Genomic DNA, 72089 nt, shown 5'->3' with positions numbered 1-72089 from the left:
GGGTCTTCTATTTCATGCATTAAATCACGCAAGCCTTCATGCCCCTCCCGCACATGATCATGCGCAGATGTACTAAACTTTCTGCATCTCTCCTCTCTTCTCCATCCCAGTCTTATCCCAGCACACTACACGCATCTGTTTCTCACACTAGTCTTGGTGGTCTGTTTGATGATACACTGCATTTATTCTGACAAAAGAAATAAAAAAAACAAAAAAAACACGATGCCTGTAGACATGTCAACGTAGACATCATGAGTCACAGACAAATAGGGGCAAGGACATTAACCCACTGTGTCCCAACAGATTTTTCACCAACGATCCCCCCCAATCCTGGCAGATTTTAGAAAAGTTTTTTTTTTTTGGCTAAAACCTCCGTTTTTTATGAGAAACATCGAAAATTCGGAGAGAAAGTGCTCAGTTGAGTTTAGAAATACGGTAGAAGTATGAATACCTTTACCCTGTTACCGTGTTCTCTCAGGCCAGGCTCGAGAGGAAATATTTTCTATGGGAGGGGTGGGTATTTCAGACCATTCATAACTGGTTAGAAATTTATTTATTTGGTATGAATTTATATGTAGTACAAGAGTATATTGGTTTTCAGACAATAACTTAGGTGATATAGGCGTTGTTCACTCACCAAAAACATCAACATATGGCACATTCTTTTATGACGTTACTGCCTCATCACTTCTGTTTGTTTCTTTCTCTGGCTTATTTTTTCCTTTGTCCTCCACCTCAGGAATCACTTTTGCCTTGAATTTCGTCATTTGAGAGACCGTGGTGCGACATGTCTTACTGGCCAGGTCACTTCTAACAGGTGAGTTGCCGAGAAAATGGTGTGTGAGGGGGAAGGTGGAGGTCAGGTGGGGCCAGGCATTATCCCTGTCTGGCCTTGGGTAGAGGAAGGTCTCCCACATATGCCTACCAAAAATCACCCGTGAATCTTGGAAAATGTGCAAATAACGGACACTGCAATTCCAAAATGTATGGATATGTCGTCAGGTGTCACCGTGACAAATGTGGTGACGTATCCATACGATGTCGGGACGCCTCAGGTTAAGGCTCTTCTCGTGAATTGGTGAAGTTTGCAGAATCAGTTTTCTGATTTAGAGGTATGAGTATTTATGTTCTTGTTAAAGATTGTGATGTAATAGGCGTAATAGAATCGTGGCTCAGAATCGAACAACGATATACCTGTACATATGAGTATATATATATATATATATATATATATATATATATATATATATATATATATATATACATATATATATATATATATATATATATATATATATATATATATATATATATATACAATAATCCCCATAATATCCAGACGCCCAATTTCCAGACATCCCCACTTACTGGACATTTTCGTCCCAGGATCCAATATTCCCAAAATGGGCCAAAAAACAGCAAAAAAAAAAAAAAATTCGACTTTTTCCCGCCCGTAATTTGAACTTGGAGCGCGTGGCACGGGCCAGCTGTGTTTTGGTGTGTCGTTCTGCCGCCATCCAAAAGAGTGCCCCTGCATCCTCCCCACTTATTGCCCGTCTCTTGTTGTGTGTGCACGCTCGTTATCATGACCGCCCACGTGCTCGCTTTTGTGGTGGTGCCTTACCTGCTGCAGGCTCTCCTGCTGCTCTCGTGCCTCTTCTTCGTGTGTGTGATGATGGCCCCGCCACCTGAAAGAGGAAGAGAGTGGTTTTGACTCTGGAGAGGAAGAGGGAGATATTGGACAAGGTGGATGTGGGATGGTCTTCCTCACGCATCCTTCGTGAATTTGACCTGGCCCAATCTAGTTTGTTTGATATCAAGAGATCCTGAGACAAAGTCATGCAGTACATGGCTGACTTCTCATCGAAAAGCAAACGCAACGTGGAGAGGAAGGTGATGTTTACTCCTAAGTATGCAGAAGTTGACCGCACCACGTTGATTTGGTATCGACAGCAACATGCTGCTGTTATGATGGTGCATGGCACAGAGCTGAAGGCTGCTGCTGAGAAGTTCGCAAGGCTTCACGATGCCCTAGACTTCAAGGCATCCGAAGGTTGGCTCTTCGCATTCAAGTTATGACATGGCCTTACCAACTGTAAGTCTCATGGCAAAGCTTTGGACGCCAACGAGGATGGAGTAGACGAATTTCAGCACAAGGTGATGCACTTGATCGACAGGGAGGGCCTCACTCTCGGTCAAGTCTACAACGCTGACGAAACTAGTTTATTCTATCGCTCTTTGCCTACGAACACTCTAGCCGAGGAGACGGAGAAGCATGTACCTGGCCGCAAGCTCTTCAAGCAACGGATATCTGCTTTGTGTTGTGCCATTGCTAACGGCATGCACTGGCTTAAGCCCGTTATTGTTGGCCGTGCAAAGCAGCCTCGGTGTCTTCGTGGGTTGATGGATGTCCTTCCTGTCGTCTGGTACCATTCCTTGAAGGCATGGATCACTGCCCACATCTTCAAAGACTGGTTCCACCGCCATTTCGTCAAGGAGGTCATCCATTACCAGATGGAGAAACTGGGAATCCCATGTGACCAGGTAAACGTCCTTCTTCTCCTCGACAATGCACCTGCTCACCCGTGTGACAACGACTTGATGGCTGAGAATGGCCGCATTAGGTGCATGTTTCTGCCACCTAATACTACTGCTCTCATCCAACCAATGGACCAAGAAGTAATTGTGGCAATGAAGAGGCTGTACTGAAGGAAGTTCCTGGACGAGGTGATGGTTGTTCTCGAGGACAAGGACGAGTGCAGGGAGGGACGGGACATGCAAGGCCAGCAGACTTTGGAAAACCTTCACCACTACAACATCAAGTCTGCCATCTACAACTGGGCCAGTGCATGGAAGGAAGTCCCTGTCTAGAGTCTAGAAAATGGTTGGTCTCGTCTGCTTCTCGGAACGGATGTGGAGCACGATTTCCTAGGTTTTGACGTGGATGACTTCCATGCACGTCTATGTGTGCATGGGGATGATGTTGATGTGGACGAAGTGCGTGAGTGGTTGGATGACAACGAGGGTGATCCTGTGTATCAGACCATGTCTGATATCGAGATCGCATCTTCAGTTGCAGGTGTCAGTACCCAGCTTGAAGATTCCGATGAGGAGGGCGACGATGATGCGGACTCCTCTCAGCGTGACACTACTCCAGCCATCCACAAGCTGAGCGCACTCCGGGAACACCTAGAGTTCGTTCTGGACTACCTGGAGCACCCGAACTGCGACAGGGAGATGGGGCCCTTAGGACTTGTGGAGGAAGTGCGCGCTTTCAGGCAGCGCATCATTAATCATCAAAATCGTCGTTCCTTGCATCAATCAACCACTGACAGCTTTTTCAGGCCCGTAACACACGCTGTGCCCAGCCCTGACTCCACTCCATTGCCTCCCCAAGACAGGCCCTCTTGCTCCGAGCCACAGCTCAGCACATCAGGCACGGTGGAGTCACCACTCGACGTGAGTTTGCCCTCTCTTCAGAGTCGTCTGCAGTGGGTACTCCATCACCACAACCCAGCGACGCACCCCTAGGTCACCTGCAAGAGCTACTCTCAGACTCTGACAGTGATTAAATGCCTAGAACTTCTCCACTAGACCACACGGGAATTTACAGTGTTGTGCATTGAAAAAAAAAAAAAAAAACAGTGCATAGTGTTAAGAAATTAGAATTCTGAGTGAAAAGACAAAGATTTAATTGAATTTCAATGTAACATAAATTAAATAGAGTGTGTTATGTTTAAAAAATGGTTTTATGTGTGGAAAGGCTTTAAGCGCAGAGTGCAACACTATTTCATTAAGGTGCAATGGAGCGCAAGTAAGACAGGAGTGCGCAGTGTTAAGATAATGGAATTCTGAGTGCAAACGACTAAGTTCAGTGTAAGACTTCATGAACAGTGTACTGCAAGTGTTTCAGGAACTCCTTCTTGCTCTCAGAGTCTGAGAGGAGGCGGGTTATTCATTGAGATGGCCAGGGACTTACTGTAAGTACCCAGAATGTTTCATATTGTACTGTATTTTCCATACTGTACTTACCTCTAACACCTCATTTCACTCTTTTATGTCCCTTATTGGTGTGAATAGGGTCTTAGGTGCTAGGCATGTGCAGTAAGGTGTTTTTCTGAGTTAGGTTAGGGTCCATAACTACCAGTCCAGGAGCCAGGGACATGTTTTAAGTACCCAGAATATTTAATATTGTATAAACTCACCTCTAAAACCTCATTTTATGGTTCTTTTGCATTTATTTCAGTCTTTTATGTCCCTTATTGGTGTGATTTGGGTCTTAAACAGGTGCAGTGCATGTCCAGAGGGAGTTGTATAGGTGTTTTTCTGAGTTAGGGTCCATAAGTACGAGTCCAGGAGGCTGGGGCCCACTATCCGGACAGGACTACTTTCTGGACGTGCCTTTGGCTCTATTACATCGGATATTGAGGGGATTACTCATATATATACATATATATATATATATATATATATATATATATATATATATATATATATATATATATATCAAAGTTAAAAATACCAGGTTACAACGTTTTGAGTATTGAGAGAAGTAATGGAGTGGAAGGTGGTGTACTATTATACATTAATGTTTGACTTCATCCAGTAATTCAGTAATTCATAACCTCTGTGCTGATAACATTGACACTGTTTACCTCCAGCTTAAGAATAACTTCCGTAGCAAAACAGAACTTCAGTTAATTTATCGTCTGCTAGCACAGTTCCATAAAACAGTAAAATTTTAAATTAAATTATTGAATTATATAGAACCCACTTCATTTTGATATGGTTACTTTACCGGTTGCTACTGTAAATGGGCAGAGGCCCTGTCATCGCACACAGTGTTGGATGTGTACACTAACTTGCACGAAAGTTTACCCCACCAGCTCGTAGATAGTCCATCGCGAGGAGGTAGCATATTTGCTCTGGCTTTGGCCACATCGGAAAATATAGTAAGTAATGGTATGGTAGGGGAAGTTTAGTACTAGTAAGAAATGCAAGGTGAGATTAAATATTAAATTCAGGGATGACAATGATAGGCCATATACGAGAAAGTGCCTGACTACAAGAGAGTGGACTTTCGAAAATTTAAGGAAATTGTCACGGGGTTTTTATAATATCACGGTAATTTTGGAATAAATGCTTAAATATTATTTAATTGATAATAATATTCAATAATATTAAAGAGCAGGGACAATGATTGTCTTGCTAAATCGAGCAATGATTCTCTCAGAACGAGAATTTATAAACTTTCTCAACAGTACACAGCAGAGCTTAATTACTCACAAATGCTGAATTAGTACTGTTAGCCTCTGGAGAAAGTTACTTCACCCCTGACAATAAATAACTAATACTAACATCAGGTTCTTACCGATGCTTAACCCCTAGAATGCACAACGGATTTTAAGTTTAATACAAGAAGACTGGTCTAAGTACCAGTTATGAATAGTAAAACGTCTATGCAAGGTAGGAGCTATGTGGAAAATAAGCTTAATTTGGAGAAATGAAACAAGGGTTTACTTTACATTAAGCTCAAGAAAAAGAACTGTTAAATTTATTGATTACAAAATAAATTTAACGTTACAATTCAAATCAATTAAATGAGATCGCACTCACTCACTCACGCAAAAGCTAAATACTTACGCCTAGGAAGAACACCTTAACTAAGCTCTTAAAACTAGGATTATACAAAAAGGAAATACCGGTCGATGAATGCTGTGTATCACCCGAGGGGGGGGGGGAGTACTGGGCAACTGTACTAGTGGAGCTAGGGTGCTAGCAGACCTCTCACACTTATTGAGCATAGGACCTTTCTCCGTCACAACAACAGCTAGACTGAGTAAGTCGTGGGAACAAAGGGGAGCAGTAGGCCGCATTTATCTAACGGTCAAGTGAGCGAAAAAGGCCCAAAACAAATCGCTCGGCGGAAGCACTAATGTCTCACGCAAAGACGATAACGTATGACACTGAAAAATTGATTTGACAAAGCTTCCGTCCGAATGAGCGGTTAACTGAACAATAAACAGTGAGTTTTCCACTAATAGTTCGTGGCTTCTCACAAAAGGGTAATGTCGCGAATTTGATTCGTGACATTACACCCCTACAAAATTAAATTTTTTCCTTATGGGAAAAAATTTTTGGATATGTATATATATATATGTACACATCCTAAGTCATTCACACAAGATTCACACTGTGGTGTGTGTGCTATCCTGCTACAGGAGAAAGTCGCAGTCGCCAGTGAGCGAAAAAACCTCGTATTTACGTTAATAGAAGCAAGCTTGAGGGAAAAACTCCGTGATGACGGTGAAAATCCTGTACTCAGATCAAACTGAGCGAAAATTTGCTACATTTACACTGACAACTAATTGTTGTGTAGCGTGGTGTATGTAATACACGGTGTAGGTGTGACAGTTGTAGTGTAACTGTACCTACGTGTAAAATGACATAGTAAATAATAACATGACAACGACGAAGGCAGAGGAGAAGAGGCGGCAGCGTGCGGCAGACGATCAGCTGGGCCGCACAGCAAAACTGCTACACCCATTGCTGTACCTGCAAAACCAATTAAGGTGGAGCATCAAAAGTGTCAATGAGACAAAATTCTTATTACGTTACAATTACTCTCTCTGCCTAGCAATCAGTACATGCTACGAAAAGTACACTCGAGGTCGCCATTAATTTTAGCACACGATTAGTGTCGGCAAGTTGAGAATCCCTGTGCAAACTCGGGTCTTCCATAGCCTCGAACTGCACACGGGTCCTCAACCTGTGCCTTAACCTACAGTACTTATATTAATATCAGGGAGCTGAGAATCCTTGTGCAAACTCGGGTCTTCCATAGCCTCGAGTCGCCTCTGCGGAGTTCTCTCTTGAACATCCCCCTTAACCTACAATACTTATATTAGTATCGGGGAGCTGAGAATCCTTGTGCAAACTCGGGTCTTCCATAGCCTCAAGTCGCCTCTGCGGAGTTCTCACTTCCCCCTTAACCTACAGTACTTATATTAATATTGGGGAGCTGAGAATCCTTGTGCAAACTTGGGTCTTCCATAGCCTCGAGTCGCCTCTGCGGAGTTCTCTCTCGAACATCCGCCTTAACCTACAGTACTTATATTAGTAGCGGGAAGCTGAGAATCCTTGTGCAAACTCGGGTCTTCCATAGCCTCGAGTCGCCTCTCAACTTCCCCCTTAACCTACAGTACTTATATTAGTATCGGGGAGCTGAGAATCCTTGTGCAAACTCGGGTCTTCCATAGCCTCAAGTCGCCTCCCAACTTCCCCCTTAACTTACGGTACATAATATGTATGTACAGGCCCTGGACATAATGTGTCCTGTGGGGCCAATGGGCGAGACGTCAGGTGTGCACCCACTTCACCACTACCCTGTCTCTCAACTGTCTCAGAGATTACGGGTGTGGTTACAAATGGCACAGGAAGGGCATGTCCCTGATTAGTGGTGATACTTTGGCACACACTGCAGGAACGGACAAAACTATCTATGTCTCGTCCCATCCCTGGCCAGAAAAAGTCAGCTCGGATACGGCCCTGGGTCTTTCTTTTGCCCATGTGACCTCCTGAGGCTGAACAATGACCCCATTCTAACACTGCTTGGCAGTACTTGGCGGGGACGACAAACTGCAGTCGAACCTCGCCCTCGGGTGTTCGTGACTCACGGTAGAGCCGTCCTTGTTTGCGAAGGAACTTGGCTCGACCTCCCCGTGAATACTTAATCACTTGACCCTTTTGTTTGTTCCGCACGGCAGCAAGTGTCGGGTCAGAATGTTGTTCTTGTACAACAAGTTGGCTACACATCAGATCTTGCGGCGATTCAATGATCACTGGGGTGACACAGTCTGGAGCCTCAGCCATGGCTCGTGTTACCGCAGCAGCCGAAGTCTGAGTAGCGTCATCGGAGCAACTATCCTTGACTCCATTAATATTTCCAATGATGAGGTCAAATAGAGGTTCTGGCATGACAACTGCAAGTGTCGTACCAGTATAAAATGGAGATGCCACCTGGATACATGCCTCAGGGAACAATCTCACTGATCCATCAATAAGGTTTACATGGATCTGTCAACCTGTATACTGCTCAGGCCGAACTAGGCTCTGCTTGACAGAGCAACCTGAGGAACCATTATCTCTCAGGACCTTCACAGGAATGCCTCCCACAAACCCTGGCTGAACAAGGAAGGTACTGTCACCTGTGGGAGGGCCTGTGGAGGAAGCAGCAAGCCACTCATGAGGCTGCTGAATTGATGCAGCAAACATTGTGCCTTGAGGGTTATATTGGGAAGATGGAACATTGGCCATCTGTGGAGGGGGGTTCACTGTCACTGTGGGACTAGTGAACTGTGGGGGAGAACCCATACTGGTAGGGACGTGACCACCGTGCTGCTGCTGAGGAATGAAGGCTGCATTCGCTTCCTGCCTCTTTTGAGCTGGTGGTGAAAAAGTTTGTCCCGACGGTCGGTTGCGTGGCTGATACTGCTGCTGGTTAGGGTACTTGTTGTACCTCTTCCACTCAGGTTTCTGAGTGTTTTGCCCCTGGTCCTTCCACTGCGGTTTTGGATCTTGGCCATTATTCTGAGAATGGCCTTGGTGCTGGGATTCAGTCTGAGACGGCTTCACAGACTTGGCAGTATCTTTTCTGCTCCAGGTGTTTTGCTTACGAGTTTGATACCCGTATGCAGTAAAGAATGCGTCAGCCTTTTCTGCCATTTGGCTGGCATCTTTCACATGGCAGATCTTAAGCTGTGCTATGAGCTCAGCAGGCCACGACCTCTCAAGCTGTGTACGCAGCATAAGGTCAATTATCCCCTCACGCGTGGAAGGAGTTTCATCTTTCTCCATCCACTCATTTAAGTAAGCTGTGAGACGATCAAGGAACTGAACAGCTGTCTCCTTGTCTTGGAGACGAGCTGGCATGAACTGAACTTTGGCGTTGTCTACTGTGAGACCATACGCCTTAATGAGTGCAGCTTTCATCATCTCGTATGTGAGATTGTCTCCACGAATTCTGTGGAGAATATCGAGGGCAGGGCCCTCAAATAAACTAAGAAATTGGATCCGCTTAGCTGCCTCATCCAGTTGATACATGTCTGCCATGTCCTCAAAACGAGCTATGTACGGCTCGATTCGCTCGCTTTACTTGTATGAAGGAAGCTTGATGCGTGGGGTCGCCAGGACATGTGCAGGGAGAATGCTCGTGGAGCTTGGACCAACTGCACCGGATGTGTCTGAAGCCAAGGAATCTCGCTTGAGCTTCAGCACTTCAAGTTCATGTTTTTCGCGTGCTTCTCGCTCGGCACGTTCGTGTTCTCGTTCTCTCTCTCGCTCCTCACGCTGTTCTCGCTCGTGTTCTAAGTCGTGTTCGCGTTGTTTCTGCTCGTGTTCGAGCTCCTTTCGCGTTCCTCACGCTGTTCTCGCTCGTATTCGCGCTGTTCTCGCTCGTATTCGCGCTGTTCTCGCTCGTATTCGCGCTGTTCTCGCTCGTATTCGCGCTGAATATTACGCTCTTCACGGGCATCATTCTCGCGCTGCTGTTCCTGATTATGCCGCGAGAGTATATACTCTTTAATTTCGGTTGGGTCCGAAAGACCCATTTCTTTGGCTTCCTGTAAAAATACAGTGGTAGCCATGGCGCTAATTTATTAGGCAAACCGAAATTGAGTATTGACTGCTTAGCGACGAATACTAATAAACACAAGTAAAGAATACAGACACAAGCTAGTGGTGACCAGTCTTATCTAGTTAACTGGCAAAGATTAAAGCAAAAATGCAAATAACTAAGAACTCTCAATAATTAACACAATGGGTACGGTGGGTACCCCGGAGCGAATAAAATCGTCTGACGTTACCAAAATAAAGTACTAAATAGAGTTAAGTACTCAATGGATTAATAAAGCAAAAATTCACTTGCTAAATTAACGGTAACCACCAGTAAACTTGTGCCTATAAACTTTAATGATAAATTCCTAAATATGAACAAGTGAGCACTATCTCGTGAATAGCTTTATAGCTAGGAGTTAATATCCTGGAATGAGGTCGCCAATTGTCACGGGGTTTTTATAATATCACGGTGTTTTTAAAATAAATGCTTAAATATTATTTAATTGATAATAATATTCAATAATATTAAAGAGCAGGGCCAATGATTGTCTTGCTAAATCGAGCAACAATTCTCTCAGAACGAGAATTTATAAACTTTCTCAACAGTACACAGCAGAGACTAATTACTCACAAATGCTGAATTAGTACTGTTAGCCTCTGGAGAAAGTTACTTCACCCCTGACAATAAATAACTAATACTAACATCAGGTTCTTGCTGATGCTTAACCCCTAGAACGCACAACGGATTTTAAGTTTAATACAAGAAGACTGGTCTAAGTACCAGTTATGGATAGTAAAACGTCTGTGCAAGGTAGGAGCTATGTGGAAAATAAGCTTAATTTGGAGAAATGAAACAAGAGTTTACTTTACATTAAGCTCAAGAAAAAGAACTGTTAAATTTATTGATTACAAAATAAATTTAACGTTACAATTCAAATCAATTAAATGAGATCGCACTCACTCACTCACGCAAAAGCTAAATACTTACGCCTAGGAAAAACACCTTAACTAAGCTCTTAAAACTAGGATTATACAAAAAGGAAATACCGGTCGATGAATGCTGTGTTTCACCCGGGGGGGGGGGGAGTACTGGGCAACTGTACTAGTGGAGCTTGGGTGCTAGCAGACCTCTCACACTTCTTGAGCACAGGACCTTTCTCCGTCACAACAACAACTAGACTGAGTAAGTCGTGGGAACAAAGGGGAGCAGTAGGCCGCATTTATCTAACGGTCAAGTGAGCGAAAAGCGCCCAAAACAAATCGCTCGGCGGAAGCACTAATGTCTCACGCAAAGACGATAACGTATGACACTGAAAAATTGATTTGACAAAGCTTCCGTCCGAATGAGCGGTTAACTGAACGATAAACAGTGAGTTTTCCACTAATAGTTCGTGGCTTCTCACAAAAGGGTAATGTCGCGAATTTGATTCGTGACAAATACTTGGTCTAGTGACTGGAATCCCATTGGTTGAGAAGTAGATATTAATGAAGCATGGCAATTATTCAAGGATATTCTCAGTAAAGTAGTTAAGTTGTGTATTACACATAGTTAACTTGTGTATTGCACATGCAAGAGACAGCCTGCTAAAAGTATTAAACCCAAATGATGGAATATGGATGTTATGCTTTGCATGTCTGCTAAAAAACTGGCACAGAAAAATTATCTTGCAACAAAGAATTAAAGTGAAAAAATAAAGATGATGCTCTTCATCATAAAGTAAAAATAATGATAAAGCGAAGTACGAAAAACTTTGAAGCTTGCATAGCTCAAATCAGAAAATCTAAGAAGGTAACCGCTTCAACAGTGGGTTCGCTAGTTACAGATAATGGAGAGCTTATTGATGATGAAACAGAGATGGCTAAAATTCTAAACAATTTCTTTGCACCGATGTTTAGAGTTGAAAGTACAGATTCCATCCCCGCAGCTTTTCCTGTTGTCTTAAAAGGGGATAACATATTTAGTGGTATTACTGTTGGTGTAAATAATGTACAATTTCCCATTGATAAAATTACAGTAAATAAAACACTTGGGGCTAAATAAAATACCTTCGTGCTGTCTATAAGAAGCAGTGAATGAAATATCAAAGCCATTAGTTGTGCTACTGTGGTAGGTGGGGGCATTCGCCATCCACTCACTCGATGTAGTGCTGCCCTCGAGTAACTGCCCTTTCCTCTCCTCCATCCTTCTTTCCTTCCATCCTCTTCTGTCTTTCTTTCCTTTATTCTTTCCTCATCCTTCTGCCTACACTGATTGACAAGCCAAATGATTTTCTGTACACCAGGAAACCATTTACTACGCTGGGTGGTAACCATATAGCCAAATTTTGGCGCCTGGTGGTTTAGTGGGTAATTATTGTGCTCCAGTCGAATTGAGCCGGTGAAGGTTTATATCCAAGGGTGATTGGGGTTTATTGCTCATGTAATGCCATTCAGGGATGAGTGAGGCTGGTCACGCTCATCATAAATATCAGGACCAACTTGCCTTGCCCCAGGCTGCTACGCTCCTCATGGGGCAACGTAGGATTGAATGATGAATGAATGAATGATTAGTTTAGCTATTCAATAAATCACTAAGAAGTAGTAAGGTGCCTGATGAGTGGAAACTAGGAAATGGAAATTTATTACTTTAAAAGGTCAACAAATTGTAACGAGAAAATTATTGACCAATAGGTTTAACTTTAATAGCTTACCAGTTGTTGGAAACTATTTGCAGAAATAAATTTCTTAAGGACTTAAAACAATAACTAACCGGATTCCATCCGAGGGATGTAATAATGTCATCAAAGATTCACAGAGTTGGGAGCAGGGCAGTGAAATGGCGGGGGACAGGGCAACGTGGAGGCGATTTGTTTGTGGCTACCCCGTATGGGATTAAGGCACATGGCAATAGATAGACAGACGATTCACAGTGCGGTTTCCAGACTTATCACTCGTGCCGTAAGATTTTTTCATTGATATATTCAATATACATGTTGAGATCAGATCCGGAGACATTTGCTACAAAGCTCTTCCACAAGCATTTGATAAAGTTCCCCATAAAACACTACCTCAGCAAGGAGGAGGCATGGGCCCAGACCCAGATCAATAATTGGCTCACAAGATGTAAACCGTGTCTTAATAAATGGTTAAGAATCAGGTTGCAAAGATACTGTATTACTAGTAGCATGCAACAGGGCTCAGTATTAAGTCTAAATCAGCTTTTAATATACTATACATGCATGATATAGATGGGAGTTTATTTTGTAAGTTATCCAAATCTCCTGATGATATTGAAGATAGAAACAAAGCAGACAAACCCTTAAAAAGGCAGTCAATTCAGTATGTCCTTAACTGACTGTTTAACTGGGCCCAAGCCTGGCAGATGGACTTTAATATTAGTAAATGCAATGTGCTAAAGACTGGAAATATAAACGTAAAAGCCAGTTACACTCTGAACAATATTCAACTAATGTCAGTTAGAAATAGACTTAAGAATTATTGTAACAAATGATCTCACACCAAGCAAACAGGGTACAGAGGCTGTTAAGAAAGCCAACTAATCAACTGGATTCATTGGTAGAGCAATGAAACATAAATAACAAATTATCATCCTCACTTTGTATAATTCACTAGTGCACCCACAGGCAGAGTAGCCTACTATGTCCAGTTCTAGCTGCCTCATGATATAGAACTTGAAAGTGTGTAAAGAAGGATGACAAAAATGATACCTAGACTGAGAAACGAATTATACGAGAAGCGATTAGAAGCCCTGAACCATTATACCATAACTAAACGCATACTACAAGGAGATTTACTGTCAGGTATTCAAAATATTTAAAGGACATGATAAAATTGGTATTAGTCAACCACATTGATGAAAAAGGTCATTTACCACAGTGGAACAATGCCTCAATATTAAAGAAAAGACTCTTAAAACAGAGAAACGTGGTGGAATCTTTGTACATCACAAGCAATAAAAACATTAATAAGTACACAGGAGACATAGTATGGCCAAAAATAGCAGTTAAGGTGGTTGCCTCATGGAGGAAGCTGCCGCCTTAATGATACCCTTATTTGGGGATAGGGTCATCTAGCAAGCGACGCACACCTGGGACAAGATACAGAACGGCATAGTCTGACAGCCGACAGAGGACGATTCCCCATCACCTGTATATAAGCTCAGCCAGTCCGTGAGTTTTTCAGTACCCCTGAAGCTTGCCCTGAAGAAGCCACAGGCGAAACTAGTCGGGAATAAAGCTCACCTCTGTTTCACCCATATTTCCTTCTACCTCCTTTCCACACTTCTGATAATATCTCAACAATATGGATATTAATAAGTACTTCACAGTTGATTGCTCGCATTATTCTCGAGGCAATGGATATAACATACCTGACAAACGATTCCAGTAACACGAAGCTAATAAAAAATTTTCTTTAATAAAGTTGTAAATAAATCGAACAAAATGCCCTCCAGTGATGTAAACTGTAATACAACATTGACCTTTAAGGGTAGCTGAGATAAGTACCTGTCTTCTACCCCCCAGCTTGGTATGTTCTCTCCTCAGTATTACATGTCTGTAGTATATAACCATTTTTTTTTTTTTTTAACTTTTTTCCAGAGCCCGGATGACACACCCGCAGACTAGCAGCAACAAACATTGTTGAGTTACTGTTGCAATGCTTTTCAGGTAGATAGTGTAAAATAAGATTACCTTTCCCTCAGTCCTATGAAATTTCCATGACGATTTTTCTTTGTCACATGGTGGTCCTTCTCACTAATTTCTGCCTGCTTCGCTTGGAAGGTTTTGAGGGTGGGTTGGGTGAAGCCTTCCTGCTGTCCTATTCTTGTTTTAGATTATAGAATAGTATTTGTTAGTTATAACATTCCCAATACCAAACACCCACGAAAGGGACAATAGGTTGGTTGCTGTTTGCTTTCCTTTGTACTTCTTTGTATCTTACTGCATGCCCTTCTCTATTTTCCTTTTCTGTTCCTCCTCGTTACCTCTCCTCTTCTCTCATTCTATTCTTCTTCTTCTTTCGCTTCCGCTTCCTCTTCCTCTGCTTCGTTCTCCTCCTTTACTTCTTCTTCTTCTTACTTTTCCTCCTCCTCCTCTTGCTTTTTAACCCTTTTCCTGCATCTACTCCTCCACTTCCTTCGTGTTCCTTTGTACTTCTCCACCTCCTTCTCTCCCTCCTCCTCTTCCTCATCATCATCCCCATCCTTCATTTCCCTTAAATCGTCCTTTTCACCCTTTAACGTTTATGTTGCCAAACATCTATTTATATATTGCCGATCTATATGTCATTCTGTCTGTCTATCAACTTGCTTATCTGCTCGTCTATATGTATTGACTGTTTGTTTCTTTACTGCCTGTAAATCTGCTTGTCTACCAGTTTGCTGCAATTTCTTATAGTCTGCTCGTGTGTCTGATAATCCAGTATGGAGTTTATCTGTTACCCATCTCAGATAACCTTTTCCAGCATCTCTCTCTCTCTCTCTCTCTCTCTCTCTCTCTCTCTCTCTCTCTCTCTCTTTCTCTCTTCAGAACACGTTTTTGGGCAAGGGTAAATAGGATTACCTCACACAGCCTTTGTGACCGATCTCTAAACTGCAGGTTGTGAAGAGAGAGAGAGAGAGAGAGAGAGAGAGAGCGCTGATTTAAACGTTTGAGTGAGCAAGGCTATTTGAGGTTAAGTGACCCGAGGTTGACGAGAGAGAGAGAGAGAGAGAGAGAGAGAGCGTATCAATTATGACTGCCACAAGATGATCTAATTGGCGTTGCGGATACTTTTGGAGATGGAGGAATCAGATATAGCGTTCTTTAACTTTGTCTCTACTGGAGGGCTTTGTCAAGCTGGGCATATTTTGGTGGTAGGAAGGCTAAATAAAAGTAATCAAACTGAAGGGGTTTGTTGGGTCTCTAGCAGTCCTCGTTACACTGTTTTTACCTCTGTCTCCGAGTTTCATTTCTTTGGATGTAATTTGCCCAGGCATATTTTCTGTATGCAAAAGAAAATGTCTACTCCTCTAAATATATAAACTGACAGGGAGACATACTAATAGATAAATAAAGAGATAGAGAAATACGACTAAACAGAATGATTACGTGATTATTTGGAAGCTAGTTAGTAAGAACTCAGAGAGTAAATCACTTTGTGTGTGGGGCGAATGTTTGGCTTTGGCTCATGAGCTTGACCTCCGACTGATTCTTCCCAAATCCAATATACTTTATTCTTACCTAACTCTTTGCTCTTCCGCCTTGTTTGTTTCATCTTAGGTCATAACTGTTTGAGTTGACTTTCTCAATGATCTTGATCTGAGTGATCGTTCTCTGAACTGAATTCCATTGTTTTCGCCTGTTTCTTAACTATTCCATACCTTTTGGTTTAAACGTGATCAAAACTGTCCGAGTTGACCTAGTCCTGTGATCTTCGCCCTTGACCGATTGTTTTCAAAATCAAAACACTTTATCCATGGCTTACACTGAATCCAGCTAAAGGGTTGGTTTAATTTGGATAAATCTGTTTAGATTTACTTTGCCACATAAATAAGAACATTGACCAGTTGTTCTAAAAAAAAAGTCAACATTAATTCACCAAGATTGTTCCATATTAGGTAATTTAATTTAATTACTCTTCACACACAGTCGCACCGGTCGAACTGTGACCTTGTCTCATGACTTATTGTTCTCAAAATACAATTCCTTCGTTCTTACTTTATGCTCAGTGCATGTTAAAACTGGTTTATCCCCTCATTTTGTTTCTAAATATGATGAAAATCAATAAAAAATTAAGTTATCTTTTCTTCTAAATTCATATTAGGTACACCCATACCCCAGTAGCCGGCAGTGTTGTGTACCAGTAGGAGTGTTCGGTCAGCAAGTATGTCGGATATCGAAGCAATTTTCCCCATATGATACTGAAGAAAAACTAGAGATGCATTCCAAACCCAAACCCAAACTCTCATATTCTTTACTCAAACAACAGAGACTGACACAGAAACACCATAGGCAATGTTACTATTGCTAAAAATGGCACATCAAACATCACATGCACGAGGTTAGAGTGGTGGGATGCGCGGTGTTCAACACCGCTTCAAGGCACCTAAACAGCCAGGCAGGCTGCTGGCAGTGCGTCAAGTGAGAGTGGGGAAGGGCGGGGGTGTGGGGGAGGGAGACAAACAGGGGTAGAGGAGGGAGACAAGTGGGGGTGGGGGAGTTGGGAGGACAGGAGAGGAGGCATGAAAGCCAAACAGCCCTACTCCTCCCCCCCTAGTCTCACTCACTCTTACTCACTCATCATTCTCACTCACTCACCTCTCTCACTCAGTCACCCACTGACACACACTCACCACTCTCACTCACCACTATCACTCACTCACCACTCTCACTCACTCACTCACACACACACACCGAGTCGGACGTGCGACATCAGCGCTCCGTACCGAACCAGCACGGCCAGTGGCATTACCTAAATTAGTATCTTTGTATGAGTCAAGCTCTGTATTAGGTTAGACTAAATGATTTTTCATTATTAAAAGGAAAAAAAAAATAAGTTTAAACAAGACTTGTTCAAACAGGAAAGAGAAACAAAACGAAAGAATATGCTGAGTCATCTGAGGTTTGTTTAGACTACAACAACACGGGGATTGTAAGTACATACTTTGAACTTTTAGTATTGCAAAATGGATACATACCTTAGTAAAGCAAATTTGGAAAAGAAAAGGGATAAAGGTAAAAAGCAAAATGATGATTTCTACCAAGAACTGGTTGAAGTGGAGACTCACAATAGACTGGTTGAACGTGTAAACAAACTAGAAATGGCTTTCAAATGAAATTGATGAAATAAAGAAGCAGATGGACTTGCAAAAGGAAGAAATAGAAAAACTAGGAAGGGAGGCCAATAAGAAAGACACAACCATCAGTGAACTAACAGTGGAATTGAGGACACTTAGGAAGAAAATGAGTGAAATGGCAAGTACAGTAGTCAATCACGAGAGTGTTATGGAAGAGTTCAAAAATGACACAGAGACAATTAGGCAAGTAAGCAGTCTTATAAACCAGAGCAGTGATATTGAGGAGAAGATAACACAGGTGAATGAAGCTGTGCAAAGCTACAAAAATGATGTGGAAACCACGTATGCTGAAATGGTGAAAGTAAAGAAAGACTTAGAAACAAAGGTGGAGGAAAAAAGCATTAAAAAGGAAGTGAAAAGAATAATCCAAAACAATCCAAAGTTGGTCAGAGATTCAGTAGATATAAACAAATCTATAGTAATCACTAGTATAGAAGAGGAAGAATTAAAAAACAAGATCACAAGAGACAAAAAGGAGATGGCAAATGTAATGACCTTACTGAAGGAAATATCAGAGGAAATTTGTAGTAAAGACACAGAGGAACACAAAAGGTTAGGGAAATACGAGAAAAGCAAGACAAGACCTCTAAAGGTGACTTTCCAGAGTGTAAACACTGTGGAAGAGATACTAAAAAATGCAAAGAATCTTATGGAAAAAGAGGAGTTCAAAAATGTATGGATAAAAAGATGCCTAACACAAGAGGAACTGGAATTACTGAAAGAGAAAAGGGAGGAAGCAAAAACAAAAAATGAAGGAAGATCAGAAAGGAGAAGAAGAAATTTTTTTTACAAAGTAATAGGATTACAGGTACGAAAGTGGTACACAAACAGGATGGAATAAAAAGGAGGAAGGTAGTAGAACCATGTCATGACAAGTATATAAACAAGATGATAAAGTTGATGTACTCAAATGTGGATGGAATGGTATCTAAATTACTAGAGATTAATGATTATGTCAGAGATAATGAACCACAATTAATATGCCTAACTGAAACAAAATTAACACCAAGGATATCCAATGACATACTAAACTTAGAGTAATACAATATATGGAGAAGAGACAGAAATTTTAAAAAAGGAGGATCTAAAAGTCAATGAAATAAAACTAGATATACCATCACAAGTAGAACTGATTGCAGTAGAGATCAACACATCTGAAGGTAAAATAATTGTAGCCAGTTTGTACATGCCACCCAGATCAAACACATGGGAAAGAGATGAATATGAGGACCTGGCAGAGAGTACAATTCAGAGTTTAAGATCATTACTACATAAAATGGAAGAGAAATAAGAAAGAATTATACTAACTGGGGATTTCATTACAAATATAAATTGGAATACTCTAGATATAATTAGCCAAGAAAGCTGTTGGGACCAAAAGCTCCTGGATCTCGTACAAGAGTTCTTCCTAACGCAACATATGAGGGAAACCACCAGAAAAAGAGGACTTGATGTACCTTCAGTGCTAGATCTAATATTTACTAGGCAAGAAAATGATATTGACAGTTTAATATATCATCCTCCACTCGGCAAAAGCGATCATGCAGTATTAAATTATAACTTAGGATAGCATATGACATAGTAAACAACAATGACAGTTACAAAAAGAGCCTAAACTATAAAAAGGGGAAATTATCAAGACCTAAAGAAGTATTTCTTAGAAGTTGATTGGGAAAATGAGCTTAGAGGACAAGATTTGAATGCTGTATATAAAAAATTATGTGAATTTTATGAAATAGGAGTCCAGAAGTACATCCCACAGCACAAAGAAGCAGATAAGAAAATACAGAAATGGTTCAATACAGAATGTAAAAAATCAAAAGAAAGAAGAGATTTGTTGTGGAATAGATACAGAAGACATAATAGTGAAAGGGCGTATAATAATTACAAACAGGCAAGAAACGATTATACAAGAATAAGGAGGGAAGCCCAAAAACAGTTTGAGGTGGATATAATAAATAAAAGTAGTGATCAACCAAAGCTGTTTTACAGCTATATCAGAAGCAAAACCAAAGTAAAAGATATAATAAAATCAATTACGGACGAGGGAATCACTTATACACAAGAGAAAGATATTTGTGAAGCACTAAATAAGAATTTCCAATTAGTTTTTACAGAAGAAAAAAATTTTGAGAGGGACTATGTGGAACATGCATGTCCACACATACTACCAGATATACAAATAGCAGAAAAAGTAATACAGGAGGAGTTAAGTAGATTAGACAGAGGAAAAGCAAGTGGTCCTGATGAAATTTCATGTTGGGTACTACGAGAATGTGCAAAGGAGTTAAGTAAACCATTATTTTTAATTTTCAAGAAATCCTTGAGTCAAGGTAAACTACCTGATATTTGGAAAAAGGCAAATATTGTCCCCTTATTCAAGAAAGGAAATAGATAAAATCCACTCAACTACCGACTAGTATCACTGACCAGTGCTGTAAGCAAGATACTAGAAAAGCTTATAAGAAAAGCTTGGGTAAATCATCTAGAAGAATACAGTATGATAACAGAAAGACAGTTTGGTTTCAGAAAAGGAAAATCATGTGTTACTAATCTGTTGAGCTACTATGACAGAGTAACAAACACAATACAGGAAAGGGAAGGATGGGTGGACAGTATCTATTTAGATTTCAAGAAAGCTTTTGACACAGTACCACACCAAAGACTTTTATGGAAACTGTACCATCAAGGAGGAATTTGAGGCAAACTGTTTTGGTGGACGCAAGACTTTCTCATAAAAAGAGAAATGAGAACAGTACTAAGAGGAAACTACTCATCATGGAAAGTATTGACTAGTGGAGTACCACAGGGTTCAGTGCTGGCACCAATCATGTTTTTAGTGTATATAAATGATATAAACAGTAACACTGGAAATGAGATCTATCTGAATATGTTTGCAGATGATGCAAAAATACAAAGGAGAATTACTAACACAGACTCTTGTAAAGAGCTACAAGAAGAATTAAATAAATTTCATGAATGGAGTAGTATATGGCATATGGAATTCAATGTGGACAAGTGTCATGTAATCAAGTTTGGTAAAAGTGGAAAAAGACCTGATTGGAATTATAAGTTAGGAAATAAAACCCTATATACATCAGAAAGAGAGAAAGACCTAGGTGTGATTATCAATAACAGACTATCTCCGGCTGACCACATCAGAGAGAAGGTACGGAACATGTATACACTGCTTGCAAATATGAGAATAGCATTCACATACATAAATGAAGACATGCTAAGAAGGATAATAACATCATTCATTAGACCAACCCTGGAATATGCATCAGTAGTCTGGAGTCCTCATCTCAAGAAGCACATAGACAAGATTGAAAAAGTTCAAAGGGCCACTACAAGATGGATACCAAGCTTAAGGGACCTAAGCTACGAAGACTAAATAAACTGAATCTACCAATACTACAGGAGCGAAGGAAAAGAGGTGACATGATAATGCTATATAAGTGCATATCAGGGAAGGAGAAAATAGACATAAATGATTACTTAACATATGGAGAAGCATCAGCAAGAGGACACTGCAAAAAACTGCATAAGAAGAGAGGTGATAAAGACATAAGGAAATTCAGTTTCCCAAACAGAGCAATTGATCAATGGAATGCACTATCGAATGAAATAGTGTGTGTCAAAACAATTCACAAATTTAAGGATATGTACGATAAATATGGTTTAAGACACGGGACAGTACGAGCTTGACTCATTCCTGTAAAGATACACGTAGGTAAGAACAATTAGGTAAGAACACACACACACACACACACACACACGGGAGACAAATGGGCATGGGAGAGTGTGGGGGGATGGACAGGGAGACAAACAGGGGTGGGGGAAGGCAGGGGAACAGGAAGGAAGACATGCCTGGCAATGCTAAGTGTGGTGGTGGATGGAGGAGGGACATGGGGGGGAGGGAGAGGAGGGACGAGGAGGAGGAGAAGAGATGGGATGGAGGGAGGAAGGGAGGACTGGGAGAGCCTCATTTCAAACCTAGGGAGAGACAAGGTGTTGGGCCGGAGAGGCAGGGTATCAGACAGGAGAGGCAGTGTGACGGACTAGTGACGCAATGGACATTCAAATTGTTCAGATTGTGGGAATATTCCCTTATTTCTTGTGTTCGGTCTAGCAAAATGTCGGTTATCAATGCACCGGATAGTGGGGTATGGGTGTACTAAATTGAAGAATCCAAGATGGCCACTGGTAACCTGCTGATTCCCGCTGACATATACATACTTCCACATGTTTTGTCACTGAGTCCCTTTGACGTATATAAACGCGCAGAAATTGCAAGGTCCCTAATTTGCAAAATTTTCATATATCGCACGTGATTTTTGGTACATATACATGGGACACCTTCCTCTACAGGAAGGGTCAATGCCTTACCTCACACGACCTCCCCCCCCCCGCACTCCATTGTCTTGGCAATTCACCTGTTACCAGTGACCTGGCCAGTAAAGACATGTCGTGCCACGGTACGAAGTTCAAGGCCAGAGTGATTCCCTAATCGATGGCAACGTGGAGGACAAAGTTTACTTAACATTAGAGGAAGAAACAGTCAGAAATGATGATCAGGTAATGTTGCCAAAAAAGGTCAGGTATGTTGATGTGTTTGGTGAGTGAAACAATGCTTATATTGCCTATATTACTGTGTGAAAACCACTATACTCTCTTACTACATATAAATTCGTACCAAATAAATAAATAAATACCATTTATGAATGATGTGGAATAGTTACCCTCCCAAGAACTCGTTTTCTTTGGAGCAAGCCTGATAGAAAACACAGTAAGGTAAGAGGTACTGCTCCCTGTATTCAGTATTTTAAACCTCAGGTGAGTGATTTATATATGAATTTTCGATGTTTCTCAGCAAAAGCAGAGGTTTGAGCTAAAAAAAAATTTTCCAAAAATGGTCAGGATTTGGGGAGGGGTCAGTGGTGGAAAATTGGTTAGGACGGGGCGGGTTAAAATCTTAAAAATCCATTTTCATACACATTTTCTATTCATAGCAAACAGCAACACAAATTATAAGTCACACTGTGTTTTTTTAAGACCCAAGGAAGTTAATTCTGTAATTCTCTTTATCGGAAGACACCATAAGTCAAAATAAAGGGCAAAAATAAAGCTGTATTTGTGTTTGAGCTGATGCAAAATTCTATACCTAAACACCCATTAAGTTAAGAAAGTGGGTACTGCTTATTTACTAATTTTCACATCTTTTATTTAGACAATCCATAGATATTTCACCCTACTCTAGTTTTCTCTCTTGTCAGGAGCAATGACAGCCTAAACTCTGTAGTCTTATGAAGCCTCATGATGGAAAATTCAGTGCCCAGGAAGTTGGACAAATCCACTGATTTTCCACTTTGTACTGTTTTCCAAGTAAATAGTGGGCCTACAAATTATTCAGGTTTTGTAAAGAAGCAAACACTCACTTCTGTTGGGAAAGTTTGCACATTTGCTGCTGAAAGTTGCCGATATGGTGAATCAGAATTTTCTTCGTTAAGTCAGTCTCTCCCAGACTACACATCAACTGAGTTACTCCATAAAGTTGTGTGCTGCCACAAACATGTTACAATTGCCTTACTATCAAGACAAACACTGAAAGAACAAAGGCAAGATTTGAAAAGGGAACATCATCAGGCTGTCACCAATGTACGAATGAAGAAGAGAAGAAAACCTTCTTCAATTGAAATGTTAGAAGGCACATCAATATCCAAAAAGAGCTTCTTGAGATCAGCCCTTCAACAAAGGGTTGGGATGAGGACCATGTGGGAGATAGAAACAGCAAAGCCAGCTTGAGATTAATTCTAAGAGGTCCAGGCATGGGGTACATCCTATCAATAGCATGGCCTGTGTGAGACTGTCTGCCAAGCCCCAGGTGCAGGCCGTTAATGCTCACAGGAAATCCACTCAGCGGGAAGAGTTCCTACACAAGCATGAACTCCAACATCCCCTCTCCACTGCATTGAATTTCTCACTTCTTGCAGTATTATTATAAAGCACAATGGTCGAGAAGGGAGAAGGTCACTGCAATAACAAAACAATGGGCAGATACTGACACTCATCATAACTTAGGAAGGTCACTGCAATAACAAAACAATGGGCAGATAGTGACACTCATCATAACTTAAGACTAGGCATTGCATGACACAATGCTGACAAAATTTACATGTTACACATATGCTCATTTTAAAATGGTATTATTGTTACAAAAATAAAAAATTCAATTACATGTGCTGGAGCAACCATTGCTCTAGTATCATGGCATAAGAACAACAAGGATTATACACATTACAAAACACCTTAACATGCCTAGGGGTTCAAAACACTGCAGTGTCATGGTACATAGTTTTCTAGATGTCTTGGGGAGCTCCTAGCACGCTGCAGCCTCTGCAGGGGAGAAAGACCCTGAGAGACCTCCCCCTGGGTTGTCGTCCTCCCACTGGGGACCACCCTCAACATGCATGGTGGGAGGCTTACCCACTGCTGCCCAACCTCACCAGGTATTGCCTTAGGGCTGGTGTGTCAAAAATAACGCTTACACGGTCCCACCTCTCCATCTCCTGGTTCCGTCGGTGCACCCGCTACCTTGGGTTGAAAAAGGCGAGGTTTTGTGCTCTCTGGTTGAATCTTGTGGTTGCTGTGTCCCCAGTGTGGGCCATGGCTCGTTCCCTGCTTCTCAGCATCCCTGCCCACTGCCTGCTGATCCCATAGTGTTCTTTGGCAGTGAGTACAGAGTCTCTCAGCTGATGCTCCATCAGCTGCTGGGCTGGGGACACTTCGGTGTCTTGTTGCAGGGTGTTTATGTACTGCAATATGGCCCTGGTGGCTGCATTTGAGTCCAGGGAGCCTCTCGGGTTGGTATTGTTCCTCAGCAGCCTCTTGGTAGACTTGACTGCAGCCTTCACTTGGCCAGTGGACTGTGGGTAATGGGCTGACAACACTCTCAGCTGCACACGCCACATAGATAGGAATGTCCTCATTTCCCTACTCATGAGGTCCGTACCCCCATCACAAGACAGGACCTCCGGGATTCTGAACCTTTTGAACCACTTTCGAAAGGCAGTTATGAGCCATGAGCTGGCAGTTCCCCTGGGCAGATGCTCCACCTCCAGCCAGCCAGTTAACCTGTCTGCATAAGCGATGTACTCCTCTCCCTCCACCTGGAACAGGTCAGTTACTGTTTGCTGGAAAGGGTACTCCAGTGCGGGTGTGGGCAGCAAGGTTTCGATTGGTTTTGATGGGTTGTTGATTTCACATACTTGACACTGCCTCCTCTTCTGCTCCACCTCAGAATCTATGCTGGGCCAGTACATGCATTGCCTGGCACACCTGAGCATGAAGTCCCTGCCTTGGCAACCTGCATGAAGGTTGAGTAGGACCACGTGTCAAGGTCTGTAGGAATTACGAGTTGCAGGTGCCCCTTGTAACTGGTGTACATGACAGCGTTCCCTTGGCAGGACAGGTGTCTCCTCATCCTGTAGTATGGGCGGAGTTCCATTGGCTTCTCACACTTCAGGTTGGTCCAGTCCCCAGTGCTCACGTGCTTGTGGAGGAGCCTCTAGTCCACATCCTGGTGTGCTTCTTCCTCCACTTGAGTGAGGTCCATGATGGCGCCTTCGTCTTCTAGTAGGCAGGTCATTGCTGTTGTGATAATGGCACATGTAGCCTCGTCTTCCACCAGGTCTGTCTTGTCTGATCCACCCCATAGCAGGGGGTACCTTGAGAGTGTGTCTGCTGCATGATTTGCCTCCCCCTTCAGGTACTTTATGTGAAATGAATACATCAGTTCCTTCTCCTTGAGGTTGAGTATGCGGGAGCTGCTGATGTCTTTCAGCTTTTTGTCCTTGAAGTTCTCAGTGAGTGCATGGCTGTCTGTGATGACGGTGAGGCCTGGACATCCCAGAAGGAACAGATGTGCCTATTTCAGGCACCATGCGATAGCAAGGGTCTCCTCCTCCAGCTTTGAACAGTTCTCCTCTGTCGATGTTAGATGGCAGCTGCCACACAGGGCCAGTTCCCAGCCGCCCTTGCAGCACTGGGGGGCCTCATGAGACACACACTGGCAGTACTGCTGCATGACCACAAAACCGATGCCAAGTCTGCTGAAGTCAGTGAACACTGCTGTAGGCCCTGTGGGATCATTATACTGGAGGCCCTTCACCACAAGTTTGCCTATACCCTCCTTTGTCAACTCGAAGATGGACTGGAGTTAGCTGTCCCAGTACACCACTTTCCCTGATGGTTTTTTCAATAGTTCTCTGAAGGGCTCCATGAGTGGTGCAAAGGCAAGGAATGGGTGCCACCTGGTTCACCAGCCCAAACCACAACTGGATATCTGTGAGGGAGGGGTGTGGTGATATTTGGATGTTGGTTATACTGCTTAGGAAGTCCTGGCTAGGCTGATACTCCTCCCAGCCAAGCAGATAACCTGCAAAGGTCACGCTTCTCCTGCGGAAGCAGACTTGTCTGGGTGGAGCATGATCCCATTTTCTGCACAAGTTCATATGAACTGGTATGTGTGTCAGAGAGCATCGGTGATGCTTCAGTTGTGCAGGAGCGTGTCATAAAGACATTTCAGTCGCTTTTTTTTTTTTTTTTTTTATATAATGCGAGGAAGAAGGAACCAAAGGCCATGAGCCCACAGTAACAGTTCCCTCCAAGAGAAAAACAAAATACAATAGAGAGCCAAATTCAAGATCCGATCATTTTGAGATGCCTGGACACACTACGTTTGAAAGACTGGAGATCATAGGCAGGAGAAAATACAGACAGAGGGAGACAGTTCCAGAGCTGACCTGTTGCATAAATGAAAGACTGGGAGTAACGGTTAACTCTTGCATTAGAGAGTTGGACAGAAAAGGGATGAGAGTTTGCTGCCAGACGGGTGCTACGCGCCCGTCGTAGAGGTGGAGGAATGCAAGCAGACAGTTCAGAGGAGCAGTGACCATTAAAGTAGCGATAGAAAAGAGATAAAGATGCAACAGTGCGGCGAAGAGACAGAGGTTGAAGGGAGTCAGTAAGAGGAGGAGAGTTAATGAGACGAAAAGCCTTTGACTCCACCCTATTGAGAAGAGCTGTATGTGGGGAGCCTCCCCACACATGAGAGTTGTACTCCACACAGGGGCAGATAAAACCCCTGTATAGAGTCAACAATTGTGCAGGGGTAAAGAAAGAGCGGAGTCGGCTTAGCACACCCAATCTCTTGGAAGCAGATTTTACAAGAGATGTAATATGATCTTTCCAAGATAAGTCCCGAGTAAATGAAACCCCAAGCATGTTCAAGGATGATGCAGGATTAAGCTGAATATTATTAAACATTAGTGGGTATACCTGTTGAAGATTTTGTCAGGTTGATAGGTGTAAAAACTGAGTCTTAGATGCATTAAAGACAACCATATTATTTTTACCCCAGTCAGAGATATGAGCCAAGTCAGACATTAGGTGTGCCATAGCCTCATCTCTTGTTTCTTGAAGTAACTGTTGAGATGGGCGTTGCGGGAACCGAATGGAAAGGTGAAGGGTGGAGTCATCAGCGTATGAGTGGATAGGGTTAGATGTACAGCTTAGAAGATCATTGATGAATTAAAGGAAGAGAGTTGGTGATAGGACAGAGCCCTGAGGAACACCACTGTTGATAGATCTAGGAGAAGAACGATGGCCGTCTACGACAGCGGCTATAGAACGACCAGAAAGGAAGCTAGCGATGAAGGCACAGATACAAGGATAGAAACCGTAGGAGGGCAGTTTGGAAATTAAAGATTTATGCCAGACTCGATCGAAAGCCTTTGAGATGTCAAGTGCAATGGCAAAGCTTTCGCCAAAGTCCCGAAAGGAGGATGACCAGGAGTCTGAAAGGTAGGTGAGAAGATCGCCAGTGGAGCGTCCCTGACGGAACCCATACTGACGATCGGAAAGAAGGTTGTGATAGGAAAGATGCCTTAAAATTTTTTTATTAAGAATTGACTCGAAAACTTTTGAAATACATGGCGTTAAAGCAATTGGACGATAGTTGGAGGGTTGGGAGTGGTCACCTTTCTTTGGGACTGGCTGAATGAGAGCAAACTTCCAGCAAGAAGGAAAGGTACAAGTTGACAGACAAAGGCGAAAAAGTTTGCCTAGGCAGGGTGTAAGCACAGAAGCACAGTTTTTGAGAACAACAGGAGGGACCCCATCAGGCCCATATGCCTTGTTAGTACTGAGGCCAGTAATGGCAGAAAATACATCAACTGAAGAAATTTTAATGTCAGCCATGAGGAAGTCAGAGGGGGGAAGTGATGGAGGAACAGCACCGGAATCGTCTAAGGTGGAATTGGAGGAGAAAGTCTGTGTGAAGAGATCTGCTTTATCAGTAGAAGAAATAGCTACAGAACCATCAGAGTAGAAAAGAGGAGGGAAGGATGATGAGGTAAAGTTGTTAGAAAGATTTTTGGCAAGGTGCCAGAAGGAGCGGGAAGAATTCGAGTTGGAGAGTTGAGAGCATTTAGTATGGATGAAATTATTTTTAGTAGAGCGAAGAACAGACTTAGCACGATTCCGGGCAGAAACGTAAAGATTATGTGATTCAGGGGTGGGTTGGCTCAGGTACCTTTTGTAGGCCTTCTCCTTGTTGCGGACAGCATTAGAACAAGCGTGATTAAACCAAGGCTTTCTTGCGTTAGTCAAAGGATATGAGAAAGGAATGTATGCTTCCATGCCCGAGAGAATAACCTCCGTAATGCGCAAGGCACACTCAGATGGCTCACGGCCATGGAAGCAATAATCATTCCAGGGAAAATCAAAGAAGTACTGCCTGAGGGCCTCCCAGTCAGCAGCTCCAAAATGCCAGAGACGACGTTTCCCTGGAGGGTCTGCAGGCCGTACTGGAGCGATAGGACAGGTTAAGGTAATAAGGTTGTGATCGGAGGAGCCCAACGGAGAGAAAAGATTAACAGAGTAAGCAGAAGGATTAGTTGTGAGGAAGAGGTCAAGTATGTTGGAGCTCTCTCCAAGGCGGTCAGGGATACGGGTAGGGTGCTGTACAAGCTGCTTTAGGTCATTAAGGATAGAAAAGATGTAGGCTTGTTCACCAGGTGGATCCGTGAAAGGAGAGGAGAGCCAAAGGTGGTGGTGAACATTGAAATCTCCAAGAATGGAGATTTCAGAGAAAGGAGAAATGGACAGAATGTGTTCCATCGTAGAAGTAAGATAGTCGAAGAATTTTTGATAGTAGAATTAGGGGATAAGTAAACAGCACAGATATATTTAGTCAGAGAATGACAGGAAAGCCGAAGCCAGAGAGTGGAGAATTCAGAAGAATCAAGTTCAGGAACACGAGAGCAAGATAAGTCGTTGCGTATGTATACACAACAGCCACCTTTGGCTTTGAAATGAGTATAGAGAAAGTAGGAGGATACAGAAAAGGGTTTGCTGTCAGTTGCCTCAGACAGCTGAGTCTCCGTTAGAAAAAGAAGTTGAGGTTTAGAGGAGGAGTGGTGCTGTTGTATCATCAAAGCTCTTGTTAAAGGCGTCCTCTCCTGCACCGGTAGTGGAAAAATCCCCACAGGGTGATGACGGAGGTCAGCTTCTTGCTCTTCTAGTCCAAAGGGATCTGGTTGTACCCCAAATAAGCTTCTGGTACTGTTTTGAACATGTGCTTTGGCATGCTGGTGATTGTGTCGAATGGTAGGCTGGTGTGGTGCATCTTTCCCTGGCTTGCCTTGGTGAGTCGCTGATAGTCCACTATTCTACATGGCCACCTCTCCTTCTTCGGGACCACCACCATACAGGAACACCACTCATTGGGTTCTCCAGCTAGTATATGATACCCACCCTTATGTTCCCTTCCAACTGCTGGCGAACTTCATCGTACAAGTGGTGGGGAACAGATGCTGCTGTGTGCAGTGCGTAGGGCTTTGAACAGGGGTGCAAGTGGATGTGGTGGGCTGGCCCTTTCACATCCGGCAGGGGAACATGGTTCACTGTGAATTTCATGTGCCTGAAGTGCTTCAGAAACCATATTTCTAGCAGGTTCACATTTTCTTCTGTCAGGGCGTATGGGGGAGTATCGGGTTGGGCGAGGCTTGGGGGCTCTTCCACCTGTTCAACGGGCCTTATAGTCGTTGGCACGTTAGGGAAGTCATGTGGCACCACACCCAGTGCTTTGCATGTCTGCAGTGACAGATACAGCCGCTGCACCCCATCAGCAAGGTACAGGTTGGCCATAACAGACCTTCCCCCCACGTTGAAGCAGCATTTCTTGCATCCCACAATGCATATATTCCTGCCTGCGAGGTGATTAATACTCACAGTAGGTCTCTGTAGACTTCTTGGAGTCAGCCCAAGGCCCCATATGAGGCGGCATCCCATTATACACACCTATGTGCCTGTATCGGTTACCGTCATCACCTTGCATGCTGCGGGTGGGTTGTCACACTTCACTTCCACCCTGAGGCACGCTGCCACCTCAGCACTGGCTATTGTGATGCTGCTGGTGGTCTCAGCAGGGTTGGGCTGCTTCACTGACTTACACACTCACTGGAAGTGGCCGACCCTCCCACATCTGCGGCAGGTGGCCTTGACGGCAGGGCACCAAAGCTCCAAGCTGCATTTGCTGCCGCTGCACCTCCGGCAACCCTTTGCCAGTGGGGGAGGGGCACGAGGCTGGGGTGGGGGGTGGCCCTGCACCTTCCTGCCACAATCGAGCGACACCAGCTGCTTCCATTTCCTCCATGTCACTCACTGAACCACCTGTCACAGCACTATGGCCATGCACTCCCATCGTTTTCTCTGCCAATTCGAACACTTCATAGGCAATTGTGATTTCTTCCAACACTGGAAGTCGCCACAACACTTCTTTTTTCATACTGAGGTTTACCAGTCTCATCAAAAGCTCTTTCAATAGCAGAAAATCATCGAGATATACAGAACATTGGGGCACATAAAATTACACTCTACCACCTTGGCTCTGCATTTTACCACATATGAACATACATAATCATTAGGCTCTTGTGTGTATGTGAAGAAGTCCTCCCACAATGCACCTGGGGCCCACCACCACGCTCCTCACCACACTGACGGCCTCCTCTGTGCACATAGCCACGAATCTATGCTTGGCCATGTCCATGCATTGCTGCTCTTCAGGATCACGCAGCAATCTTATGTATCCTGTGACCATGGGTGGAACCCACCTGCAACCCCTGCTGTAAGACCCGACTCTGTGGGCCCATGCCTCGAACTGGGATGGTGACATTCCCATGGTAGCCTTACTGGAAGTAGAAGCAGTAGTTGTTCCCTAGAAAGTCTAAACGAGCAGTCCCGCCTAACCGGGAGTTGCAGGGGGTGTCAGCACTCGCCACTGGGCCAGTGCTTCCAAGTGCAGGGCTGGGTGCACCGGCTGGTAGGCTGTCCCCATCCCTGGAGGTCGTAGCTGGGGTGGTGGCACATTGTACATGTTGCTGTGCACTTGTTCTCACAGCACCATGTGGTGGAACCAGTCCTTTGATTCTGTGTCTACCTGCTCGGACGTCGGTGGCACCGCCCTTGGGTCACCCACAGAACTCCACTGTGCCATGTTGGGGTGAGAACCAGGAGGGAGATAGAAACAGCGAGGCCAGCTTGAGATTTATTCTAAGAGGTCCAGGCATGGGCACATCCTATCAATAATGCAGCTTGTGTGGGACTGCCCGCCAAGCCCCAGTTGTGGGCTGGGGCACACAGGAGCTCCACTTAGCGGGAAGAGTTCCTGCGCAACCACAAACTCCAACACAAAGCAAAATGTGTTTTCCGCCAGAAAGAAAAAGAAGGCCAGCGGCATGATGTGTCAGCAAAAAATATGAGTCTCAAGCTTAGAAGAATTGGTCAAGAAACCAATGATGAAAGGTTCAAAATCAGACTTAACAATGTCATATGTTCATCTAACCCACTGCAAGCACTAGCAGAGGACATGAAATACCACTTGCCATGCTTAGTTAAGGCTAACTGCCTTAACAAAGCACAGCAATCAGAAACAGCCAGTGTTTGCTTAAAGAATGTATTATCTGATCTTGAAATTGTTGAAACTGAGTTGAATGATAGTACATGCAATGTATGTAAACTTAATTAAAGAGAACGAAGTTCCAGTCCCAGACAAACAGTACAAGGCATATCTGAAGCAACTGATTCTGGACAACATACTTGATGTTCACTTCAGTAAACCACCAGTCAAGATAAAACCTGAGCAAGTTCTTTCCACAAGACTAAAGGACCAGATGATATTGAGTGCAGTTTTGGAAGAGACTCTTAAAGATGATCTGAAAGTGCTGATGAATGCAGCCAAAACACTGAGAAAAGACATTGCAAATTCTTCCCAGTGGAAATACAATGGAACCTTTTCTGATTCCAATTGACCTCACTTGCTTAAAATCTTCCGTAAGTATGCAGTTCAGGGAAAAAGGAGAATTGATATAACTTCCGAAAAGAAAGACCCAGTCAATCAAAGTGCGTCCCTGCTGGCCCAACACTTTGTAAGGCTTATAAATCTGATGGACAGGTATCACAAAAAAACAGAAAGTAAGGATGGGGCAATTCGAAACCATTTTGAAACTCCAATAATTGTTGGCTTAGCCTCAAACATACATAAAATCACTCGCTCTAAGATGGTTGTTGACAAACTTGCACAGCTAAATCTTGCCATCTCATACAGAAAGGTCATGGAAATAGAAACCAGCAATGCCGATGCTGTTCTACAGCAAACTCAATCCCTTGGAAGTGTATGTCTACCACTGTGGTCGGTAAAAAACGAGTTTGTCTGGTTTGCATCAGATAACATTGATTTGCTTGAAGCAATTCCATCTAGCATGAATACATTTTAGGGTACAGCAATACCCATATACTAGTTTGAAACTGTGGACAAATCACTAGTGATGCCAAAAATCAAACCTGATCAGTAATCAAAGTCACAAACGTTACATGAGGTTGTGAGCTGTAAGACGTCGATCTGTAAAAGCTAGAACTTACAAAGAGAAAGACTGACTGCAAGCTCAGCACATGAGAGCCTATCGCTAACCAGGCCAAGAAAACTCATATGGCATGGATAATCGGTTGCTTGAAATTCGAAGACAATCAAGAAATTAATGTTAAGAGCAGTGCTCCAGGAACACGGGATGCATTCAATTCTTTGATCTCACCTTCCAATGACAAGACGAATGTTGCTTTAGTACCTCTGTTGATCAGATCACCCCCTACAGACTGTGATTCTTTGTACTCCGGTTTAATGAGAGCACATGACATCACAATTCATATTATGGGAACTGGGTCAGTGACTGTGATGACCCTTGACATGCATTTGTATGACTTGCCAATGAGGCTCTGGGTGGAACGAGAAGACATCAGGCAGCAACTTCTTTTCCGACCAGGTGAACTACATGTATTTGCAGGAACATATATAGAAGGCAATGGGATAGATAAGGAATGAGTTGAAGCTGGGCTGTACTCGCCAACTACTGTGACCCATTCTAAATGGAAAACAAATTTATCGGGCACTGGAGACACACACAGTAACACTGATCACCTTCTACAGCCTATACTTTGAAAAGTTTCTGTCCCTCGAACCTACAGAAAGAGCACATCTCAGTGAGTCATCCCTTTCTATTGCTGAAGCAAACCAGAGAGATACCAGTGTGAGCACAAATCGAAAGAAAGATCTATATGATGCTGTTTGTATGGCAGTGGCCATGGTTGAATCCAGAAATACAGTATAACGGAAAAACTAGAGCAATTTGAGAATACTGTAGAGCAAGTAAGATCCAGCATTTCATCTTAAACTATATGAAACAGTTTGAAACGATCCTACTTTTCATCAGAAGTACCAAACAAAGAGATTTGCTGCTCACATGGAATATTGTGAAATATTTCTTTGCTCATAATCGTCTCACCTATGCTCACTTACTTCCCTTGTACATTTCCACAGTACAGAAAATGGAAAAACAGCACCCAGAACTGTGGAGAGTTTATAAAAGGCAATTTCTGTGTGAAAAAAAGTTTGGCAGGCTTCACCTCGATAGTTGCTGACCATGGAAGTGAACAAGAAAATCGCACTCTCAGAGTCACTGGGGGCATCATCGGAATAACACAAAATGAGAAGGCATTCGACAAATTCTTCCTCACTGCGCCTGAGCTGTCAAAGATTCTACATGAGTTTGCAACAGAATATAACCTTGATGACACTGAGGGCAGAAAACAATATCATGAGGTCACAGGTGGAAAACTTTCTAGACTAATGAACAATGATTCCAAGCTCACTGCAGTCTTACATGAAAATTGGAACACGTTTGTGGAAGATGAGACTGATGGTGAGGTCTACAATCTACTGACAAAAGAAGTAATAAATGATAGTGTCCAAAGACATCACAGACCGTAACACATTGGTCAACAGGTGTTTCAGCAGTTTGTGAGAGATTGCTTAATTTTTTTTTTTTTATGTGAGGAAGAAGGAACCAAAGACCGCGAGCCCGCAAAATTGTTCCTTCAAAGAGAAAAACAAAATACAAAAGAGAGCCAAATTCAAGATTCGATCATTTCGAGGGAGAACTCTCTGTATGGGACAAGATGTAGAAAAGGAAACCTGGAACATTCAAAAGTACAAATGCTCAGCTAGGAGTTAAAGCAGCCAAAAGCTGGTTACAGTCAAAGAGGAATGGGGCTTACTGCAAAGGTCCATTACCATCTCAAGCAGCCGACAAGATCTTGACCTTAAGCATTGCATTGGAACATTTGAATTTTGAATAATGCCACGCTCCTTATATGCCTCTGATGGATCGCTGTTGTTGGCATATGACAAAGCTAAGTACTCCATCATCTTGAACAGCTGGTAAAACCCAATCAGCTAGATAGCCATGCCTCAGGGCCAATGATTATTGATTATGACAATCAAGATATGGACATTAACTCAGATACTGTTTTGAACTCTACAGCAAGAAAGAGTGAGATACAACCGATTTCATCATCGTCTCCAGACCAGCATGTGCTTGATCTGCAACACCTAAGATCTGCAACAATGAGAACTACAAATGAACCCTCAGTATCTGGTCACAAAGTAATCATCGTAGATGGCATGTATCTTGTGTATTCGATTCCCAAGACAGATGTAGTGACTTTGCACAATCATTTATTGAAAGGCTCAGCAATATTGCAGTCAGTTATGATGAAATTAGACTAGTCTTTGACAGATATATCAGTGATTCTGTGAAGGAGAATGTGAAAGAGAACAAAAGGTAAGACAACATATTACCATATCAAGGATGGCACATTAATTCAGAACATCTCAACGACAAATCTGCTCTTTAATATCAAGACGAGAGCAGAGTTCACTGAGTGCTTAGCTTTGAAATGTCTTGATTACAACAAGTCTTTTCCTGACAGACTAAAGAGTTTCCTTGTGACATCAGGAAGAGAGACCAAAGGAAAACGTGAATGTGCCAGATGCCCTGCTAACACGCAGTCATGAAGAGGCAGACACATTGTTAGTTTTGCTTGTCTTAACAGTGGACAATGCTGCCGAATTGGTCATTGATTCACCAAACACTGATGTACTCCTTCTGCTGATTGGGATGATTCAGATGCTTCCACCAGCAGCAAAGTTTATCATTGGCATTGGAAAGATGAGAAGCAACACAGTTCATGCTATTTATGTCATGCTTGGAGTGAAACTTGCATCAGCAATGACTTGTTTCCATTCATTCACAGGAAGTGATATGACAGGTAGATCTGCAGGCAGGGGCAAGGAATGGTGCTTCAGAAAGTTTTTGGAATGTTATGGAAAACTTTGGAGGCTTTGGGATCTTTGGGACAAACTGATCCATTTCCTGAAGAATGTTCTCAGGTGGAATGATTTGTCTGTATGTTGTACAAGTCTGAAATTCACACCAGAGTAACTTAGCTTTGTTGTTTCCTGTGCTCCAACTATGCTGCTGAAAAAGAGTCTGCCACCTACGATAGGATTGCCAATGTTGCATATTCAGAGAGCCCATTACATGGCAATGATATGGAGGGCAGCTGAAGAAAGCATTCCATTTCTTCCATCACCAGCAGGGTATGGTTGGGAGTTTCTTTCAGCTGATCGTAGTTATGCTCAATCTGATGTCTCAGTCCTCCAACACCTGACGCTATAATAAATCTAGTGAAGTGTGGATGCAAAAAAGGATGTAAGGAAAGCGCCGCTGTAGTGGTAATGATATTCAGTGTACTGAGCTCTGTGATTGCGGAGGTTACAGTTGTGGGAACAAAGCTAACCAATTAAACAGTTTACCATGAACGATGATGACTGATGTGCTACAGTAAAATAATAAATTCATCTGGTGAAAAATGGGATTTATTATTTTTTATTTTTTTTGTCTGCTTTCTACCAGAATTGTCATTGATCTTGCTGTTATAATAAGTGCTATCGACAACATCTTAATAAATTTAGATGTGTACAGAAGTGTACAGTGATTAGATAATTAATTCATCTGGGGCATTACCTATTGATGTTTATGTTAACATTAATAGGTACCGCTAACGCAGGACCCTTTTGGGTTGTTTCTGGCCTCAGTGTGAGCTGTTTGTAACTGATGTACAAAAACAATAGCAGAATTAGAGTTTTTTTGAGCTGAAAACATATACTGTAAAGCAATACATTGTTTGTATTTCCAGCAGATCTGATTAAAATAAGTGGTGCCAGGTACAACAAACTTTGCCTGACAGCAGTTATTTTATTGCTCTTAAATACTGAATCGATACTGCCTTTTAGTGTCAATACATAATTTAAATCTAAGGTAATGGTGCAAATGTTTTCTAGTTACACCCTCTGAAAATGACGGATATAATGCGAGACGGATAACTGCTATAGACTAATAGACAATGGTAGATGGGTAATAGATAGATGAAGAGATAGATAGATAGCTGGATAGATATTTGATGGATGGACAGATGCAAGCATAGACATATCTTTAACAACTTATAATAAGCGTCCACACTGAAAGTGTGCAACGTGTTCGAGCGAGCGAGAGAGAATGTAAGGCAGTGCTGAATATTGTCTCATATGGCTCACCATCTTCCTCTGATCTCCTGACTAGAAAATACTAAAAAGAACAGATTAAATTACACCAGAAATATTCCCTCACACTTCCTATAACCAAATCTTTCAGCAATCGTCGGAAAATAGTGTTGTGCTACTCACGCAACCTTAGACCATTACTTCTTGCGCAGCCGGCTGTTATGCTAATCTGCCTTATATAAAATAGTTTCCTTGATATACGGAAAAACTATTGGTAATTACAGGTTGTCTGTGAAACGAAAATAATTAATGATTTTTATGCGAATTCCAAATTGGTGTCTATCTTTCTTGTAACTTCAAAATTGGTTGACATATCTAAAAAAGTTCGCTACTGTACTACAATTTTCCTCCCGACCCCTGTCCCCAATTCTTGCTGATGCGATTAATCTTTCGCTTGGGTACATATGTCGGGGGTCCAGACTGTGACTAAGTTTGGTGTTCTCGCTTGCTTAGCCCGCTCGAACAATAAAGAGGACAGGACAAACTGAAAGGGAGACACTAAGAGATATGAGACAAGAGAAGCAGACCCAGGATAGGCAACAGGAGTTACATTCTCTCTCTCTCTCTCTCTCTCTTTATACATACATATGTACATACATACACATATATATATATATATATATATATATATATATATATATATATATATATATTGTTACATAGCCTATGATTTCATCATCCTTTGTATAATTCTAACGTACAGTATACTGCATGTTTGATCACGATTCGCCTCGTGGCTTCAATAGTGACCAGGTTTGCGTGTTCTACCTCACTCCCCCCTTCTCTCCCTTATAGTAGAGTAAGTCGTTTTTTCTGTTGTTCAGAGCAGGATTGTCAACTCTTTGTCCCCTATGGCTTCATTTGCGCGTCCTTCTTGCAAGTTGAATCAAGCTCTGCCGGCCCCTATATAATGAGCTCAGTCTCTGCATGAGGGCCACTTAGATCTACTCCTCATTTTGTCCACATCTCTGTCCTCCCCTGTATAGTGTATTATTATTTTTGTGAGTGCTCAGGAAGTCTCCAGCCATCTAGCTGCTGTATAATTTGAGTATAAGTGTTGTTACCATTTTTCTTGTACTGAATGGCCTAGGGCGTTGATTCGTAGGCCTGGTAAGGTTTTTGTGATTCATGTAGAGTTTTTAATGTCAGCCAATATTAATATTATTTTGTATCTATAATAATATATCTTGCTTTAACTGAGCATTATTCCGTTCTCTCATTTATCAGGGCTGACATAGATAAATTTGCTCTTGCTAAATTCGTGATAATAGAGGCAATTGCAGTTAACCATATATGTAACCTGTTTTGCCATTACATTATCCTTATGAGCCCTGAATGTTTAGTTATTAGTTTGAGCATTAAAATTTAACTTGTAATTTTACCTAAGTCTTTTGTTATGAACCTGGAACTTTGCGGGACAGTAGTGATTTTAGTATTCTCACTTGAAGTGTTCATTATCTCTCTCTGTTCCGAAACATAAATTTGGCGACCTCTTATCAGGATATTCAGGATATTATCATAAGGATATTGCTTGATATTTTGTGACTGATTTATTCATGATGTCTACTATTACTACTCTTGATGAAGCCGAAGATTTTTTGTCAAATGTGCAAACAGTGTGTGGTGTAGAAAACAGAACAAAGAATGAACTTAAGCTTGTTGCTCAACAATTGGGAATTGCTGTTCGCTCTCATCATTCTAAAGATCAAATTGTTGGCATGATTAATAAAAGCTTGTTTGATGTAACTCCTCCAGATGAGCAAACGCAGATTGAAATAGCTAAGTTACAGCTAGCCCTGCAGGAGGCTCGGGTTAAGGAGGCTGAGTCTCAGGCTCGTATTCAAGAGGCACAAATTGAAATTGCTAGGATTTAGGCAGACCATGAGTATCGCATGAAACAAAGTGGAACCGGATCATCTAGCTCTGATGATTTTGATGTGGCTAAAAATGTTAAACTTGTCCCTCCTTTTAATGAATCTGATTGAACAAAGTATTTTCAGTTGTTTGAGAGGGTAGATACAGGTTTTAATTAGCCCAAAAAGTATTGGCCAGTACTCCTTCAGACTGTTCTCACCGGTAAAGCTCAAGTAACTTATGCATCTTTGCCTCAGGATCAATCTGATAATTATGATGTAGTTAAGAGCTTGATTCTTAAGGTCTATGAGCTTGTTCCTGAAGCCTATAGAGTAAAATTTAGGACAACTTATAAACAAGATAAGCAATCCCATGCTGAGTATGCAAAAATCAAAGGAGATCATTAGAGCAGTGGTTAAGTTCTAAGAATGTAAATTCTGATTTTGATAAATTTAAGAAGATGATTTTGCTGAAGGACTTCAAAAGGTGTATTAATAAAAATGTAAGCTTATATCTTGATGAGAAAAGAATAGATAATTTGTCTGATGCTGCAGTTTTAGCTGATGAATATGTTCTCACTCACAAGAGATATTCTAAAGAAAAAAGGAAAGCTGAGAGTAAGTACGTTGCCTTTACTCAGAGTACAGGTAACAGGAAAGAGAATAAAGATGATATTTTTCAGGTAGTAAATACCAGCTCCACCTCTAGATTTCAGAAAAGTAAATGTACTTATTGTAGTAAGCTTGGTCATACTACGGAGAAATGTTTCAGGAGACAGCGTGATGTGAACAAAAAGGAGTCTTTAAATATTCAGTCAATTGGTCTAGTGTCCACCCTTGAGAGTTCCCAGAATTCTTTAACCGAGTTAACTGAACCTGCTTTGAGGGGTAAATTAAATTCTCATGATGAAGCTCCTCTTTTGAGCAGTAACGTGGGTGACACTCTCAAGAGTTCATGTGCTAATTTCCTGTCTGATGGTTTTGTCAGTCCTCTGAACAATAATGACAGGAAATCAGTTAAAGTATATCGTGATACAGGTGCTTGCCAATCCCTTATGCTGACCAGTGTTCTAGGCTCTAATGTTAATTCCTCTGATGAAACTGTAATCTTACAAGGTGTAGGGAATAATTACTTCTCTGTCCCTCTGTGCAGAGTGAATTTAGAGTCTGGTTGTGTTAATGGTTCCGTTATGGTTGGGTTGGTTGAGACACTCCCAATGTCAGGTGTAACTTTCTTACTTGGAAATGATATTGGTGGAAGTCAAGTGTGTCCAGCTCCTCAGTTCTCTAGTGAACCAGTGACTGCAACCCAGGATTGTGATGTCCCTGATGTGTTCTCTGCATGTTCTGTCACTAGGGCTAAGTCTAAGGTTACTGGTGACTTAGAGTATAATGATGATGATGATGTTATCCTAACTGACACTTTTCTTGCTAATTTGGACCACTCACCAGATGAGGCAGTACCCCGTAGTGTTGATAATTTGTCTCGTCAAGAGTTGGTTGAGTTGCAGGTTGCTGACCCTGAGTTGAAAGGTCTAGCTAACTCTGCTTGCAGTGAGGAAGAGTCAGCTGGTGCTTCTACTTGTTATTATATAAAGTCAGGAGTACTTATGAGAAAGTGGAGACTCCCAACAGCATCAGCCGATTGTGAATGGGAGGTTGTACATCAAGTTGTCATCCCTCGTGTTTGTAGGCAGGATATCATTAGAGTGGCTCATGATTCCAGTTTGGCAGGACACCTTGGAGTGAGGAAGACTGTGGCACGCATTTTGAAACACTTCTACTGGCCAGGTATCTTCAGAGATGTTTCCTGGTATTGTAAGTCTTGTCACACCTGTCAAGTTGTGGGGAAGTTTAATCAGACCGAAAAGGTTGCACCTCTAGTTCCCATTCCTCCTTTTGAGGCGCCTTTCACCCGTGTGTTGGTGGATATTGTGGGCCCTCTTCCTAAGACTTCTTCAGGATTTTCTTGTGTTGACCCCGATTGATATGGCTACTCGTTATCCTGAAGCCATTCCACTTAGAAATATCTCAGCAAAGAACGTGGTTAAGGAAATGCTGGGGTTCTTCACCAAGTTTGGTCTGCCCAAGGAGGTACAGTCAGACCGGGGAAGTAATTTCATGTCAAATGTTTTCAAGCAGTCTCTGAAAGAGTTGGGCATCACTCAGATAACGTCTTCAGCTTACCATCCCCAGACCCAAGGAGCGTTGGAGAGATATCATCAAACACTCAAATCGATGCTCAGGAAATACTGTTTGGAACATCAGAAAGACTGGGAGAAAGGTCTTCCATTCGTTGTATTTGCCGCAAGAGAATCTCCAAATGAATCACTGGGCTTCTCACGCTTTGAACTACTGTTTGGCCATGAAGTAAGAGGACCCCTTAAGCTACTCAAAGAATGCTGGCTGTCGGAGGAAGATGACGTCAACCTGCTGGAGTATGTGATGAAGTTCAAAGAACGGCTGTCCACCGCTTTACAGCTGGAGAGAGAGAATTTAGGAGCTCCTCAGGAGAAGATGAAGACTTGGTATGATAAGAAGTCCAGGTTACGCCACTTTCAGCCAGGAGATCAGGTTTTGATTCTGATACCAGTGCATGGGCAACCTCTTCAAGCCAAGTTTAGTGGTCCTTATTTCGTGGAGAAGAAACTCAATGATGTCAAATATGTCATCACCACACCAGATCATAGAAAGAACAAGCAACTTTGTCACATCAACGTGCTAAAATTATATCACAGGCGGGACGAAAATAACCCAGTTTGGACTGTAGCTGTTCCACCTGAGTCTGCAAGTGAAGTTCTCCCATGCAGTATGAGCCTGAGTGATAGTTTGGGGAAGAATCCTGCTATCATGAATGATCTCCAGACTAAGCTTTCTCATCTAGCTCCCGAGGAAAGGCAGGAGTTTTCGGCATTACTGCAGGAGAACCCGCAAGTGTTCCGTGCCACTCCAGGAAGAACCACTGTGTTGATGCATGATGTCGATGTTGGAGACACAAAGCCATTTAAACTGCCTCCTTACCGTGTGAACCCAGTGAAAGTTCCTCTCATCCAGAAGGATCTTGGCTACCTGTTGGACCACAAGATGATTGAGCCCTGTCAGAGCGAGTGGAGTTCTCCTGTCACTCTAGTCCCTAAGCCAGGTGGGTCACAGCGGCTTTGCATCGACTACAGACGTGTTAATCAGATAACCAACACAGACACTTACCCTCTCCCTCACGTGGAAGATTGCATAGACAAGATCGGAAAGGCTAGGTACATAAGTAAGTTTGATTTGTTAAAAGGGATACTGGCAAGTACCTATGACTGAACGTGCTAGGGAGATCTCATGTTTTGTAACACTAGGAAAGACTTTTGCATGTTCTGTAATGCCATATGGTATGAAGAATGCACCAACCACTTTTCAGAAGCTCATGAATGTTGTAACAGAGGGTTTGGCAGGGTGTGTTGTTTATATTGATGATGTATTAATCTTCAGTGACAACTGGAAAGATCACCTATGCCATGTCAGTAAATTTCTTGAGCGTTTGGTTCAGGCTAATCTTGTAGCTACTTTATCAAAGTGTGAGTTTGGTCAAGCTAAAGTTCAGTACCTTGGGTACATAACTGGTGGTGGGCACGTTGCACCACCAGGAGCTAAAGGTCAGGTTATAAGTGATCTTCCCAGACCTAAAAGTAGGAAAGAGCTACAAAGATTTTTGGGAATGGTAGGTTATTATAGGAGATTTGTTCTTAACTTTTCAATTCTTGTATCACCACTTACAGACCTCTTAAAAAAGGGAGTTAAATTTGTCTGGACCGATAACTGTGAATCCTCTTTCAGTAAACTTAAAGCTATCCTATTAAGAGAGCCAGTGCTCGCTACTCCAAATTTTGCTAAGCCTTTTAAGATGGCTGTTGACACAAGTGATACAGGAGCTGGGGCTGTTTTGCTGCAAGAGGATGATCAGGGTATTGAACACCCTGTATCTTATTACAGTAAGAAGTTCACTCCACCTCAAAAGAACTACTCCACTATTGAGAAAGAGCTTTTGGCCGATTTTGGGTTTACAGCATTTTTCATTTTATTTGTGTTCTGGTTTTGACCCCATAGTCATTTATATCGATCATAACCCACTGAAATTCTTTAGTAAGTTTAAAGATAAATATCAGAGATTGACAAGATGGAGTCTACTTCTTCAGGAGTATTCATTAGACATACAACATGTCAAGGGGAAAGAAAATGTTATTGCAGATTGCTTATCTAGACTTTAGACAGATTGTTTTAGAGTAATAAGAAATTTCCTTTGTAAATTTCTTTTTCTTTGTGGGGAGGTGTTACATACCCTATGTTTTCATCATCCTTTGTATAATTCTAACGTACAGTATGCTGCATGTTTGATCACGATTCGCCTCGTGGCTTCAATAGTGACCAGGCTTGCGTGTTCTACCTCACTCCCCCCTTCTCTCCCTTATAGTAGAGTAAGTCGTTCTTTCTGTTGTTCAGAGCAGGATTGTCAACTCTTTGTCCCCTATGGCTTCATTTGCGCGTCCTTCTTGCAAGTTGAATCAAGCTCTGCCGGCCCCTATATAATGAGCTCAGTCTCTGCATGAGGGCCACTTAGATCTACTCCTCATTTTGTCCACATCTCTGTCCTCCCCTGTATAGTGTATTATTATTTTTGTGAGTGCTCAGGAAGTCTCCAGCCATCTAGCTGCTGTATAATTTGAGTATAAGTGTTGTTACCATTTTTCTTGTACTGAATGGCCTAGGGCGTTGATTCGTAGGCCTGGTAAGGTTTTTGTGATTCATGTAGAGTTTTTAATGTCAGCCAATATTAATATTATTTTGTATCTATAATAATATATCTTGCTTTAACTGAGCATTATTCCGTTCTCTCATTTATCAGGGCTGACATAGATAAATTTGCTCTTGCTAAATTCGTGATAATAGAGGCAATTGCAGTTAACCATATATGTAACCTGTTTTGCCATTACATTATCCTTATGAGCCCTGAATGTTTAGTTATTAGTTTGAGCATTAAAATTTAACTTGTAATTTTACCTAAGTCTTTTGTTATGAACCTGGAACTTTGCGGGACAGTAGTGATTTTAGTATTCTCACTTGAAGTGTTCATTATCTCTCTCTGTTCCGAAACATAAATTTGGCGACCTCTTATCAGGATATTCAGGATATTATCATAAGGATATTGCTTGATATTTTGTGACTGATTTATTCATGATGTCTACTATTACTACTCTTGATGAAGCCGAAGATTTTTTGTCAAATGTGCAAACAGTGTGTGGTGTAGAAAACAGAACAAAGAATGAACTTAAGCTTGTTGCTCAACAATTGGGAATTGCTGTTCGCTCTCATCATTCTAAAGATCAAATTGTTGGCATGATTAATAAAAGCTTGTTTGATGTAACTCCTCCAGATGAGCAAACGCAGATTGAAATAGCTAAGTTACAGCTAGCCCTGCAGGAGGCTCGGGTTAAGGAGGCTGAGTCTCAGGCTCGTATTCAAGAGGCACAAATTGAAATTGCTAGGATTTAGGCAGACCATGAGTATCGCATGAAACAAAGTGGAACCGGATCATCTAGCTCTGATGATTTTGATGTGGCTAAAAATGTTAAACTTGTCCCTCCTTTTAATGAATCTGATTGAACAAAGTATTTTCAGTTGTTTGAGAGGGTAGATACAGGTTTTAATTAGCCCAAAAAGTATTGGCCAGTACTCCTTCAGACTGTTCTCACCGGTAAAGCTCAAGTAACTTATGCATCTTTGCCTCAGGATCAATCTGATAATTATGATGTAGTTAAGAGCTTGATTCTTAAGGTCTATGAGCTTGTTCCTGAAGCCTATAGAGTAAAATTTAGGACAACTTATAAACAAGATAAGCAATCCCATGCTGAGTATGCAAAAATCAAAGGAGATCAGTTAGAGCAGTGGTTAAGTTCTAAGAATGTAAATTCTGATTTTGATAAATTTAAGAAGATGATTTTGCTGGAGGACTTCAAAAGGTGTATTAATAAAAATGTAAGCTTATATCTTGATGAGAAAAGAATAGATAATTTGTCTGATGCTGCAGTTTTAGCTGATGAATATGTTCTCACTCACAAGAGATATTCTAAAGAAAAAAGGAAAGCTGAGAGTAAGTACGTTGCCTTTACTCAGAGTACAGGTAACAGGAAAGAGAATAAAGATGATATTTTTCAGGTAGTAAATACCAGCTCCACCTCTAGATTTCAGAAAAGTAAATGTACTTATTGTAGTAAGCTTGGTCATACTACGGAGAAATGTTTCAGGAGACAGCGTGATGTGAACAAAAAGGAGTCTTTAAATATTCAGTCAATTGGTCTAGTGTCCACCCTTGAGAGTTCCCAGAATTCTTTAACCGAGTTAACTGAACCTGCTTTGAGGGGTAAATTAAATTCTCATGATGAAGCTCCTCTTTTGAGCAGTAACGTGGGTGACACTCTCAAGAGTTCATGTGCTAATTTCCTGTCTGATGGTTTTGTCAGTCCTCTGAACAATAATGACAGGAAATCAGTTAAAGTATATCGTGATACAGGTGCTTGCCAATCCCTTATGCTGACCAGTGTTCTAGGCTCTAATGTTAATTCCTCTGATGAAACTGTAATCTTACAAGGTGTAGGGAATAATTACTTCTCTGTCCCTCTGTGCAGAGTGAATTTAGAGTCTGGTTGTGTTAATGGTTCCGTTATGGTTGGGTTGGTTGAGACACTCCCAATGTCAGGTGTAACTTTCTTACTTGGAAATGATATTGGTGGAAGTCAAGTGTGTCCAGCTCCTCAGTTCTCTAGTGAACCAGTGACTGCAACCCAGGATTGTGATGTCCCTGATGTGTTCTCTGCATGTTCTGTCACTAGGGCTAAGTCTAAGGTTACTGGTGACTTAGAGTATAATGATGATGATGATGTTATCCTAACTGACACTTTTCTTGCTAATTTGGACCACTCACCAGATGAGGCAGTACCCCGTAGTGTTGATAATTTGTCTCGTCAAGAGTTGGTTGAGTTGCAGGTTGCTGACCCTGAGTTGAAAGGTCTAGCTAACTCTGCTTGCAGTGAGGAAGAGTCAGCTGGTGCTTCTACTTGTTATTATATAAAGTCAGGAGTACTTATGAGAAAGTGGAGACTCCCAACAGCATCAGCCGATTGTGAATGGGAGGTTGTACATCAAGTTGTCATCCCTCGTGTTTGTAGGCAGGATATCATTAGAGTGGCTCATGATTCCAGTTTGGCAGGACACCTTGGAGTGAGGAAGACTGTGGCCCGCATTTTGAAACACTTCTACTGGCCAGGTATCTTCAGAGATATTTCCTGGTATTGTAAGTCTTGTCACACCTGTCAAGTTGTGGGGAAGTTTAATCAGACCGAAAAGGTTGCACCTCTAGTTCCCATTCCTCCTTTTGAGGCGCCTTTCACCCGTGTGTTGGTGGATATTGTGGGCCCTCTTCCTAAGACTTCTTCAGGATTTTCTTGTGTTGACCCCGATTGATATGGCTACTCGTTATCCTGAAGCCATTCCACTTAGAAATATCTCAGCAAAGAACGTGGTTAAGGAAATGCTGGGGTTCTTCACCAAGTTTGGTCTGCCCAAGGAGGTACAGTCAGACCGGGAAGTAATTTCATGTCAAATGTTTTCAAGCAGTCTCTGAAAGAGTTGGGCATCACTCAGATAACGTCTTCAGCTTACCATCCCCAGACCCAAGGAGCGTTGGAGAGATATCATCAAACACTCAAATCGATGCTCAGGAAATACTGTTTGGAACATCAGAAAGACTGGGAGAAAGGTCTTCCATTCGTTGTATTTGCCGCAAGAGAATCTCCAAATGAATCACTGGGCTTCTCACGCTTTGAACTACTGTTTGGCCATGAAGTAAGAGGACCCCTTAAGCTACTCAAAGAATGCTGGCTGTCGGAGGAAGATGACGTCAACCTGCTGGAGTATGTGATGAAGTTCAAAGAACGGCTGTCCACCGCTTTACAGCTGGAGAGAGAGAATTTAGGAGCTCCTCAGGAGAAGATGAAGACTTGGTATGATAAGAAGTCCAGGTTACGCCACTTTCAGCCAGGAGATCAGGTTTTGATTCTGATACCAGTGCATGGGCAACCTCTTCAAGCCAAGTTTAGTGGTCCTTATTTCGTGGAGAAGAAACTCAATGATGTCAAATATGTCATCACCACACCAGATCATAGAAAGAACAAGCAACTTTGTCACATCAACGTGCTAAAATTATATCACAGGCGGGACGAAAATAACCCAGTTTGGACTGTAGCTGTTCCACCTGAGTCTGCAAGTGAAGTTCTCCCATGCAGTATGAGCCTGAGTGATAGTTTGGGGAAGAATCCTGCTATCATGAATGATCTCCAGACTAAGCTTTCTCATCTAGCTCCCGAGGAAAGGCAGGAGTTTTCGGCATTACTGCAGGAGAACCCGCAAGTGTTCCGTGCCACTCCAGGAAGAACCACTGTGTTGATGCATGATGTCGATGTTGGAGACACAAAGCCATTTAAACTGCCTCCTTACCGTGTGAACCCAGTGAAAGTTCCTCTCATCCAGAAGGATCTTGGCTACCTGTTGGACCACAAGATGATTGAGCCCTGTCAGAGCGAGTGGAGTTCTCCTGTCACTCTAGTCCCTAAGCCAGGTGGGTCACAGCGGCTTTGCATCGACTACAGACGTGTTAATCAGATAACCAACACAGACACTTACCCTCTCCCTCACGTGGAAGATTGCATAGACAAGATCGGAAAGGCTAGGTACATAAGTAAGTTTGATTTGTTAAAAGGGATACTGGCAAGTACCTATGACTGAACGTGCTAGGGAGATCTCATGTTTTGTAACACTAGGAAAGACTTTTGCATGTTCTGTAATGCCATATGGTATGAAGAATGCACCAACCACTTTTCAGAAGCTCATGAATGTTGTAACAGAGGGTTTGGCAGGGTGTGTTGTTTATATTGATGATGTATTAATCTTCAGTGACAACTGGAAAGATCACCTATGCCATGTCAGTAAATTTCTTGAGCGTTTGGTTCAGGCTAATCTTGTAGCTACTTTATCAAAGTGTGAGTTTGGTCAAGCTAAAGTTCAGTACCTTGGGTACATAACTGGTGGTGGGCACGTTGCACCACCAGGAGCTAAAGGTCAGGTTATAAGTGATCTTCCCAGACCTAAAAGTAGGAAAGAGCTACAAAGATTTTTGGGAATGGTAGGTTATTATAGGAGATTTGTTCTTAACTTTTCAATTCTTGTATCACCACTTACAGACCTACTGAAAAAGGGAGTTAAATTTGTCTGGACCGATAACTGTGAATCCTCTTTCAGTAAACTTAAAGCTATCCTATTAAGAGAGCCAGTGCTCGCTACTCCAAATTTTGCTAAGCCTTTTAAGATGGCTGTTGACACAAGTGATACAGGAGCTGGGGCTGTTTTGCTGCAAGAGGATGATCAGGGTATTGAACACCCTGTATCTTATTACAGTAAGAAGTTCACTCCACCTCAAAAGAACTACTCCACTATTGAGAAAGAGCTTTTGGCCGATTTTGGGTTTACAGCATTTTTCATTTTATTTGTGTTCTGGTTTTGACCCCATAGTCATTTATATCGATCATAACCCACTGAAATTCTTTAGTAAGTTTAAAGATAAATATCAGAGATTGACAAGATGGAGTCTACTTCTTCAGGAGTATTCATTAGACATACAACATGTCAAGGGGAAAGAAAATGTTATTGCAGATTGCTTATCTAGACTTTAGACAGATTGTTTTAGAGTAATAAGAAATTTCCTTTGTAAATTTCTTTTTCTTTGTGGGGAGGTGTTACATACCCTATGTTTTCATCATCCTTTGTATAATTCTAACGTACAGTATGCTGCATGTTTGATCACGATTCGCCTCGTGGCTTCAATAGTGACCAGGCTTGCGTGTTCTACCTCACTCCCCCCTTCTCTCCCTTATAGTAGAGTAAGTCGTTCTTTCTGTTGTTCAGAGCAGGATTGTCAACTCTTTGTCCCCTATGGCTTCATTTGCGCGTCCTTCTTGCAAGTTGAATCAAGCTCTGCCGGCCCCTATATAATGAGCTCAGTCTCTGCATGAGGGCCACTTAGATCTACTCCTCATTTTGTCCACATCTCTGTCCTCCCCTGTATAGTGTATTATTATTTTTGTGAGTGCTCAGGAAGTCTCCAGCCATCTAGCTGCTGTATAATTTGAGTATAAGTGTTGTTACCATTTTTCTTGTACTGAATGGCCTAGGGCGTTGATTCGTAGGCCTGGTAAGGTTTTTGTGATTCATGTAGAGTTTTTAATGTCAGCCAATATTAATATTATTTTGTATCTATAATAATATATCTTGCTTTAACTGAGCATTATTCCGTTCTCTCATTTATCAGGGCTGACATAGATAAATTTGCTCTTGCTAAATTCGTGATAATAGAGGCAATTGCAGTTAACCATATATGTAACCTGTTTTGCCATTACATTATCCTTATGAGCCCTGAATGTTTAGTTATTAGTTTGAGCATTAAAATTTAACTTGTAATTTTACCTAAGTCTTTTGTTATGAACCTGGAACTTTGCGGGACAGTAGTGATTTTAGTATTCTCACTTGAAGTGTTCATTATCTCTCTCTGTTCCGAAACATAAATTTGGCGACCTCTTATCAGGATATTCAGGATATTATCATAAGGATATTGCTTGATATTTTGTGACTGATTTATTCATGATGTCTACTATTACTACTCTTGATGAAGCCGAAGATTTTTTGTCAAATGTGCAAACAGTGTGTGGTGTAGAAAACAGAACAAAGAATGAACTTAAGCTTGTTGCTCAACAATTGGGAATTGCTGTTCGCTCTCATCATTCTAAAGATCAAATTGTTGGCATGATTAATAAAAGCTTGTTTGATGTAACTCCTCCAGATGAGCAAACGCAGATTGAAATAGCTAAGTTACAGCTAGCCCTGCAGGAGGCTCGGGTTAAGGAGGCTGAGTCTCAGGCTCGTATTCAAGAGGCACAAATTGAAATTGCTAGGATTTAGGCAGACCATGAGTATCGCATGAAACAAAGTGGAACCGGATCATCTAGCTCTGATGATTTTGATGTGGCTAAAAATGTTAAACTTGTCCCTCCTTTTAATGAATCTGATTGAACAAAGTATTTTCAGTTGTTTGAGAGGGTAGATACAGGTTTTAATTAGCCCAAAAAGTATTGGCCAGTACTCCTTCAGACTGTTCTCACCGGTAAAGCTCAAGTAACTTATGCATCTTTGCCTCAGGATCAATCTGATAATTATGATGTAGTTAAGAGCTTGATTCTTAAGGTCTATGAGCTTGTTCCTGAAGCCTATAGAGTAAAATTTAGGACAACTTATAAACAAGATAAGCAATCCCATGCTGAGTATGCAAAAATCAAAGGAGATCAGTTAGAGCAGTGGTTAAGTTCTAAGAATGTAAATTCTGATTTTGATAAATTTAAGAAGATGATTTTGCTGGAGGACTTCAAAAGGTGTATTAATAAAAATGTAAGCTTATATCTTGATGAGAAAAGAATAGATAATTTGTCTGATGCTGCAGTTTTAGCTGATGAATATGTTCTCACTCACAAGAGATATTCTAAAGAAAAAAGGAAAGCTGAGAGTAAGTACGTTGCCTTTACTCAGAGTACAGGTAACAGGAAAGAGAATAAAGATGATATTTTTCAGGTAGTAAATACCAGCTCCACCTCTAGATTTCAGAAAAGTAAATGTACTTATTGTAGTAAGCTTGGTCATACTACGGAGAAATGTTTCAGGAGACAGCGTGATGTGAACAAAAAGGAGTCTTTAAATATTCAGTCAATTGGTCTAGTGTCCACCCTTGAGAGTTCCCAGAATTCTTTAACCGAGTTAACTGAACCTGCTTTGAGGGGTAAATTAAATTCTCATGATGAAGCTCCTCTTTTGAGCAGTAACGTGGGTGACACTCTCAAGAGTTCATGTGCTAATTTCCTGTCTGATGGTTTTGTCAGTCCTCTGAACAATAATGACAGGAAATCAGTTAAAGTATATCGTGATACAGGTGCTTGCCAATCCCTTATGCTGACCAGTGTTCTAGGCTCTAATGTTAATTCCTCTGATGAAACTGTAATCTTACAAGGTGTAGGGAATAATTACTTCTCTGTCCCTCTGTGCAGAGTGAATTTAGAGTCTGGTTGTGTTAATGGTTCCGTTATGGTTGGGTTGGTTGAGACACTCCCAATGTCAGGTGTAACTTTCTTACTTGGAAATGATATTGGTGGAAGTCAAGTGTGTCCAGCTCCTCAGTTCTCTAGTGAACCAGTGACTGCAACCCAGGATTGTGATGTCCCTGATGTGTTCTCTGCATGTTCTGTCACTAGGGCTAAGTCTAAGGTTACTGGTGACTTAGAGTATAATGATGATGATGATGTTATCCTAACTGACACTTTTCTTGCTAATTTGGACCACTCACCAGATGAGGCAGTACCCCGTAGTGTTGATAATTTGTCTCGTCAAGAGTTGGTTGAGTTGCAGGTTGCTGACCCTGAGTTGAAAGGTCTAGCTAACTCTGCTTGCAGTGAGGAAGAGTCAGCTGGTGCTTCTACTTGTTATTATATAAAGTCAGGAGTACTTATGAGAAAGTGGAGACTCCCAACAGCATCAGCCGATTGTGAATGGGAGGTTGTACATCAAGTTGTCATCCCTCGTGTTTGTAGGCAGGATATCATTAGAGTGGCTCATGATTCCAGTTTGGCAGGACACCTTGGAGTGAGGAAGACTGTGGCCCGCATTTTGAAACACTTCTACTGGCCAGGTATCTTCAGAGATATTTCCTGGTATTGTAAGTCTTGTCACACCTGTCAAGTTGTGGGGAAGTTTAATCAGACCGAAAAGGTTGCACCTCTAGTTCCCATTCCTCCTTTTGAGGCGCCTTTCACCCGTGTGTTGGTGGATATTGTGGGCCCTCTTCCTAAGACTTCTTCAGGATTTTCTTGTGTTGACCCCGATTGATATGGCTACTCGTTATCCTGAAGCCATTCCACTTAGAAATATCTCAGCAAAGAACGTGGTTAAGGAAATGCTGGGGTTCTTCACCAAGTTTGGTCTGCCCAAGGAGGTACAGTCAGACCGGGGAAGTAATTTCATGTCAAATGTTTTCAAGCAGTCTCTGAAAGAGTTGGGCATCACTCAGATAACGTCTTCAGCTTACCATCCCCAGACCCAAGGAGCGTTGGAGAGATATCATCAAACACTCAAATCGATGCTCAGGAAATACTGTTTGGAACATCAGAAAGACTGGGAGAAAGGTCTTCCATTCGTTGTATTTGCCGCAAGAGAATCTCCAAATGAATCACTGGGCTTCTCACGCTTTGAACTACTGTTTGGCCATGAAGTAAGAGGACCCCTTAAGCTACTCAAAGAATGCTGGCTGTCGGAGGAAGATGACGTCAACCTGCTGGAGTATGTGATGAAGTTCAAAGAACGGCTGTCCACCGCTTTACAGCTGGAGAGAGAGAATTTAGGAGCTCCTCAGGAGAAGATGAAGACTTGGTATGATAAGAAGTCCAGGTTACGCCACTTTCAGCCAGGAGATCAGGTTTTGATTCTGATACCAGTGCATGGGCAACCTCTTCAAGCCAAGTTTAGTGGTCCTTATTTCGTGGAGAAGAAACTCAATGATGTCAAATATGTCATCACCACACCAGATCGTAGAAAGAACAAGCAACTTTGTCACATCAACGTGCTAAAATTATATCACAGGCGGGACGAAAATAACCCAGTTTGGACTGTAGCTGTTCCACCTGAGTCTGCAAGTGAAGTTCTCCCATGCAGTATGAGCCTGAGTGATAGTTTGGGGAAGAATCCTGCTATCATGAATGATCTCCAGACTAAGCTTTCTCATCTAGCTCCCGAGGAAAGGCAGGAGTTTTCGGCATTACTGCAGGAGAACCCGCAAGTGTTCCGTGCCACTCCAGGAAGAACCACTGTGTTGATGCATGATGTCGATGTTGGAGACACAAAGCCATTTAAACTGCCTCCTTACCGTGTGAACCTAGTGAAAGTTCCTCTCATCCAGAAGGATCTTGGCTACCTGTTGGACCACAAGATGATTGAGCCCTGTCAGAGCGAGTGGAGTTCTCCTGTCACTCTAGTCCCTAAGCCAGGTGGGTCACAGCGGCTTTGCATCGACTACAGACGTGTTAATCAGATAACCAACACAGACACTTACCCTCTCCCTCACGTGGAAGATTGCATAGACAAGATCGGAAAGGCTAGGTACATAAGTAAGTTTGATTTGTTAAAAGGGATACTGGCAAGTACCTATGACTGAACGTGCTAGGGAGATCTCATGTTTTGTAACACTAGGAAAGACTTTTGCATGTTCTGTAATGCCATATGGTATGAAGAATGCACCAACCACTTTTCAGAAGCTCATGAATGTTGTAACAGAGGGTTTGGCAGGGTGTGTTGTTTATATTGATGATGTATTAATCTTCAGTGACAACTGGAAAGATCACCTATGCCATGTCAGTAAATTTCTTGAGCGTTTGGTTCAGGCTAATCTTGTAGCTACTTTATCAAAGTGTGAGTTTGGTCAAGCTAAAGTTCAGTACCTTGGGTACATAACTGGTGGTGGGCACGTTGCACCACCAGGAGCTAAAGGTCAGGTTATAAGTGATCTTCCCAGACCTAAAAGTAGGAAAGAGCTACAAAGATTTTTGGGAATGGTAGGTTATTATAGGAGATTTGTTCTTAACTTTTCAATTCTTGTATCACCACTTACAGACCTACTGAAAAAGGGAGTTAAATTTGTCTGGACCGATAACTGTGAATCCTCTTTCAGTAAACTTAAAGCTATCCTATTAAGAGAGCCAGTGCTCGCTACTCCAAATTTTGCTAAGCCTTTTAAGATGGCTGTTGACACAAGTGATACAGGAGCTGGGGCTGTTTTGCTGCAAGAGGATGATCAGGGTATTGAACACCCTGTATCTTATTACAGTAAGAAGTTCACTCCACCTCAAAAGAACTACTCCACTATTGAGAAAGAGCTTTTGGCCGATTTTGGGTTTACAGCATTTTTCATTTTATTTGTGTTCTGGTTTTGACCCCATAGTCATTTATATCGATCATAACCCACTGAAATTCTTTAGTAAGTTTAAAGATAAATATCAGAGATTGACAAGATGGAGTCTACTTCTTCAGGAGTATTCATTAGACATACAACATGTCAAGGGGAAAGAAAATGTTATTGCAGATTGCTTATCTAGACTTTAGACAGATTGTTTTAGAGTAATAAGAAATTTCCTTCGTAAATTTCTTTTTCTTTGTGGGGAGGTGTTACATACCCTATGTTTTCATCATCCTTTGTATAATTCTAACGTACAGTATGCTGCATGTTTGATCACGATTCGCCTCGTGGCTTCAATAGTGACCAGGCTTGCGTGTTCTACCTCACTCCCCCCTTCTCTCCCTTATAGTAGAGTAAGTCGTTCTTTCTGTTGTTCAGAGCAGGATTGTCAACTCTTTGTCCCCTATGGCTTCATTTGCTCGTCCTTCTTGCAAGTTGAATCAAGCTCTGCCGGCCCCTATATAATGAGCTCAGTCTCTGCATTAGGGCCACTTAGATCTACTCCTCATTTTGTTCACATTTCTGTCCTCCCCTGTATAGTGTATTATTATTATTTTTATGAGTGCTCAGGAAGTCTCCAGCCATCTAGCTGCTGTGTAATTTGAGTATAAGTGTTGTTACCATTTTTCTTGTACTGTATGGCCTAGGGCTTTGATTCGTAGGCCTGGTAAGGTTTTGGTGATTCATTTAGAGTTTTTAATATCAGCCAATATTAATAATATTTTGTATCTGTAATGATATATCTTGCTTTAACTGAGCATTATCCGGTTTTATCATTTATCAGGGCTGACTTTGATAAATTTGCTCTTGCTAAATTCATGTTAATAGCGGCTATTGCAGTTAACCATATATGTAACCTGTTTTGCCATTACATTATCCTTATGAGTCCTGAATGTTTAGTTGTTAGTTTGAGCATTAAACTTTAACTTGTAATTTTTCCTAAGTCTTTTGTTTTGAACCTGGAACTTTGCGGGACAGTAGTGATTTTAGTATTCTCTCTTGAAGTGTCCATTATCTCTGTTCTGTAATTACAATATATATATATATATATATATATATATATATATATATATATATATATATATATATATATATATAAAGTCCTCTAACCAGGGGCAACGCCTTGGCCCTTCGGGGATACCTGGCTTAACACCAAGGGAAAAAATATATATATATATATATATATATATATATATATATATATATATATATATATATATATATATATATATATAATGTGTGAAGATAATGAAAATGAAAGGATGGCAGCTGGACAAATGAACATCATAACAAGGTCGAGTCAGTTGGATGACATGTAATTCCATACTTATATATATATTTTTTTTTTTACTTTTTATGACATACTTTTATTGCAGCATCACTGGTTAGTAGTTATACCATTATCATGACTTTTCCGGTGCACTTCTGCTTCAACCAATTGGCAGGTACTGGAGAAAAAAAATGAAAAGATGGGATTACGTTTCGTTTCTACCGTGTTCCGATAGTTTTGGGACTAACTGGCATCCCAACATCTTCATACTTTTACAAAATGTTTTTGAGGCTTGTTTTTCTCATTTTTAAAGCCTGTATGTAAGAAAGCGTCGTAGCAATAGGGGGTTTAATGAAGGCTGTGACCAACTCGCTCCTGTTCGAAAAGTCTGTCTTTAGCGAAATAAAGCACACAACCTTGTGATCAGCCATTGGCTGAATTTTCGGCCTATCTCTGTGACAGTGACCTTTGACCTATTCTTCTCAAACTTATAATGCTTCATCCTTGCGTGATTGTTAACCTGCCCCCCCCCCCACCACCACAACAACCACTAAGTTTGATCCAAATTAGACCAAAAGAGTTTACGCCGACTTTGCCTTTGACGTTGACCTCTGATCTATTTGTTCTGAAAATTTACTATTTTAATCTTCGGTTGCGTTTAAATCGTTCCACCAAGTTAAATCATAACTGAATGAAATGTTTTTGAAATATAGGACCGAAAGCTTGATAATGTCTTGTGACCCACATTTTAACCAATTATTCTCCATCAAATTACATCATCCTTTCATCATCCTTAACCTTTCTACCAAGTTTTGACCAAATTGAATTTAAAAAGTAACAATTGACATATTCCTGACCTTTTCCCTTTTTAGACAATATCAATCGTGCAACCCACCCAGTGGAAAATGAAATCCTTTCACGAAAAAAAGGGCTCTAAAATAAAAGGGTTTTGTCACTGCAGAGCTAGAGGGGTTTAAGAAAGAAGAAGAAAAGAATAATATAAAGAAATCGATACTTCTGTTGATTGTGCGTGAACATGTTAGTTATGTTTTAGCTTCCTGAGATATTCTGGGCATAGAATAGCATGAAGATTAAGTCTAAATGGTTAAAAGAATAATGCCTCTTTGTTTGGGAGTTTCGAAGGATTTATATTTATTAAGGCATATGGGCGCGTCCGATACATACTTAAAGTGCCCACCGACGCCAGATTATCTGATACAGGAAGAGGAAACAGAAGGTGGAGAGGCAGCGAGACTTCAGCGTGTGGGGATGGACAGGAGGATATAGTGAGTAATATAAAGGGAAGCGAGAGACCAAACGAAGAATGGCAAGGGGAATTATGAATGAAGGAGGAACAGAAGGAGCGGCGGTGAGAGATAATTATAAGGTCAAAGAAAGAGCAGAAGGAGGAGACAAAAAAATAAATATAAGACGGAAAAGATAGGCAAAAGGAGGAGAGGTTGGCAAGGCTAAAGATACAGGATGGAAATGGGAGGGGTTAGACGCTGGGCCGTACCTTGTTATTCTTTTCTGTGTTATCAGTATAACTGAAATATCGACATAGTTTGGTTCCGGGCCATACGAGAGGTGTTAGAAAGTCTCTAGAGATACATAGAAAACGACCCTCTTACCAGTGCCAGTCCCATCCCATCCCAGTCAACGAGACGGAGAAATGAAGGAAGGAGGAAAGGTCTGAAGGAACAGTGAGGGCGACTGTGTGAGGACTGAGAGACAAGGTGAGGGAGAGTGAGCAAGGTAGGGCAAGAGAGAGTGAGAAGGGGGAAAGGTCAAAATGAATGAGAAGGCGGCATGGTATGGAAGAGTGAGGTAACAGTGCAGAGTGATCGAAGTAATGTGAGGACGAGTGAGGGAGGTTGTGTAAGGAGAAGCGAGGGATATTGCCTGGAGAAGAGTAAGGAAAGTAGAGCGAAGAAGCGTAAGGGAAGAAGTGTGAAGAAGAGCGATAGAATTAGTGAAATGAAGAGTGAGGAAAGTAGTTTGAGGAAGATTGAGGAAGGCAGGAGGGAAACAGGGTGAGGAAGAGTGTAACAAAGTAAGGAAAGTGGGATAGACATTGCGTGGATTAACGAAAGAGGTAGCATGAGGAAGGGTGAGGGAAGTCGGGGCGGAAGAGTAAAAGAGAGTAAGGGATGCAAGGAACAAAGGAGTGAGGTAGACTAAGGGAGTATGAGAGAAAGGGTGTGATGCGAGTGCGGCGGTATAGGGAGTAAGGAAGGGAAGTGTGAGGAAGATGAAAGGGGAGGGGATGTGAGGATCAGGATTGGCGGAGAGAGAGAGAGAGAGAGAGAGAGAGAGAGAGAGCAGTGGGGAGAAAGAAAGAATACGTTAATACCCGTCAACGGTCAACGCTGGAGTTTATGGCGGTATACGATCTGTCTTAACACGAACGAACTCGGTAAACCACACACAGCAAGAGAGAGAGAGAGAGAGAGAGAGAGAGGGAATACGTTAATATCCGTTAACGCTGGAGTTTATGACGGTATACGATCTATCTGTCTTAACACTAATGACCTCGGTAAACCCCACAGAGAGAGAGAGAGAGAGAGAGAGAGAGAGAGTGCGTTAATTGAGCATTATGATAGAGGAAGTAATTCTGAAGATGAGGGAACGAGGAAGAGGAGGGAAAATGAGAAGGAAATGGTAATGGTTAGGTGGAGGGAAGAGATGAAAAAGAGGAGAAAAAGGACGAACAGACGAAACAAAAGAAGGGGAGAGTGAAAAAAAAAAAATGGGAAATGAAGGAAGGAGAAAAAAGAAGAAGGAAGGAAGGGAGGAGGAAGAGAGGGGAGAGAGAAATATGAGGGAAGGATGGGAAAGAGATACAGGAGAAAAAGACAGAAGGAGAACGATTGAGTGAAGGGAAAAAGGGTAGGTGAAAGTGGGGAGGCGGAGGGAAGAGGAAGAGGAAGATAAGAGAAGCTGAAAGAGCGAAGAATGAAGGATGGTGAAGAATGTGTAGGGAATGTGAGAAGGGAAAAAAGCGGAAAAAGAGGACGAAGATAAAAGAGAAGGAATATGAACAAAGAAGAGAGGAGTAAGAAAAATGAAAAAAATGAGAAAGTATATGTAAAAACAGAGATGGAGGATAGAGATGAGAACCAGGATAAGTATATTACTAAGAAGAAAATTAAACGACAAGGAATATGTAATGGGAATAACATGAACAAAATGGAAGAACAAGAATGGAAAAAAGTACGTTAAGAAAGAAAAAGAGAAAGTGACAAGACGAAACATTAAGGTACACATCAAAACAGATCAATAGAGGAAACACACACACACACACACACACACACACACACACACACACACACACACACACACACATTATTCTTTCTCGCATCCCCCCCTCCGTCTCCTTTTCCCACAGCTTCTTACCTTTGCATCTTGTATCTTTACTAAGCCACAGTGAATAGTGATATATATATATATATATATATATATATATATATATATATATATATATATATATATATATATCATCACTATTCTCCAGTTTTCCATGCTTTTACCATTATCTCCCTCCAACTTCTCTTCCCTTCACCCATGAAACTGATTCGGAAGTGAAGAAAGGATAGGGGACAGCGGTGAGGTGAGGTGAGGTGAGGTGAGGTCAGTTGAAAGATCATGACCACTCTCCCACCCTCCGCTCCCCACCCCACACAGGTACAGCGTTGTAGATAGTTAGGTGAGTAGACAGATTGAGATATAATGACAAATAGACAGACATATAGCTAGATAGACATACTTACTGATTAATGTACACTACATAGAAAACAATACGCGCAGAAGAACAAATAAACAGAGACAAAGAGAGAGAGACAGATAGATAGATAGAGAGATAGATAGATAGATAGAGATGAATGGAAATGGTCAAGAGGGGTCGGATTAGGTCAAAGTTTGATACTGATAGCTATACCGTGCATAAAAGAATATACACGCAGATGAACAGACAAACAGTCACACAGACAGATAGATAGATAGACAGAAAGATAGAGATAAATGGAATGTGTCAAGAGGGGTCGGATTAGGTCAGATTTGTTAGGCGACCACCGACCTCTCTCTCCTCCTACCGCCCCCCTCCCCCACCCCAGGTCAGTTCAGCGGCCACTGACCTCTCTCCATCTCCTAACCCCCCCTCCATGCCTTCCCATTCGCATTCGGAAACACAGTTTCTTATATTTTTTTAAAACTATTGCAGAACTGAGTACTTTAAATATAACTGCACACAATAGCAGCAGGAAAAATTACCAGTGACAACAATGCTGGTGAAAAAAAAGAAAAGAAAAATATACAAGCTGAACGGCCACTGTGACAGTACAACAACACCGACGACGATCAGCATCAACAGCAATGACGATGGCAACATCAAAACAAAACAATGAAATTAGTATCTCCAACGACAATGACACCAACGATAACAACACATGAAGCAAAAACTACGATGGGAGCGACAGCAATACAAACAGTACGAACAACAACGCCAATAAACAAACTATATTCTTCTTACCAAATACTTAATGGACAAAATTTGAAAACCATTGTGGGCTATTAAAAGTGTTGATTATCTGATGTGGTTACTCATGTTGCACTGTGTATGGGATGGCTGCCACTAAGCAGGTTCCATTCATAAACTCGTCTGTCACTTCTCTACAATATATTCGTGTGTGACATTTTCACTTTGACTTTGCATAAAGTTGCCACCGCTCCATCTTCAGTGCCAATACAAACAGATTAACTCTGGAATATAATGCTAGTTGCGAAGGAGTGATATGGGAGGAATGTCGAGAAGTTGTACCGTATATTCTTTACCACTGAGTTACGTGAAATAAACTGCAAATGGCCGAAAATCTGGGTCAAGTTAGTGGTAAAGAAGGGCAGTATCTTCCATCGTCTGTCTGATGTGCATTTGACTCTATACATTATCCCTTCAGTCAGATGAAAGAACCCACAACCCACAACCCAGAACTGCATGAACATTACCAAAGCGAGCTATCAACTCGACCACTGGAGGCTCCAACGGCATTCAGGAAATGGCAGCATTAGCAAAAGCGATGTCGTTATTGCGAGGGAGCACGTTAGCTGGAGGCCTTGCTGTGTGGGCTTTACCTGGTTCATTAGTGTTAAGACTGATAGATCACATACCGTCATAAGCCCCAGTGTTAACGGGTGTTAACGTACTCTCTCTCTCTCTCTCTCTCTCTCTCTCTCTCTCTCTCTCTCTCTCTCTCTCTCTCTCTCTCCTATTTGAACTTAAATGACCTTACATTCACTGCCTCTGCTATTTCCACACAACCTTCAACGTCAGCGTTGGACTGGCCCAGTACCCTGCCTACGAATTCCAGAGTGAACGCGATGGCAGTGGCATTGTCTGAAGTTTGGTTCTGTATCGGAGGGGATTTCTGTCCGTCTGTTTCTCTGTCTGTTTGGCTATCCGTCTGTCTGTCTCTCTGTTTCGGTCAATTTCTGTTTCTATCCTTCTGTTTCCTAACTATCTATCTGTCTGTTTATCTACCTAACTATCTACTTCTACCTAATTTTGCTTTGTGTCTGTCACTATCTTTTCTGCCTATGTATTTTTATTTATCTGTCCATCTGTCTGTATATTTACCCACCTATCTGTCTGTCTGTTTATCTACCCATCTGTCTGTGTGTGTGTGTCGTCTCTCATCTATCAAACCTGTCTATCTATCCGTCTTTCTGTCTCTCTGTCTGTCTCTCCGTCTGTATGTTTGTCACGCTGTCTAACGAACCCGGGAATAGTAGTCCGACTCCACAGCTTACTGCCACCGTGAGCTTCCTGTCTATTAATTTGTTCGTCCACTAGTTCTCTGTTTGTCTGTGTATTTATTTATATATACATAATTATCCATCGATCTACTGAAGACGAAAGATATCAGTGAAGGCTGTATCTAACATTTCCAGTTTCATAAGTCTCCAGACCAAAATAAATGCTTCTAGAATCAGTAAAAAAAAAAAAAAAAGTACAACTATACTACATACACACAGGAGGCCGAATGACCTATTATGGGGCTTGGCTAATGTCGCTAAAGTGTACAGACGTTAGGGTACAGCATCAGGGTCCTAATAAGGAGCATCACCAAAGTTATCAATGTTTAAGTGAAGCTATCTATCTATCTATCTATTGCCAGACGCCTTAATCTCTCATATGGGGTGGCCACAAACAAATCGCCTCCACGTCACCCTGTCCCTCGCCATTTCCCTACCTTGCTCCCAGCTCACACACACCCTGTCTTACATACCTTTCCACTCCATCCCTCCATCTCATCCTCGGCCTTCCCTTCCCTCTCTCCCCCTCCACCTGACTCAGATACACTTTTCTCGTCAGTCTCTCACTCTCCATCCTCTCCACATGGCCAAACTACCTCAGCGTGTTTCTCCTAACGCTTCCTATCACATCCACATCCACACCACAACTTCACTTCCTCATTTGTCAGTCTGTCTCTCCATGTGACTCCACAGGCTCCTTTAAAAAAACTCATTTCCACTGCTCTCACTCTTGACTTGTGTCCCTCCAACAAGGTCCAAGCTTTACTTCCATACGTTAGAGTTGGCATCACAGTTCTGTCATGTAATAACTTTTTCACTTCCATGCTCACTTCCCTGTTTCTTATCACTGCCTTTAAGGAACCAACAATCTTTCTTCCTTGTTGTACCTTTTCAAGCACTTCACCCTCCAAACTTCCATTCTTACTTATCACACTACCCAAGTACTTAAACGTACTCACATTTTCCATTTCCTCATCATCCAACCTCACTGTACATTCACTGACTTCACCTCTCTCAAAGACCATAACTTTACTCTTCCCTACATTCACCTTTAGATTCAGTTTCTTACACACTCTCCCAAACTCATCCACCAAGCCTTGCAGCTCTCCTTTGTCTTCACTTAACAACACAGTACCATCTGCAAACAACTGTACATTTTCCAAACACTGCCCTCTCTCATTAAGGCCACTCCAACATCCACTGCCCTACCTTGTATCTCTTTTATAACCCCATTCATATACAGACTGAACAACCAGGGAGACATGACACATCCCTGTTTCAACCCAACCTTCAAGTAGAAAAGCTCACTCAGTTCACTATCCACACGCACTGCAGCCTTAGCACCCTAATACTCTCCTCACAGTCTCCTCCTCTTACTGGCTCCCTTCAACCTCTGTCTCTTTGCCGCCCTGTTGCATCTTTATCTCTTTTCTATCATTACTTCCATAGTCACTGCTCCTCTGAACTGTCTGCTTGCATCCCTCCACCACTTCGATGGGTGCATAGCACCCGTCTAGCAACAAACTCTCATTCCTTTTCTGTCCGTCTCTCTAATGCAAGAGTTAACCGTTACTCCCAGTCCTTCATTTATGCAATAGGTCATCTCTGGAACTGTCTCCCTCTGTCTGTATTTACTACTTCCTATGATCTCTAGTCTTTCAAACGCAGTGTGTCCAGGCATCTCGAAATGAACGGATCTTCAATTTGGCTCTCTTTTAGCTTGTTTTTGTTTTTCTTGGAAGGATCGGTTTGCGGGCTCCTGGCCTTTGGTTCCTTCTTTCATGCATAAAAAAAAATACATACTCTTCACAGCATTCAACAACTTCCCATCTACTCCATATATTCTTAATACTTTCCACAATCCTTGTCTATCTACCCTGTCATATGCTTTCTCCAAATCCATGAAAGCCGCATACAACTTCTTTCCCTTCTCTAGAAACTTTTCCACTAAAAGTCTAAGAATGATTATCTGGTCTACACAACCTCTTCCCTTCCTAAAGCCTCCCAGTTCTTCTCCAACTAATTCCTCTGTTATTTCCCTGACTCTGTCAATAAGTATCCTACCGTATACTTTTCCTATTACACTTAGAAGACAGATGCCCCTATGATTACCACACACTTCTTTTTCTCCTTTCCCTTTGTACAAGGGAATGATTATACCTGACTTCCAATCCTCCGGGACTCTACTCCCAGGCCAATCTGGACATCTTCCACATCCAATCTACTATCTCTCCCCCATGCTTCAGCGTTTCACCACACAGTCCATCAGTTCCTGGGGCTTTCCCCATTTTGACTTTCTTCATTGCTTCCACAACATTGATTTCTTCCTGTCTTCTCACCTCCCTCCTTCTTCCAGCCATTCCCCAGCCACTTATACTTACATACCTGCATTTTTCTTCCGAGATCGACTTTTGTATCGACACACCTCTACGATCTGTATCAAGTGGGTAAAATTATACTTACTCATTTCTTCTCAGTGCTAAAATTAGCTATATTCAACTTTTTTTTACTTATTTCCATATATACACTTATACACTCACTATCTATCATTTATTTCAACTTATTTACTCATCTATTTTGTTAGGACATAAATAAACAAAAGGCGTATTTCATAACACCATATCTTAATGACAGGAATATTTTCGCCACCACCCACGTTAATACCAGATGACACACAATTAGTCACAACAACAGCCTCACAATTAAGAGAGCACCAAGGCAACCCACCCCTTGTACAAACCTCACCACACACTAAAGACCAAGAAACAAATACGGCAGTTTCAGATGATGAGTGGGAAACCTACCCTGACGTAGCAAGTGAGGACTTAATTTCTGCCTTGCATACCTATCAGGATATACTTGATATAGTGCAACGTACAGGCGAATCCTATTCCACCATTCCCTCACACAACGATAAACATGTCCAAGTTGAATTAACAGAGCAAACAGTGAAAATGAATCAGGAAACAAATACCGCTGATCTAACAACCACACCTCAAGTGTTTGTGTATCACGAGAATAAAACTGCCCCAAAATTCTCTGGCACAGACAAGATCGCACTGATGTCATTTCATTAGTCAGTCAGTGCGAACAAATGTTCATCAAGCGCCATATACTAGATGAACAAGAGAAAATTGCTATTTTTCCATCTTGCATAAGCCAGGAAAGATGTCCAGCAAGCAATTTACTGCGCTCAGACAAGCTCCATAAGGCTAGGACATATGATGAATTTAAAACTGAATTTTTGAAGAAATTTTCTGGAGGGATGAACTTCTTGCCAGGTATAATTCCAGAATTACATAAAATTGTAGATCTTGTAAGGGAGCACACTACAAACCATGTGCTCAGTGAAATAACTGCTGATGTCTCCACAATCAAAAGAACATTGTTAGTTACTTTGGAAAACTCAAATTGGATAACAGATGATGGAAAGATGTCCCCAGACCTCGTCGTGGACATCATTGGTTATGTAGCTGCCTTGTGTAAATTACCTGATAGGACCCTTAAGATCGCCAAGACGATCGCGTACACCCCAGTAATGTGCTTGCTAGACTTAATGAACGCGGTAGAGATAGCAGGGGAACAAAGCCTCGTGACCATACACACACATACACACATACTCACACAGGCTTCTAGAACTTTCCAACCACAGTGAACACACGTGACACGACTCCTGTTTCACCAGAATTTAGGAAAGAGAGCTCAGAAGGAGACAGGCCATAGAACAGGCAGGTAGTAGGGAGAAGGGCTTAGCAAAATGGAAGAGAGAGAGAGAGAGAGAGAGAGAGAGAGAGAGAGAGCGAGACAGGGAGGTAGCTCCCGGGACTCTACCTTACTTCACTCGTGTGTGAGAGACTTTGTTAATATTTCCAAGACAAATAAAAATAGTCCCATACTATTCTTTACCTCTCCTGTCATTGCATGACAAATGGGAACCAAGATTATCAACGTACAAACAACTCAAGTATAACAACCGCTCGTCCACAAGTCTAATATATATAACTCCACTACAAGTAACTACAAAGTCTTTTTTATGACATTTATCCTACCGCTGCTCCCAAATGTCATAAAAAAGACTTTGTAGTTACTTGTAGTGGAGATATATATATATTAGACTTGTGGACGAGCGGTTGTTATACTTGAGTTGTTTGTAAGTTGATAATCTTGGTTCCCATTTGTCATGCAATGACAGGAGAGGTAAAGAATAGTATGGGACTATTTTTATTTGTCTTGGAAATATTAACAAAGTCTCTCACACACGAGTGAAGTTAGGTAGAGTCCCGGGAGCTACCTCCCTGTCTCACTCACTCTCTCTCTCTCTCTCTCTCTCTCTCTCTCTCTTCCATGTTGCTAAGCCCTTCTCCCTACTACCTGCCTGTTCTATGGCCTGTCTCCTTCTGAGCTCTCTTTCCTAAATTCTGGTGAAACAGGAGTCGTGTCACGTGTGTTCACTCTGGGTGGAAAGTTCTAGAAGCCTGTGTGAGCATGTGTGTATGTGTGTGTATGGTCACGAGGCTTTGTTCCCCTGCTATCTCGCTGACAAACTAACTGCATCATCTCCTGACTAGCTACTTCGTAATCTGTCGTCAGCTTTTCCTCAGTGTAACTTGCAAGATCATTTCCCATTCCCAGGCTCGCATAGAGCTGTCTATCTATCTATTTATCTATCTATCTATTATGATCTGTAATTATCATATGGAGTCCTAACATATGCTCGGTACACGCCACTGGAGGTCCTCCGACAGCAATCATCATTGACATATGCTAATCTATTAGTATATAATATTGATTATAATATTGTATACATATAACATTCATAGTAAATAGCAATTATCCAGTAATATTACATTTTAAACAAATTGTATACATATTTGAATAAATGCAATGGTTGTTGTATAACATTTTGTAAAATGTGTATGTTCAACAAGTCATTAAAGAGTTCTCACCATCTGCTCACCTTTTCTTCTTTCTCAACTATGGTAGGACAAATCTAAACTTGCGGCTAGGGTGGGGCACAACACTCTGTACAGTGGTGCTATGTTTCCCAAACCAGCGATGTGAAACGGCTGTTATATATGTAAAAGGCATCACAAATACGATAAACACATATGAATACAATGTTAATGTGTATATTATAATATATGAAAGAACAGTAAACTTATTATGCATGAAATATTTATACGGCAGTACAGAAACGTGGCATAAATATTTTACAGTGTTGCTAAAAAAAAAAAAGTAGTAATTTTATTGGCTTTTACCGTATTTCTGGGGTGGGTAATAATGTCACAATTGTGATTATAAGATAATGTGCAGGAATATAAGTAAAAATATGCCAATTTCTTGGTAAAAGAAAAAATAATACATTAAACCCCCGTGAGTGGCAACACTTGCACAGACCCAGACTAACCCGAAATCCTCCTCGTGTCACTTTACTTTGTGTCCTTACCTCCTGGGAGGTGTGAAAATAAAGTCAAATTTACAATATGTACAATATAATGTTAAAGAAAATTTATCCTAAAACACCATAGATGAGAGAGAGAGAGAGAGAGAGAGAGAGAGAGAGAGAGAGACAGAGAGAGAGACAGAGAGACAGAGAGACAGAGAGAGAGAGAGAGAGAGAGAGAAGGGGGGAGGAAGAAGGCAGGCCAGAGGAGGTGTTGAGGGATGGAGGAACGGAGGGAAGGAAGGAGGGAGAGAGTGATTGAATGAAAAATCATGGCGCTGCACCAGCGAGGTCATCTGGCGACATACGCAAAACAATAATAAATATTTTTAAATATAATTAGATATAATAAAGAAAAATAAAGAAATGAAAGTGACTCATTAAAGAAACAAAATTCCCCAGGGTAAAACACATCTCCCCCAGGAGAGAGAGAGGGGGGAGGGCGGCATTGCGCTATGGAAAACGTTGCACCACTGTACAGAGCTTCGTGTCCCACCCTAGCCGCAATTTTAGATTTGTCCTACTTTAGTAATCTACCATTTTTATCTTTCACTCCCCTCCTAACTTTATTGCCACTCTGTCTGACTCTCTTACATTCCCTCCACTTGACACTCAAATTCCTTCCAAATTCCTCATCTTCTTACTCTCACTTACTTTCTACACATAACTCTCTTCCGTCTCTCAGCGTCTTCCATGCCCCTATTTCTTATCCATTCATTATATGCTTTTTTCTTTTCTGCCACAGCCTGTCTCACCTCTTCATTCCACCATGATGTTCCTTGCATCCCTTTCGTCTTCTCTTCACCCCACACTCCACCTCACATGCTGCACATATTTCTTCTGTGAGTATCTTGCACACACCTTCCACGTCCCCTATCTGCTCCAATTCATATTTACCCAATCGTTCCTCCACTTCTCTCTTATACTCTGTTTTCCTCATCCTCTTGAAACCTTTCCACGCTCCTTGCCTATACTCCTTCCTTCCCTTCTTCTATGTCTCCATTTGACTTGGACCTTGATTCTGACCACCACTTGATGGTGGTCAGAAAGACCACTCCCCCAACCTCTATATCCTCTTGCATCCTTCACACATCGTCGCATCCTTTCATCCACACACACGTAATCAATCATTGCCTTCCTTTCACTCAGTTCACTATCCACTGTTCTCATCAATCGCTATGTATTCCTGTGGATTATTTTGTGCCTGAAAAGGGTTTTGGCTATCACCAATCCCCCCCTCCCCAGCACAAATGTCCACTAAAGCACTGCCATTCTCCTCTATTTCAGCAGGCACACCCTACTCACCAACTACTCCATCCACCTTCACAATCCCTACTTTACCATTCATATCACCAATCAAAAACACTCTCATTCCTTTCAAACTTTTCCATGCACACTTCCACATTTGTCCAAAACTCTTCTCTCACTCTGCTTGAAGGATCTTGCTTTGGCACATGCACACACACAATCGCCCACATTTGTAGTCCAATTTTAGTCTTACCCACACAATCCTTGAGCCAACTGATGCATACTCTCTTATTTTCTCCTTCCATCTGTTACTCACAGCAATACACACTCCTTTTGCCCTCTTATTATCACCTACTCCAGCACATATACCCCATCCATACTCCCATTCTCTGACAATCTCACCTCCCCATTTAGTTTCAGTTATTCCACGTACATCCACTTGCGCACCCTCATCTAGACAATCTCTCTTTCTTTCACCTCATCATTTGCACCCCTTACATTCCACGTCGCCATGTGTATCATGTCCTTTGTTCGGTCCTTAGTCGTCATCTTTTGGTCAGTCCTGGTCCGAGGCTTCTTGTTCGTATTTTTTGTTAGTTGTTTTCCGGGGAAGGGCACTAACCCTCCGCCAACCCACTTGCTGTCACGTAGGGAACACATGTCGGTTGGATATAAGGTTACCTTCCAGCGTTGTAAATGATTTCCTGGTTTACAGGAAATTATTTGGCTTCCCATTCGATGTAGATATACCCTAAGTGAAGCAACATGTTAAAAAAAAAATGAAAAAAAAAATCTTATGTGTGGCAAATGAACAGGCCCGATCCTACAGATGCTCCTGCATTTAGCCCATGAATAAATGATGGGACTGAATCGTTTATCCCATTTAGGTGCAGTGAGTTCTTTCTTCTTTATATCGCAACTGAACCGTCGATTTAATGTAGCTTAGAAAATAATTTTTTTATAAATCTAATTTACCTCTTCAGCCCGAGAATGCACTTTTTATTAAAAACTCCATATAATTATCGGACAATTTTCAATATGGGTAATTTTCGTAGAACTTTTGTAGTCTCAGACGATTGTATTCCCCTCTAGGGAAACCTCTCGCAATTAACGTGCTAATCTGACCTGGCCAAGCCTGCTTCACCGGGTCTTTACCGTACTTATCCAATTATATGAGGAGTTCCATGAAAAAGCTAGTCTGGAAGAGGATGTACTAATGCGTCCCTTTAACCCTTTCAGGTCTCCTGGCCACTATAGTGGCTTTCTGGGTAGAGGTCTCCTAGCAACTCCCGTGGCAGCATATTTAGGCATGAATGAAAACTGTTGCTTGAGGCTGGTGAATGAAATGAGGATACGAGCTGCTCCCCAGACCCCTCTGCTTCCACCAGGCATGCACACAGATCACAATATTTTAGTTTAAACTGTCTGGGAAGAGCTAATCATGGTGGGGGGTTGGGCTGCACGTACCGGTTTTATTATACTGTTGATCTGGCAATATTTTTTACTATTTTGGTATCAGACAGTTCATTTAGCAAAAGAATATTGTTTGGAATATATTTTTACTGCTCCGGAGGATACATAGCTCTCACCTCTCTCCTCCCTTTCATATCCCCCTTCCTCCAGCCCCCTACATCTCACCGATTCCCCACCCCTCTACCTCCCACCCTTCCACCCTCCACTTTCCCTCTAATCCCAAACCCCCTACTTCCTCCACCCTCCTACCTCCCACTGATCCTCCATCCCTCTACCTCCCACCCTCCACCCTCCACTCTCCCTCCAATCCCCCACTCCCTGCCTCCCGCCTACGCACATAGTGCCGCGTCACAGGCAAGCAAGAGATTACCGCGTTGTATGTCTCAATATTTATTCATTTCCTGGGTGTGAGAGTGTCTGATTGAGGGAAAATAATTACAGATTTATGATTTTAGGTTTCTATTGAGGGAAAATAATTACAGATTTATGATTTTAGGTTTCTATTGAGGGAAAATAATTACAGATTTATGATTTTAGGTTTCTATTGAGGGAAAATAATTACAGATTTATGATTTTAGGTTTCTAAGGTTGTTTCTGTAGCCTTTTATACATGTACCATGTATTTATTTGTTACCAGGCTGACATACATGTGCAGTGAGTGTTTCCTTTTTCATTGACAAATGATTGTTAGTGTCTCCTTACTTTTTTCTGATTTATATTTCATGAGTTTCTCACATTTCCTGGTTGTACTTATAACACCGTCAATTTTGGGAATTAATAAATATTTGATCACTGTCTCTACTGCTGTCTGTAAGTACACAGGATGATATAGTTAGCAACAATAAACTAAACATACGTACATACAAAAGGCAAGCTCGTGGGCTTACCCCCATGTCCTCACCCCCATAGCCTTGGACAGTACTAAGCAAAATAAGAGCAAAGTAAAATAAATTAGTAGTAACTAATAAGTGATAGTTTTATATGGATCCTGTAACTGTTTAGTTTGTTTTTTGTAGAGAAAACATCTCAAGAATCATTCACAAATCACGTGAGATATAATATACATATATTAGTGCACTGTTTTTTTTATGGAGAAACATGGAAACAAACAACGCAATCATGTCGCCTATGCACCAAGAAATTAGCTACCCACCGAGACGGCAATACTCACACGCTACCACACACCACTTGCTACGCAACTTCCCATCATTTTTGCAGCATTTGTATAGCGAGTAGAGCTCTAATGTTATATAGGCAGATGTGTATTACTTCCCTGTGCATGAATATGATATTTTTTCTTTATTTGCAAACCCTGACCCTTTTTTAAAAAATGCGTCTCTCAAACGTGGCCTTGGGACCTATTTGAGACCTGAAAGGGTTAAGGACACAGTAAGGGCGTCACTGCTACGATCCCTGTACGATCCTCAGCGTTTAGCCATGCGCTAACATTTCTCCCATTATCCTACGGCGACCGTAAGCTAAGGGCGGGCAAAAAGTCGCTGTGTTTGGAGGAATTTTTCCCGCTCATCCTAGAGGCTTCACCCAATCATCGTGTTGGGAGACAGCTGAAGAGAACGCAAAAACAAAATAGGGAACAGGCTCTGTAACACTAGGATTAAATAAATAACATGTCATTCTGAAAGGGCAAAGTGAACAAGAAAACATTACTAACATTATTAGTGCACAACACTTACTTGAACAACTACAACTGCATGCTATGCAACAGTACTGTACATTACTATTACTGTGCAGTAATATATAGTGAAATCCATTCATTATACTGCACAGAACTTTTTTTTTTTTTAAATAACAGAACGGAGGAAGGAAAAACAAATGGGGAAAAAACAAATAATCCATACACCAGATTACTGGTGTCCTCTATTCATAAAATATCTGTAACAGTTAGACTTGAACAGTTGTGGGTTGAAATTTGGAGGAAAACAACTCTGGGGAAGTGAGTTCCAAGGAGATGCAGTTCGGGGAATGAAAGAATTCTGATAGGCAGAAGTTCTGCAATATGGTTGAGTGACATTCCAGTCATGAGCGCTACCAGATGCCCGTGTAGCACGAGGGAAGGCATGGAGAGGTGGCACCATGGACGCAACTTCGTCTGAGCATTTGCCAAAAAAATATCTGTAAAATAATGCAAGAGAGGCAACATTCCTTCTTACTTGCAGGGGAGGTAGTTTATATGTAATGGCAGGGTTGTTAATGATTCTAACAGCTTTATTCTGAATTTTGTCTAGTTGTCTTAATGAAACCTCTCCACAACCATTCCACAAGGGTGAGCAATGTTCAAGCTGAGAGCGCACATGACTCTTACAAATTATAGCTAACTGCTCATCGGTGAAGAAGTTACGGACTCTGTACAATAATCCAAGTTTCTTTGAGGCGGTTTTAGCAAGTGATCTGACATGAGAGGTCCAGCTGAGGGCACTATTAAGTGAGACACCAAGAATTTCAATACTTTTGGAGATGGGAATATTAGTAGGACTGAAGGTAATGTACGAATCTGGCAATATCTGTCTATTAGTAAACTGTATATATTTAGTTTTACTAGCATTAAAAGAGACAAGGTTGTTTTGTCCCCATTCACTGATTGTAGCTAGATCTTGATTTATGGAGATGGCTGTACTTAGTTGAGAGGTAGAGATATTAGACTTTGTAAATGGATATCTGAGTGTGAATGAACTATGTAGTGTTGAGTCATCTGCATATGAGTGAACGGGATTGTGAGTGACAGATAAGAGATCATTAATATGAACCAGAAATAGGGTTGGTGCCAGAACTGATCCATGCGGGACGCCGGCGTTAATTGAGTGGAAATTCGAATATACATCATCTACTTTTACTCTTATTTTCCTGTCACTAAGATAAGAAGAAATCAAAGGAACAAAAGACGTTAGTCCATAGCAAGGGAGTTTGGACAGCAGGGAACTGTGCCATACTCTGTCGAAAGCTTTAGAGATATCAAGAGCTACTGCATGAGTTTCTCCAAAAAGATCAATTGATTGATGGATGGTATGAGTTAAGAGATTGAGTATGTCAATGGTGGATCTTTTGTGGCGAAAACCGTATTGTCTATCACTAATTAAGTTGTTGGATTCAAGATGTTTAACAATATGCTTATTAATTAAAGTTTCAAATACCTTACCAAGAGAAGATGTGACAGCTATTGGTCTGTAATTGGAGGGGTCAGACGAACTTCCTTTCTTCGGAACTGGGTGGATATTGGCTTCTTTCCATGAATTTGGGAATAAAGAAGTACGTATGCATAGTCTGAATAATTTGGCTAGGACAGAGGCAAGTTCAAGGGAACACTTTTTCAAAACAATTGGTGGAATTCCAT

This window comes from Coenobita brevimanus, chromosome 52 (genome assembly GCF_032717465.1).
Source record: "Coenobita brevimanus isolate Jiangsu-jjx chromosome 52, ASM3271746v2, whole genome shotgun sequence".
NCBI lineage: Eukaryota > Metazoa > Arthropoda > Malacostraca > Decapoda > Coenobitidae > Coenobita > Coenobita brevimanus.
This window is presented reverse-complemented; position numbering follows the sequence as displayed.